At 47.4% G+C, this 72,089-nt stretch overlaps 1 protein-coding gene and 1 long non-coding RNA gene across 3 annotated transcripts in view; both read left to right on the forward strand.

Moving 5' to 3' along the window:
- The first annotated feature begins 28,679 nt into the window (after positions 1-28,679).
- On the forward strand, positions 28,680-36,285 carry LOC134947819 (uncharacterized). Its single transcript, XR_010182798.1, has 4 exons — positions 28,680-28,795; positions 32,184-32,282; positions 35,403-35,470; positions 36,170-36,285. It is a non-coding gene; the product is annotated as an uncharacterized LOC134947819 (long non-coding RNA).
- A 27,784-nt stretch (positions 36,286-64,069) lies between these two features.
- Positions 64,070-72,089, forward strand: part of LOC134949161 (trafficking protein particle complex subunit 6B-like) — a 19,660-nt gene continuing 11,640 nt past the window's right edge. The window contains exons 1-5 of one of the 2 annotated variants that reach the window (XM_063937579.1): positions 64,070-64,481; positions 65,018-65,085; positions 65,578-65,695; positions 68,473-68,556; positions 69,835-69,936. In XM_063937579.1, coding sequence (XP_063793649.1) covers positions 64,401-64,481; positions 65,018-65,085; positions 65,578-65,695; positions 68,473-68,556; positions 69,835-69,936 — 453 coding nt within the window. In that variant the 5' untranslated portion in view covers positions 64,070-64,400. Of the gene's footprint in view, positions 64,482-65,017; positions 65,086-65,577; positions 65,696-68,472; positions 68,557-69,834; positions 69,937-72,089 lie in introns of those variants that run through there. The other variant, XM_063937578.1, reaches the window with a different exon arrangement.

Genomic DNA, 72,089 nt, shown 5'->3' on the forward strand with positions numbered 1-72,089 from the left:
CCTTCTGTAGAGGCGAACGACACTCCGAGACACTCCCTGAACCGAGATTGGTCACGAGTGCCCTCAACACGGAAATCCGCCTCTGCTGGCCCTACCACCTGAGGCCGTTTCTGCTTAAATATTGTATTATCTTCATCTTATACTGCCTATACGTGTGTCTATCTTGTCAAGTTGTGATCTTCCTCTGCTTTCTTTCCAACACCGCCCCGGCTCCCCGTGCACATGGCACAACCACCTAGGCGCTTTAACCTGGGTTAGTCACTGTTATTTCGCTAGATACCCTAGGGGATGGTGGGGATTAGGTACAGTCGATTACGCATATACCCTTTAAATGCAGGTCCCCGGACTCGGGGCACCAAGATGAGTGCCCGTTACCCCTGATGCATCTGGCTCGGCCAGGCTGCGTCCCCATAACTGGGTCTTATACCCTGGACCGGTCGTTGTCACTTAGTGACCCCCTTTGGTTTCCCCCTGACCGGCACGTTTGGCCAGATGCCGTTTACTCTGGTCTCCAACCTTCTTCTTTTCCCTGTCTTTCCCATGTTTCGTCCCCCCTGTTTTTGTCTCTGCTTTTGTATTCATATCCTTTTTTTGTCCGTCTATGCATAAATACCTGCCATGTATCACGTATACTTACACTGTTTTTGTTCTGGTTTTTCATAGGGTTGCGGTGTCCGGAGGGAGGTGGTGAAGCGTTTCGAGACCCGGTCGGCCATGGCTCTTAAAATCTATTCACATAACGTGAAAGGTTTGAACAGCCCTAACAAACGCACCAAGCTATTCCTGTCCCTTAAACAGGCCAAGGGTGACTTAGTTTTCCTACAGGAAACTCACTTTAAGAAATCCCTACACCCTGATTTAAAATGCAAAGCTTACCCCCTTACGTTCCACGCATGTGATGCCACACACAAGAAGAGGGGGGTCTCCATTCTGATAGCTGCCCACCTTACGTTTGAATTGCTGGACAGTCATGCAGATAAAGCAGGTAGATGGCTTATTCTTGTGGGGAAACTAAATGATAGCCTATGTACCCTAGTTAATATCTATGCCCCAAATCAAAATCAAGCTACATTCTTCGGGAGGCTGAGTGCATATTTGACTAGACTCGGTAGGGGAGAGGTTATAATGGCCGGAGATTTTAATGAGGTACTGGATGCCTCCCTGGATAGGTCCTCCCTTCCTTATTCTCGCTCTCTTAACCACCCCCGTCCGACCTTGGCATCTCTTGCTTTGCTAGACCTTCTGAAACTACACTTGCTATTTGACTCGTTTAGGCTATCTGAACCACTGACCAGAGACTACACCTTCTTTTCCTCCGTACACAAGTCCTACTCTAGAATCGACATGATCCTACTCAGCCGGGATCTATCCTCCAAATTGAAATCTGCCTGTATTCTCCCTATGATTTGGTCTGACCATAGTCCAATCACTGCCGAACTCCATTCCATCACCCCACAACCTCCCCCCGTTTCCTGGCGTCTAAACGACTCCATACTACACAACCAGGAAGCTACCACTCAAATTAAAAACTGCCTTGCTGACTACTTCCTTCTCAATAATCTCCCGGAAACTTCCCCAACCACTCTATGGGAGGCACATAAAGCTGTCCTACGTGGCCATTTGATTTGCCAGGCAGCTAGGCTTAAAAAAACCCGGGAGCTTAGCTTCCTTTCCCTTTCTACTAAACTCCAAGCCCTTGAGCGTCAGCATAAACTCTCTCCTACCCCGTCTAATTTAGAGCCCCTGCTAGAAGCTAGAAATGCATTGTCACTCTCCCTATCGGAACGTACGGCGAAGACTCTTCAGAGACTTAACCAGACCTTCTACGAGAAAGGCGACAAAGCCGATAGAATTCTGGCTTCTCGTCTTAGAACACAACGATCCCGTAACAATATCCTAGCGGTAAACACCGAATCCGGCGAAATCACATATGACCCAGGGTGTATAAACAGGGTGTTCCGAGATTATTACACTAAGCTATATAATTTAAACCCCATGGCCCCATTTGCCGGCCCCCCTGACGCGTTAATCTCAGAATTTCTATGACGAGCCGATCTCCCTCAACTATCTGTCACCGAATCTGTGGAACTGAATAGAGATATCACAGAGGAAGAAATAACGGCCGTCCTGAAAAATCTCAAATCTTCTAAAGCCCCAGGCCCTGATGGCTTCCCGGCCTCCTACTATAAAAAATTTGCCCCCTTGTTGGTCCCCCATCTACGGGTATTGTTTAACGCAGTCCTGCATGGCACTCCATTCCCAAGCACTATGCTGGAGGCCAGAGTAATAGTCATCCATAAAGAGGGCAGAGATCCACGAAATTGTGCTAATTATCGCCCAATATCCTTATTGAATCTGGATATTAAAATATATGCAAAGATCTTGGCTACCCGCCTTAATGGTGTGCTCTCTGACCTGATACACTATGACCAGGTGGGATTTATCCCAGGACGCCAGGCCAGAGACAACACTAGAAAAGCGATTGACATTATCCACCTGTTGAATAGCAGGCAAACCCCATCCATTATCCTCTCCCTCGACGCTGAAAAGGCGTTCGATCGTATCTCTTGGCCGTTCTTATTTCAGACTCTACAGGCGTTCGGGATATCGGCGGAATTTCTGACCGGGGTCTCTGCCCTCTACTCCTCTCCAATAGCAAAGGTCCTTACTAACGGGATACTATCCCCCTCCTTCCCACTAACTAATGGAACTAGACAGGGGTGTCCTCTTTCCCCCCTGGTGTTTGCCATGGTCATTGAGCCATTGGCAGCTATGATAAGGAAGTCCGATGGTGTCCGGGGAGTGCAGATGGGCTCACAGGAGTCTAAGATCTCGCTCTTTGCCGACGATGTATTACTGTCTCTCACTCAGCCGCAGTCTTCCCTACCCGCCCTATATAGGATTATAGAGGAATATGGTTCCCTGTCAGGATATAAAATAAACTATACGAAATCTGAAGCCATGTTACTCCATGTGCCTGGAGACCTCAAATGCTCCCTGCAGTCCTCCTATGACCTTCGATGGCAGACCAATAAGATTAAGTACCTAGGTATTTATATTACCTCTCATTATAATTCCCTCTACTCTGAAAACTTCCCGCGGGTTCTGACCAAGATCAAATCGGATTTGGCAAAATGGAGGGCACACATCATATCCTGGCTGGGTAGGATTATAGCCCTCAAAATGACAGTTATGCCACAACTTCTATATCTCTTCCAAACCCTACCTGTGAATGTACCAGAGAAGGTTCTCAGAGATGCCCAGGCCTCATTTGTGAAGTATGTATGGAACGACAAACCCCCACGAATTGCCTTTACCGTGCTTCGGCTCCCCCGTTCCGAGGGGGGTCGAGGATTTCCCGATGTCAAACTCTATTATCTGGCTAGCCATTTAAGTCAAGTGGTGGCCTCATTTGCACCCCGCGGCTGTATCGCCTGGGTTGATCTTACTGCATTTTCTATGGGAATCCGTTCACTGGCTTCGCTGTGGGGCCTGGGCAAATCACACCTGCTGACTCTTAGAAACATCTCTCCCTCCCTTAAGTTTCACCTATCTACCTGGCACAAATCTCTTGCGAAATATCATTTATCCTCCTCACACTCCCCTCTTACACCCCTCTGGGACAACCCAGATTTTCCCGCTGGGGTCTCTCCCCGTAAGTTCACATCCTGGTTTAATGCCCGGATCCTTGTGGTCCACGACTTATCCCTACACGGTCATTGGATGTCAATTGACGGTATTATATCCAAATTTCCCTCACTGTCCCCTCCCTTCTTTTAATATTTTCAACTGCGCCATTTCCTCCTCTCCCTGCCTCAGACCGACGCTCAACGGGACCTTACCCCCTTTGAGTCTTTCTGTCTTGCAAAACCCATAAGCAGAGGTCTAATCTCGCAAATATATATCTTGTTGGTTGAGACCTCCTCTGGACCGCAGACCCGCCACGAACGGGAGTGGGAAAGGGACCTGGGCCCCCGCCCTGACGACACCTGTTGGGAGGAAGTACGGGAGGGCATCGCTAAAAGCTCTATCTCTACCCGACTCAAGGAGACATCCTATAAACTGTATTATCGGTGGTATTATACCCCAGACAAACTATCTCGGATGTTCCCCTCTGCCACCCCGGTCTGTTGGCGGGGATGCGGTCAACGTGGTACTCTCCTCCATATTTGGTAAACCTGTCCGCGTATCGTTAACTACTGGAAAAAAGTACTTGACATACTGAACTCCTTAGCGGGGCTTAAGCTCACATTAGACCCTTGGATGTTTCTACTGGCCCGCCCACACCCAGACCTTGACCCCCTACTGAATAAATTATTTTCCCATATATTAGTAGCGGCTAAATCTCTAATAGCTAAAAATTGGAAAACCACTGCCCCCCCCACGATACCCGCTCTGAATAACTACATCTGGTTCGTAGCTAATATGGAAAAAATCACTTATTACCTGCATGACTGTCCCCACAAATTTGAACTCGTTTGGGTTCCCTGGTTATCCGTGATGTCTACCCCAATTTGAGATCCAAAACTTGCCTTTGACTCCACCCCATTGGCCTCCGAGCGGGACGCGCTCGGGCCCTCCCTCCGGGCGCCGCCCGCACTTCCAGATCATGTCTGTATCTGCTCTGTTTCGCAACCCACAGGTATGCTTATTCTATGTTTAGCGGATATAACTTTTATGGATATGTCAGCTGTTTTGCTCCCACTGTAGCATAGAACGGCTCTATTGTCCCTTCTCTCTCCCTTTTTCTTTGTCCCCCCCCCCCACTCCCCCCTTTCTCATTACCCCCTGATGTTCCTGTTTTCTCTACGTATACACTCCCCATATGGGGAGAAATTCTGCTTATCTGCTTCACTATACACAAAATATTTGAAAAACTGACGCCATGAAGACTGTCACTCATATTTTATTATGCTACTGTTTTTGTATCAGCTATTGTGGATTTTTCAGTCTTTATTGGTGTAAATAAAATGTTAAAAAAAAAAAAAACCTGGGAGTGCCGCCTTTTTCTTGATTGCTGTATATGTGTATATATATATATATATATATATATATATATATATATATATAATGTAAAGCCCGGCACTCCACCTTGCAAGTAATTGGTCTTGTGCCCTCGCATTTAGAAATGCAGACAATCAATGGTGCGGCACTCACAGACTCTTAATAAAGAAATCACAGACACCAGCGGTATAGTGAACTTAAACTTGTTCCTGACGAAAATCAATATATGATTGAAACGTTGAAGTTCACTATACCGCTGGTGTCTGTGATTTCTTTATTAAGAGTCTGTGAGTGCCGCACCATTGATTGTTTATATATATATATCTCCTATATAATAGCCCAGATCTGTGATCTTGTGATTCATTTGCTAACGCTGGGCGGAGTCACAACAGTGGGCGGAGTTAGTCAAATGAGTCACAGATCTGGCCAAATCTATAGGACACTAGGAGCAGCTGCAGAAGCAGATAGTATGGACATGGCACAGGCAGGGTGCATACCTCCCAGCTTTCACACACACACACACACACACACACACACACACACAGCGAAAAGGGGGCTTGGCTTCGCGGGAGGGCCCCGTTTTCGTCAGTGAGGGGGCATGCCCAGCGCTCTGTGAGCTGCTGGCATGCCCCCAGGGGCTGATTATGAGTCCGGGGGGCACAGGGTACTTGAGACAGGGGAGCCCTATCTCATTGCTGTGCCTGCTGTGGGTTGGGGGCGTGGCCTAATCGCGGCCCGCGAGGCCACGCCCCATTATGCAAATTCCAGGATTTTTTTTTTTTATGGTATTTTGGCCCCTCAGCTAGAGGTAAATCCAGAGGAGGTGGTCGCTCCCCCCTACACACCCGCACAGGCAGAAGAAAGCAGGGAGACTGCTGCCTCCCTGCAACACCACAGACCTGCCAATACGCAGCAGCGTGTGCTGACTGTAGCACAATGCTGCCGCTGTTGCTGGCAGGACGGGGGAGCTTCAGAGCTGGGACAGAGCTACTCCAGCCAGGGGGCCCCCTAAAACTGTGGGGCCAACGGTACGTACCGCCTGCCCCCCCCCCTTAATCCGGCTCTGCTGCTGGAACCCCCCCTTAATCCGTACCCCCTGATGCCCCCTCTCCCTCTGTCTCCACTATTCACCGCTGCTCTACTAAGCAGAACAGCGAGTACAGGAGCTTTCCAACTGCTCCCCCCCCCCACCGCAGGACACTGCGACCCGCGGGTGGGACAGCGGGACAGACCCCAAAAAATGGGACTGTCCCGCGAAAATTGGGACATTTGGGAGGTATGGGGGTGTGTGAGGGGGTATGCCATACTTGACCCCCACATCAGCATACTCAGCAGGGTCTTTCTGGTGCGGAGGAGCATCACATTCTGGCACACTCCACGCTTCTTAGCTGTAGTTTTGTGGGTCACCAGCCGCTGTGCAGGTTCCATACTGCCTCTGTTATCTCCAGCCCCGGCAACCCCACCGCTAGCTGCAGCGCTGCCACCCGCAGTGAGTTGCGCCCAGCTCCTTCACACACTTTAGCCGGCGGGTAGCGCTGCAGAAGTCCGCGCTGCTTGCAGGCTCTGACCCCCTCCTCCCTCCAGCATCAGCGTCTCCTGGGAGCTAACCAGTCACTCCCAGTCTCCCCTTACCATAGTGCCCAGCAGCCGTGAGGTCCGCACCACGTGCATGCTATGACCCCCTCCTCCCTCCAGCCGCAGTATCTCCTGGGGGCTAACCAGTCACTCCCAGTCTCACCTTACCACAGTGCCCGGCAGCTGCGCGAGGTCTGCGGTGTGTGACTGAGGAGGGGGGGAGTGATGCGGACGGGCAGAGGAAGCAGGAATACAGCCTAAGAGAGTCAGCCATGCCAAGTCTCCACCAGCAGCAGATGCCAACAGGTTGGAGTGGAACAGCAGCAGCCAGCAGCAGTGACTCCGGTAAGACACATCTGTCTGTCACCACTGTTCTGTCCCTAATACCAATCTCTCCCGTGCCCTGTGTTCTGTCATGTCCCTGTAACCCCTGGCCTTGACCTGCCACCCTTATCCTGGCCCTTTCACCCTTATCCTGGCCCTTTCACCCTTATCCTGGCCCTGTCACCCTTATGCTGGCCCTGCTACCCCTATCCTGGCCCTGTCACCCCTGTGCTTGCCCTGTCAACCCTATACTGGCCCTGACACCCCTGTCCTGGTCCTGCCGCCCCTACACTGACCCTGTCACCCCTATCCTGTCCCTGTCATTTCTGTCCTGGCCCCGTCACCCCTGTCCTGGCCCCGTCACCCCTGTTCTGACCCTGTCACCCCTGTTCTGACCCTGTCACCCCTGTCCTGGCCCAGTCAACCCTGTTCTGACCCTGTCACCCCTGTCCTGGCCCTGTTACTGCATACCCTCCAACTACCTTTTTGGCAGGTACAGTACCCGCAGCACCTCCAGACCTCTCCCCAATGCACCACACCTCCGCACCTTCCCCTCCACCACATGCGGCACTCCACCCCTCCCCCACATGCTGTGCCTCCAGACCCCCTACACCACCCGCGGCTCCCACTCCTCCGCCCCTTCACCACCCCCAGCAATCTCCAGGCCCCCTCCACCATTCACCCCCCTTATATGTCTCCCCCACACCTGCCCCCCTCCACCCGCAGCATCTGCAGACACCCTCCTCCATCCGCGGTCCCCCCCTCACCCACCCCTCCCCCACCAATGGCACCCCCGCACCTGCCCCACCACCACCTGCAGCACCTCCGGACCTCCTTCCCCATCTGCCGCAACACCCGTACCTGCCCCTCCCCTACCCATGGCGCCTACGGACCCCTACCCCACCAGTGGCACTCCCGCCCCTTCCCATCCCACAGCACCTCCGGAACCCTTCACCCATCTGCAACATCCCCACACCTGCCCCTCCCCCACCCATGGCACCCCTGCCCCTCCCCCACCTGCAGTGCCTCCGGACCCCTCCCCCATCTGCATCCCCCACTCCTCTGCCCCTCCCCCACCCGCAGCACCTCCCAACCCTTCCCCATCCGGGCCCCATCCCCACTTCCGCCCCCCCTCCATCCGCAGCATCTACAGACACCATCCGCAGTACCCCCCGCACCCGCTACATTCTGTACATTGTGGCCTGCAGGTGCTGTTCACGCCGTCGCAAGGGGCTGCGCCTCCTTCACCATCGCACACCCTTTCATTGTGCAATATTTAACCACTAACAAAGGAATGCAGGTGATACTCCATATAACACAAATATTGAACCCCAGAAAGGCATGCAAGGGTTAAGGGGGCGTAGCTCCTTGCGACAGTGTGTATAGTATATGTGCCCTCCACTAGGGGATGTACCCCTACTATACAGCTATGAACAAAAGAGGCGGCACTAGGAGACTTGTATCCAAACACAAACGTGTATTGTGAGGTTAACGTCACTCGTCCGGCGGAAGTGACGTTGCAGGTCCCGGCTGCGTGACCTAGGCAACCCTGAAAACAATAACATACATCGTTACAGACACTGGCCGCTCATTCATGTAAATTTACGTGTATGAGCGGCTAGTGTCTGTAACGCTGATTGTTATTGTTTTCAGTGTTGGCTAGGTCACGCAGCCAGGATCCGCAACGTCACTTCCGCTGGAATGAATGGCAGCCGGAAGTGTAATGGCAGACCCGCGGGCGCCGTGACAGAGGAGAACGCCGGTGGGGAGGTCCATGGGGGTAAGTTAAGGCATTTATTTGTCATTTGTGTTACTTGTAATTTGTTCTGAAGAAGGGGAGCACGTCCCCGAAACGTTAACCTCACAATACACGTTTGTGTTTGGATACAAGTCTCCTAGTGCCGCCTCTTTTGTTTTTATATATATATATATATATATATATACAGTCATACACACACAAACACACACACACCCTCCCCCCCTCCCATGGAAACCCCCCTGAGTAAATCCTGCGTTTGCCCCTGAAAGTGGCTGTGCTGCTGTGTTCATTATGTGGCTGTGCTGTAGACTGATTGTTGCTGTGAGTTCGAGAAGGAGCCGGAGGGCACACTGCGCGCCTCTCCTGTGTCCCTTCTGGGTCTCTGGTGGTGGCGGCGGGTCTATCAAATTAAGTGCCATTTTGTGAGCCAATTACAGCTCGTGGAATAGCAGCCAATCAGGAGCCACAGCTGCCGGTCCGCGAGCTCTGATTGGCTCACAAACTGGCACTTCATTTGACAGACACGCCGCTGGAGACACAGGATGGACACTGCAAAGGTGCGTGCTGTGCCCTCCAGCTCCTTCCCGGACTCACAGACTGTACCCTCCATCCCGCACAGCAGTGGGTGTGTACCTGGCACTGGGGGGGGGGGCATATTTGGCACTGGAGGCATATGCATAGCTGGCACTGGGGACATACATGTATCTGGCACTGGGGTGCATATTTGGCACTGGTGGAATATGTGTATCTGGTACTGTGGGGGCATATGTGTCACTGGGGGCATATGTGTTTCTGGCACTATGGGGTATATTTTTATCTGGCACTGTGGGGGAATATCTGGCACTAAGGGCATATGTGGCACTGGGAACACAGCCCTAGCAACAAGCATTATCCCCTGGTAACAAGCACAACACCCAGCTCATGAAATCCCTGGCAACAAGCATTACCCCCTAGCAACGAACATGACACCCAGTGCATGAAACCCCTGGCAATGAATATTACCCCCTGGCAACGAGCTTGACACCCAGCATATGATACCCCTGGCAACAAGCATAACACCTAGTGCATGAAACCCCTGGCAATGAGCAAGACACCCTGAGCATGAAAACCTCTGGCACCATGCATGGAACCAAGAGCATGAAACCCTGGCAACGAGCAGGTAATTTAAAAGTAAATAAAAGCCTTACTGTAGGGCTTGATGTGTAATGGGCATTGCGGTGTGTGGCATAATGTATCACGGACATTGCAGTGTGTGTCATAATGTGTCACGGACATTGAGGTGTGTTATAATGTGTCACAGGCATTACAGCGTGTGGTATACTATATCACAGGCATTGTGGTATGTAGTATAATGTCTCAGGGGCATTGCACTGTGTAGCATAATGTATAATGGGAATTGCGATGCTTGGCATAATGTGTTACAGACATTACGGTGTGTGGCATAATGTGTTAGGGGCATTATGGTGTGTGGCATATTGTGTAATGGCCATTATTGTGTGTGGCATAATGTCTAAGGGCCATTGCAGTATGTAGCATATTACTACTGGGCATTACTGTAAGGAGGAAAAATTACAAACATTGTGAGAGGCATGAATCAGGATTATTTTTTTCGCTGTGGTGGCCAACGTCTGGGCGTGCAAGTTGCAAAAGTGGGGTATAAAGTAGTCTTTTCCTGCAATGCCATGTCCCTTTATGCAAAGCCACACCCATTTCAGCAAAACCACACCCCTTTTTGCAGAACCCGCCTTCGGCAGATTCATCACTTTACTAGTGGCTATTATGGGGGAGGGGGCGCCCCCCTCCCCCATGTTTTGGCATGGGGGAGAAAAAATTTGAGTTACGCCACTGGCTGCAGCTGCTGCCACCAGTCATGGGGATACAAGTCCTTCAACGTCATCTACTAAAGCCAATTCCTAGGGGCAGAGATGGTTTAAGTCAGGGCATCTGTAATAAAATAAACAACATTTTACAGTAGTAAAGAAAAAACACCTCTAATAAAGGGAAAGGTTATTCACCACATGCAGTGGCACGGAAAGACTAATGCCTTGGCAGTAATTTGTGAGTGGTGGTTCTGCAACTGTCAGTGAGACATCTTCTTCTGCTTCTCTTGACAATGCAAGACCTTTTCTAGACGAGGGTTTCAGAACCATAACACATTGAGGAAATGTTCACGTTAGCTATATTTGAGTCTGAAATTTCTCACACTGTCCTCATAGAGACGCCTCTTTCGCATCTTTCCACCATTTCTGCACCATCTGCACATGTGGGGAGCAGTACAAGTAAAGACGATGATGAAGACATAATAGAAATTAAGGAAGCTCAACCCATGGGTTTGCGCGAGCTGTCCATCGCACATACTTGTAAGAGGCCAGGAAATCTACATCCTCATAGTGATACCGGCCTCTTTCCTTACCCTAAACAGCGGGGATTGGTGCACACGCAGAACAGGTCTTGCACATGTGCAAAGTACCAAACATCAGTACTTTGTGCATTAGGGCGCAGATCCTTTACGATCTGAATAAGCTGTATTTTGCGCTGGCAATAGCTGACCGTTCTTCAGGGAAACAAAGATGTGTGCTTAAGTAAAGCAAAGCTACTTTGCATGAGGGGCTCCAAAATGCCTTTGTTTCCCTCCCAGTATTCGAAGGAACTGTCTGACATGCTAATTTGTACATTTTCATTAAAATAATTCTCCACCATTCTAATGCCTGAACCGGAAAATTACACACAAATTTTATTTTTATTTTTTCTAACACTGCAACTCACAGTGCTTCTAGTAATGGTGGTATCTCCCACTAGACCTGACCAGCTGCCGTCCTGGACCCTGACTCCAAGGTTCGCGATCACCCACACTCCTCACTTCTCTCTCCCTCCCGTCTATCCTCCCCCCCATATCCCACCTCTCTCTCTCTCTCTCTCTCTCTCTCTCTCTCCCCTTCACCTCTACCCCACTTTCTTTCCATTGTCTCTCCCCACTCTGCTCTCCCTCCCCTCTCTCTCTTTTCACCCTCTCTCTACCCCCCCTCTATCTTTCCATCCTCTCTCTTTTTTTTCTTCCTCTGTATTTCTCATCCCCCTTCCCCTATTTCTCTATCTCCCCCTCAATCTCTCTCTCTGATTAAAATATATATATATATTTTAATGTGTGTGAAAAATTACTGCCGTGTCCCGGGTGACAGGAGTCCTAATTTTGTCCCTGAATATGGAAGTGGCATGATTGCGGGAGAGATTGAATTTGGGGAGGGAAGTGGAGGACCCATTAACTGTATACAACATTTCATAACTGCTGTCTAGCAATGTATTGCTCAATGTACTTACCAAAGAGTTCGTAAGTATGTGTAGTGAGTACAAGCCTAAGTGTGTTTTTTTTTAATTTTTAATAAAGAATTAAAATAATAGTGCGTGTACTGTCATTATTGTAATATTTTCTTGACAGTGGGACAACAGGTGCCAGCTGGCCCTTAATGTATGGGCAAAATGGCACTTGATGTTCTCCAAATGCTAGTAAACCAGGGGCAGGCCTGCTGGGGTCTGTTGTACTACTAACATTAAGCAATTATATGACCCAGAGTGGATGCTATTACCATGTTGTGTTAAGGACCACCAGTATCAGAGAAGCCTTGCCGGGGCCTGGTGGCTTAACCACATCTTTGAAAATATGTGCGACTAAAATCTCAGAATTTTCTATTACCATGTACAGTTGTGTGCAAGTCTTATTGCTAATGCCTTTTGGTGTGCTCAGGATAAACCGTATTTACATTTTCTTGTTTCAAATGACCCCTCCCTAACAAAGCACCTAAGGTCCTAAAGGGTATTACTAAATTGATTGAGAAGCTACCATTTTATATTACTGTTAAGAGGGGATTTATTTATTATTTATTAACAGTTTCTTATATAGCGCAGCATATTCCGATGCAGTCAATTTACCAACAATCAAAATCCCGATGGTCAAAATCCCGACAGCAATTGACCGACGGTCAAAATCCCGACATGGTCAAAATACCGACATTTACAATGTCGACAGGTCAAAAAGCCGACATGATGTTTTCATAAATTTTTCATTGAAACCAACTTGTTCATACTTTACCATCCCAGTGGACCTGGAGGGGGAATATAATAGTGTGCCGAGCGCAGCGGTACACTTATATGGTGTCCATTTTGACCTATGTCGACATACAAAAAAAAAAACAATGAAAAACTTGTGACGGCTGTTTGACCTGTCGACATTTTAAATGTTTTTTTGTCCATGTGAGAACAGCATTTAGAATGTATGTTGGTTCTTGTAGTGTCATTTGGAGGATATAGGGGTGAATCCAGATTAGTTGGCTCTCAATTTAGATATATTTGTGTTGTGCTATTATCATATGGCATAATATTAAACAATTAAAAGTGGATGCTATTACCATGTTGTGTTAAGGACCATTAATATCAGGGAAGCCTTGCTGAGGCCTGGTTGCTTAACAATATCTTTGCAAATATATGCAACTAAGATCTCTGATTTTCCTTTAACATGTAGTGTTCAAGTTTTATTGTTAATGCCTTTTGGTGTGCTCAGGGTAAAACCTTATTTATTTTTCTTGTTTAGAATAACCACTCCATTTCAAGCACATGAAGCACCATTTTATATTACTACAATAGTACTGTCTATTTATATCTATAATTCTATTTTTACACCATAAACCCCACATACACTGCCACCAGGGATGCAGGGAATAGCCCTAGGCTTTCAGCCGAGGCCTGGGAGTTCCTTTAAAGGGAGGACCACTTTATTGGGGGATCCCCACTTTCTGATCAATTACAGGCATGGCATTACCAGTTTTGGGGGTGGCATACAGGATGGTAAGGGAACCCCATAATGTGCGTCTCCTGGTATGGCATAAGCTCCCCCTCCCCTAGCTAGCTTAGCCTGGTTCTGGAGGGGAGGGATACACACCTGCAGAGATCACAATAAACTGTGCATTGCTTCTCCTAAACTCATCTGCCAAAGGCAGGTATATTGTTTGGCAGGTTGTCTATCAAGTTTGAGATATATTTAAGATTAGTAAATCTCAGATTTGCCAAATCAATTGAAAATTGAGCCACCGATCCCACTGTGTGCCAAGTGCAGCGAACCCGCAAGGTTCACCCCCTCTACTGTCATTCTACTGCCAAGATCCTGGTGTGGGTATGCTGACTCCCGGGATCCAGGCAGCCGGCTTTACATACAAGAAAGAAAAAGGTACTCTCACTTTTGCGCTCAATGTCCCAGAAGTCCAAGTTTGTCCCAGTGGACAGATGTCATCCAATCAATATGAAAAATAAAAATAGAAATACAACATAGTGTAATCCTGTAACGAAGATGGATCTTTCACCACTGTGTAACACGTAGGATGAAGGTGTTGATATAGTCCCAGATAGGAAGATCATACATCCAACTCTTTTTCAAAGGCACCGCGTGTGGTACACAGGAATTAAGGTGATGAACTCTTACATGTATGCTTACTTCTATAAGCGTGTTGAAGGCCCATAAAGGTTTCTTTAGTGATCTTCAAGACTCTCCTCACACAAACGGATGAACCCAGTTATTTTATAAGTGGGGTTACTTCCCAGAAAAGATCCACCATTAGTGCTTTATAGTAGCTCTCACATGAGTCTCTTTCCCAGGTAAAATTCCAGGATAACCATACCTTCAGCGTTTCCCAGAATGACAGGTCTGCTTGGTAACAACTCCTGGAATAACCCTGTTCTTAAAGCTTCACTACCTGAGGCTCCTCTTGTCTTATGTTCAGCTTGTGATTGTCTGGGTCCTGGAATACTGGGGTTCTGGGGTTATTTTCCAGGTCTCCTCACAGAATCACATGTGAAAAGCCGGCTTTACATACCCAACACACTAGTGAGACACCAAATGTGGAAGCACTTTGGTTCATGGCTATTTTACACACAGGAACACTATGCAAGAAAAGAGAATCAGTTTGTTTCAGGTTCACTCATCCCCTTCCACATAAAGATATTGTATTACTAATCAATTTAAAATGTTTTTCTTTATTATTACTGACGTAAAATATACAAAGGATACAAATACCCATATGGAATTAGTTTATTTTAATTAATATCCCACATGTTGTATTAGGTATTTCCCTGTGTAGGGTTATATAAAGCGAAGTGTATAAAAAAAAAAATATTTTACAGATAGAATATCGTGATAAAAAAAGGAAAATTATATGTGCAAAAATAAAGAAATTAATTTAAAAACAATTCCATGTGTCGCTCCTTATTATAAAATTTAGGGGGTAATTCCAAGTTGATCGCAGCAGGAATTTTGTTAGCAGTTGGGCAAAACCATGGAGGTCATTCCGAGTTGTTCGCTCGCAAAGGCGATTTTAGCAGAGTTGCTCACGCTAAGCCGCCGCCTACTGGGAGTGAATCTTAGCTTCTTAAAATTGCGAACGATGTATTCGCAATATTGCGATTACAAACTTCTTAGCAGTTTCAGAGTAGCTTCAGACTTACTCGGCATCTGCGATCAGTTCAGTGCTTGTCGTTCCTGGTTTGACGTCACAAACACACCCAGCGTTCGCCCAGACACCCCCCCGTTTCTCCAGCCACTCCCGCGTTTTTTCCGGAAACGGTAGCGTTTTTTCCCACACGCCCATAAAACGGCCTGTTTCCGCCCAGAAACACCCATTTCCAGTCAATCACACGACGATCGCCGGAGCGAAGAAAAAGCCGTGAGTAAAAATACTACCTTCATAGCAAATTTACTTGGCGCAGTCGCAGTGCGAACATTGCGCATGCGCACTAAGTAGAAAAACGCTGCGATGCAAAGAAATTTACAGAGCGAACGACTCGGAATGAGGGCCCATGTGCACTGCAGGTGTGGTAGATATAACATGTGCAGAGAGAGTTAGATTTGGGTGTGGTGTGGTGTGTTCAATCTGCAATCTACATTGTAAAAATAAAGCAGCCAGTATTACCCTGCACAAAAACAAAATAACTCACCCAAATCTTACTCTCTCTACACATGTTACATCTGCCTCCCCCTGCAGTGCACATGGTTTTGCCCAATTGCTAACAAAATTCCTGCTGCGATCAACTTGGAATTACCCCCATTGTCAAAATATTTGTTGGTATTCAGAGTCTATATTCTCTGCTCTTTGGGGGTAATTCAGACCTGATTGCTTGCTAGCGGTTTTTGCAGTGCTGCGATCAGGTCAGAACTGCGCATGCACCGCAATGCGCAAGCGTGTCGCATGGGTACAAAGCGGATTGTTGCTGTGCAATGGGTTTTACGAAGAATCCATTCACACAGTCGATCGTAAAGAGATTGACAGGAAGAAGGCGTTTGTGGGTGGCAACTGACCGTTTTCTGGGAGTGGTTGGAAAAATGCAGGCGTGTCCAAGCGTTTGCAGGGCGGATATCTGACATCAATTCCAGGCCCCGACAGGCTGAAGTTATCGCAGCAGCTGAGTAAGTTCCGGGCTACTCAGAAACTGCACAAGATCTTTCTGTACCGCGCGGCTGCACATGCGATCGCACACTTGCACAGCTAAAATACACTCCCCAGTGGGCAGCGACTATGTGGGGCTAATTCAGACCTGATCGCTGCTGTACGTTTTCACACAGCGGGCGATCAGGTCTGAACTGTGCATGCGCAGGCGCTGCTGTGCACCGGCGCATGCCAGATATGCGATCTGCACCTCAGCCCAGCGATTGCCTCTGCCTGATTGACAGGCAGAGGCGTTTGTTGGGCGAGAGTGGGCAGGCCGGTGTCGTTGGGCCGCCGTTTTGGGGGCATGGTCCGGGCAATGCAGGCATGCCTGGACCATATGGGGGGCAGGCCTCGGCGGCTGCGTGATGTCACACACAGCCACTGTGACCCGGGGAGCGATGGGTAGCTCCCTGCCAGTGCACAGGAGCTGCGCTGGCAGGAAGCTACTCTTCAGGTACAAAAGCATCACCGCCATGCAATGCTTTTGTACCTGTGCGGCGGGGGGAGGGCCTGACATGCGAGGCAGACTAGCCCTGTGCTGGGCGTCCCCCCTCATATCAGGGTGGCTGATCGTAGCTGTGCAAAATTTTGCACGCCCATGATCAGGTCTGAATTAGGCCCCGTGTCCCGGAGACAGTGGTGTATTGTTCCACTCTAGTCTCTTGGTTCCTATACACTCATTTAATCAATTTCACATTACATTATAACGCTATTGATGATGTCTTTATATTTCTTGTAGATGGCAACACAATTAAATTCCTTAACTGGATGGCAATGCAATGTCATCTTTGTGCTCTATGGGGGTCATTTGGACCCGATCACTCAATACAGTTGTTCGCAGCGCAGTCACTGGGAGGGAGGGTGCAGCACGGCGGCGTTTGGCTGCCATTTTGGGGGTACGGTCCGGCCAACGCAGGAATGGTAGGACCATGCGGGGGCGGGCCGCAGCGGCTGCGTGATGTCACATGTAGCCGCTGCGACCAGGGGCAGTGACGAGCAGCTCCCGGCCAGCCACAGGAGCTGCACTGGCCGGGAGTTACTCAACAAGTACAAAAGCATCGCCGCTGTGCAATGCTTTTGTACTTGTGGGGGGAGCGATAGATATGCGGGGCGGACTAGCCCTGTGCTGGGCTGTCTGGGAACATGATCGTAGCTGTGCTAGATTTAGCACAGCTACGATCACCTCGGAATGACCCCCTATATTTCTTCTTACTTTTTTAGTGATTTATAGAAGCTCTCAATCACGAAAATTATTTAAAAGGAATGTTTCTATGGACTTCACTTCAATCGTGTTAAATCATATTTCTGAGTGCAGGTACTACACTTTTTATCTGATAGGTATCGGAATATAAGTGAATTTTTAATGAATTAGTGGTATAAACTTTGCACTGTTACATGATTTCTTTATCAAGCTATGGGCCTAATTTAGAGGTGATCGCTGCTACAACAGCGATCGCAGTCTTAAGCCCTTTACAGCGGGCGCACTGCGCATGTGCAACCAGTGAGATGCGAAAGCATCTCACTGGTGCTATCACTTCTGCCTGATTGACAGGCAGAGGCGGCCACGTGGCGGGAGGGGGCGTGCCAACGGCATTGCAGGGGCGGGCCGTGGCTGCAGCGTGATGTCAAACGCAGCTGCTGCGACCCAGCTAGGCTGCGCAGGCAGGGAGCTACTTGGCATATGCAAAAGCATTGCTGCTGTGCAATGCCTTCGCACCTGTTCTGGTGGTGGAGGTGGGGGCAGGGCAGGGCCTGACATGTGGGGCATACTAGCATCTACGATCATCTCTGTATCACCCCCTATATTGCTACAAGTGATACAGTTGTATCTTTTATGAGTAACAGAGCAGTTGGGCTTCTTAGCAGGATGATAGCATAATGCAGCCTTTGCAAATTGCTCTAATGCTGAGTTTTAAATATAGGTCGACAGTCACTAGGTCGACATGGATGGAAGGTCGACAGGGTTTCTAGGTCGACATGTGCTAGGTCGACATTAGTTTTTCACATTTGTTTTCTTTTTTAAAAATTTTTCATACTTAACGATCCACGTGGACTACGATTGGAACGGTAAAGTGTGCCGAGCGAAGCGGTAGTGGAGCGAAGGCACCATGCCCGAAGCATGGCGAGCGAAGCTGGACTAATTTGGGATCCCGGTCACTCTACGAAGAAAACGACACACAAAAAAAATCCTCATGTCGACCTTTAGACCTGTCGTCACGTAGCAGATGTCGACCTAGAAACCCTGTCGACCTTCCATCCATGTCGACCTAGTGACTGTCGACCTATAGTGGTCGACCTAAACATTGTCGACCTAGACACTGTCGATTTGATGAACCACACCCATTTGCTCTTTGACAGTACAGTTTTACAGAAACTGCTGCAAACGATCCAGTTGTATCTTTTATTAGTAACAGTGCAGTTTTGTCTCTTGTCAGAATAAAAGCATAAAATAGCTTTAACACGCTGTACTTATACTGAATTTTAGATATAATAGGCTCGTTTTTCTAGCAGCACAGTTTTATAAGAGAGATGTTTCTATGTTTATTGGTAACTCTGATCTCTTGTGACAGTCCTATTGGGACTTGTATTACAATTCTATAGATAATGGATGTCCCTTACCATTGTGTTCACTGAAACAATTCCATGTTAACTACAGTATATAGTCACATCTAGATAGCAATAAACAATCCCATATTATAATGCACTTATATGTTTTGTATGTCTGCTACCACTGTTCAGTTATGTAATGTTCACATACACTATTTCGCATCCATGCATATATATTTATACCGGGAACATTTTTATTTAGCATGCATTGGTCGTCTTCATATAGCTTCATATTTCTCTCTTGTGCTAAGCACTTATTTCTAAAACAATGCTAGCTTCAACAAAACCACATGGCTCAATAAATATATACAGCTTCAGACATAGACGCCGCAAGCTCTTTCCTGCATTTGAATCAGTGTCCATACATTAGCAATAGGTAATGAACATTAGTGAATTTAGTAGGGCACATCTACAATTGTGCATAATGTCTTAACATTTTCGCATAGTTAAATAATGTATATTTTAATCAGTAAAGCTGAACTAAAGCAGGGCCGTAACTAGGGGGGGGGGCTAAGGGGTCACGTGCCCCGGGCGCGGGAGGTCAGGGGGCGCGGGGAACGGTACCTGGCTACCTCGTCCAGCTGCTCCTCCTCTCACGCCACCCGCGATTGCCTCCCGAGTCCCACACACGGTACTGCGCCGCTGCCATGACAGTCAGCGGCAGCCAGCCTGCTTCTGCCGCTGCTGTCATTAACCGTCCCCAGCCTGCAAGTTTCCAGCCGCTCGTCACCGCCAGTCCCCCGCCGCCAGTGAAGACACATGTTAACAACTAGGCACTGATTCTCCATTGAGGTACCTTTAACCTCTTTTCAGAATTTGCATGTATGCTTAATTAGCTAACATTACTGTACTATTATACAACCTTTAAAATGTTCATTACACTAGGGAAACTCCTATAATGCTTTGTTCTTGCTTGTCCTATAGTCAGATAAATAACTCTAAATCCTTGATATTTATCCAGCTGACAAAAATAACGTAGCACTGTTTACCCCAAGCATCGTGCACTGATTGACAACGTGAGGTTTGCTGAACAGCCTCTGCCACGTATAGTAATATACCAGTTCTGCTACACTGCACACTCACAATCCCAATGCAGGCATGTGTCTGGTGGGAAGTTGGAGTTATTAAGTACCCTGGCGTTATATATATATATATATATATTTTTTTTTTTTTAATATATATATATATATATATATATATATATATATATATATATCTATATCCTTGAATGTTATCCACTTTAGATTATGCGAGCATCTATCTACTTTATTGTGTGCTACAGCACATTAATGCTCGATGCTGAGTAACAAATAATTAGACCTAACTAATAATTCCACAATAAAGTAGATAGATGCTCACATAATCTAAAGTGGATAATATTCAAGGATATATATATTGTTGTACTTTTTGACACGAATACATATGTATTTTTGTGCATATCTATACTTCTATATATATACACACACACACACACACACATACATATTAGGACTAGAGATGAGCGGGTTCGGTTTCTCTGAATCCGAACCCGCCAGAACTTCATGTTTTTTTTCACGGGTCCGAGCGACTCGGATCTTCCCGCCTTGCTCGGTTAACCCGAGCGCGCCCGAACGTCATCATGACGCTGTCGGATTCTCGCGAGGCTCGGATTCTATCGCGAGACTCGGATTCTATATAAGGAGCCGCGCGTCGCCGCCATTTTCACACGTGCATTGAGATTGATAGGGAGAGGACGTGGCTGGCGTCCTCTCCGTTTAGAATTAGAATAGATTAGAGAGACACTTGATTTACTAATTTTGGGGAGCATTAGGAGTACTCAGTAGTGTACAGTGCAGAGTTTTGCTGATAGTGACCAGTGACCACCACTTTTATTTATAATCCGTTCTCTGCCTGAAAAAAGCGATACACAGCACACAGTGACTCAGTCACATACCATATCTGTGTGCACTGCTCAGGCCAGTGTGCTGCATCATCTATTATCTATATATAATATTATATATATCTGTCTGACTGCTCAGCTCACACAGCTTATAATTGTGGGGGAGACTGGGGAGCACTACTGCAGTGCCAGTTATAGGTTATAGCAGGAGCCAGGAGTACATAATATAATCCGTTCTCTGCCTGAAAAAAGCGATACACAGCACACAGTGACTCAGTCACATACCATATCTGTGTGCACTGCTCAGGCTCAGGCCAGTGTGCTGCATCATCTATTATCTATATATAATATTATATATATCTGTCTGACTGCTCAGCTCACACAGCTTATAATTGTGGGGGAGACTGGGGAGCACTACTGCAGTGCCAGTTATAGGTTATAGCAGGAGCCAGGAGTACATAATATTATAATAAAATTAAACAGTGCACACTTTTGCTGCAGGAGTGCCACTGCCAGTGACCTGACCACCAGTATATAATATTAGTAGTATACTATCTCTTTATCAACCAGTCTATATTAGCAGCAGACACAGTACAGTGCGGTAGTTCACGGCTGTGGCTACCTCTGTGTCGGCACTCGGCAGCCCGTCCATAATTGTATATACCACCTAACCGTGTTTTTTTTTTCTTTCTTTATACATACATACTAGTTACGAGTATACTATCTCTTTATCAACCAGTCTATATATTAGCAGCAGACACAGTACAGTGCGGTAGTTCACGGCTGTGGCTACCTCTGTGTCGGCACTCGGCAGCCCGTCCATAATTGTATACTAGTATCCAATCCATCCATCTCCATTGTTTACCTGAGGTGCCTTTTAGTTGTGCCTATTAAAATATGGAGAACAAAAATGTTGAGGTTCCAAAATTAGGGAAAGATCAAGATCCACTTCCACCTCGTGCTGAAGCTGCTGCCACTAGTCATGGCCGAGACGATGAAATGCCAGCAACGTCGTCTGCCAAGGCCGATGCCCAATGTCATAGTACAGAGCATGTCAAATCCAAAACACCAAATATCAGTAAAAAAAGGACTCCAAAACCTAAAATAAAATTGTCGGAGGAGAAGCGTAAACTTGCCAATATGCCATTTACCACACGGAGTGGCAAGGAACGGCTGAGGCCCTGGCCTATGTTCATGGCTAGTGGTTCAGCTTCACATGAGGATGGAAGCACTCAGCCTCTCGCTAGAAAACTGAAAAGACTCAAGCTGGCAAAAGCACCGCAAAGAACTGTGCGTTCTTTGAAATCCCAAATCCACAAGGAGAGTCCAATTGTGTCGGTTGCGATGCCTGACCTTCCCAACACTGGACGTGAAGAGCATGCGCCTTCCACCATTTGCACGCCCCCTGCAAGTGCTGGAAGGAGCACCCGCAGTCCAGTTCCTGATAGTCAGATTGAAGATGTCAGTGTTGAAGTACACCAGGATGAGGAGGATATGGGTGTTGCTGGCGCTGGGGAGGAAATTGACCAGGAGGATTCTGATGGTGAGGTGGTTTGTTTAAGTCAGGCACCCGGGGAGACACCTGTTGTCCGTGGGAGGAATATGGCCGTTGACATGCCAGGTGAAAATACCAAAAAAATCAGCTCTTCGGTGTGGAGGTATTTCACCAGAAATGCGGACAACAGGTGTCAAGCCGTGTGTTCCCTTTGTCAAGCTGTAATAAGTAGGGGTAAGGACGTTAACCACCTCGGAACATCCTCCCTTATACGTCACCTGCAGCGCATTCATAATAAGTCAGTGACAAGTTCAAAAACTTTGGGTGACAGCGGAAGCAGTCCACTGACCAGTAAATCCCTTCCTCTTGTAACCAAGCTCACGCAAACCACCCCACCAACTCCCTCAGTGTCAATTTCCTCCTTCCCCAGGAATGCCAATAGTCCTGCAGGCCATGTCACTGGCAATTCTGACGAGTCCTCTCCTGCCTGGGATTCCTCCGATGCATCCTTGCGTGTAACGCCTACTGCTGCTGGCGCTGCTGTTGTTGCCGCTGGGAGTCGATGGTCATCCCAGAGGGGAAGTCGTAAGCCCACTTGTACTACTTCCAGTAAGCAATTGACTGTTCAACAGTCCTTTGCGAGGAAGATGAAATATCACAGCAGTCATCCTACTGCAAAGCGGATAACTGAGTCCTTGACAACTATGTTGGTGTTAGACGTGCGTCCGGTATCCGCCGTTAGTTCACAGGGAACTAGACAATTTATTGAGGCAGTGTGCCCCCGTTACCAAATACCATCTAGGTTCCACTTCTCTAGGCAGGCGATACCGAGAATGTACACGGACGTCAGAAAAAGACTCACCAGTGTCCTAAAAAATGCAGTTGTACCCAATGTCCACTTAACCACGGACATGTGGACAAGTGGAGCAGGGCAGGGTCAGGACTATATGACTGTGACAGCCCACTGGGTAGATGTATGGACTCCCGCCGCAAGAACAGCAGCGGCGGCACCAGTAGCAGCATCTCGCAAACGCCAACTCTTTCCTAGGCAGGCTACGCTTTGTATCACCGCTTTCCAGAATACGCACACAGCTGAAAACCTCTTACGGCAACTGAGGAAGATCATCGCGGAATGGCTTACCCCAATTGGACTCTCCTGTGGATTTGTGGCATCGGACAACGCCAGCAATATTGTGTGTGCATTAAATATGGGCAAATTCCAGCACGTCCCATGTTTTGCACATACCTTGAATTTGGTGGTGCAGAATTTTTTAAAAAACGACAGGGGCGTGCAAGAGATGCTGTCGGTGGCCAGAAAAATTGCGGGACACTTTCGGCGTACAGGCACCACGTACAGAAGACTGGAGCACCACCAAAAACTACTGAACCTGCCCTGCCATCATCTGAAGCAAGAAGTGGTAACGAGGTGGAATTCAACCCTCTATATGCTTCAGAGGTTGGAGGAGCAGCAAAAGGCCATTCAAGCCTATACAATTGAGCACGATATAGTAGGTGGAATGCACCTGTCTCAAGTGCAGTGGAGAATGATTTCAACGTTGTGCAAGGTTCTGATGCCCTTTGAACTTGCCACACGTGAAGTCAGTTCAGACACTGCCAGCCTGAGTCAGGTCATTCCCCTCATCAGGCTTTTGCAGAAGAAGCTGGAGGCATTGAAGGAGGAGCTAAAAGGGAGCGATTCCGCTAGGCATGTGGGACTTGTGGATGCAGCCCTTAATTCGCTTAACAAGGATTCACGGGTGGTCAATCTGTTGAAATCAGAGCACTACATTTTGGCCACCGTGCTCGATCCTAGATTTAAAGCCTACCTTGGATCTCTCTTTCCGGCAGACACAGGTCTGCTGGGGTTGAAAGACCTGCTGGTGACAAAATTGTCAAGTCAAGCGGAACGCGACCTGTCAACATCTCCTCCTTCACATTCTCCCGCAACTGGGGGTGCGAGGAAAAGGCTCAGAATTCCGAGCCCACCCGCTGGCGGTGATGCAGGGCAGTCTGGAGCGACTGCTGATGCTGACATCTGGTCCGGACTGAAGGACCTGACAGCGATTACGGACATGTCGTCTACTGTCACTGCATATGATTCTCTCAACATTGATAGAATGGTGGAGGATTATATGAGTGACCGCATCCAAGTAGGCACGTCACACAGTCCGTACTTATACTGGCAGGAAAAAGAGGCAATTTGGAGGCCCTTGCACAAACTGGCTTTATTCTACCTAAGTTGCCCTCCCACAAGTGTGTACTCCGAAAGAGTGTTTAGTGCCGCCGCTCACCTTGTCAGCAATCGGCGTACGAGGTTACATCCAGAAAATGTGGAGAAGATGATGTTCATTAAAATGAATTATAATCAATTCCTCCGCGGAGACATTGACCAGCAGCAATTGCCTCCACAAAGTACACAGGGAGCTGAGATGGTGGATTCCAGTGGGGACGAATTGATAATCTGTGAGGAGGGGGATGTACACGGTGATATATCGGAGGGTGAAGATGAGGTGGACATCTTGCCTCTGTAGAGCCAGTTTGTGCAAGGAGAGATTAATTGCTTCTTTTTTGGGGGGGGTCCAAACCAACCCGTCATATCAGTCACAGTCGTGTGGCAGACCCTGTCACTGAAATGATGGGTTGGTTAAAGTGTGCATGTCCTGTTTTGTTTATACAACATAAGGGTGGGTGGGAGGGCCCAAGGACAATTCCATCTTGCACCTCTTTTTTCTTTTCTTTTTCTTTGCATCATGTGCTGATTGAGGAGGGTTTTTTGGAAGGGACATCCTGCGTGACACTGCAGTGCCACTCCTAGATGGGCCCGGTGTTTGTGTCGGCCACTAGGGTCGCTAATCTTACTCACACAGTCAGCTACCTCATTGCGCCTCTTTTTTTCTTTGCGTCATGTGCTGTTTGGGGAGGGTTTTTTGGAAGGGACATCCTGCGTGACACTGCAGTGCCACTCCTAGATGGGCCCGGTGTTTGTGTCGGCCACTAGGGTCGCTAATCTTACTCACACAGCTACCTCATTGCGCCTCTTTTTTTCTTTGCGTCATGTGCTGTTTGGGGAGGGTTTTTTGGAAGGGACATCCTGCGTGACACTGCAGTGCCACTCCTAGATGGGCCCGGTGTTTGTGTCGGCCACTAGGGTCGCTAATCTTACTCACACAGCTACCTCATTGCGCCTCTTTTTTTCTTTGCGTCATGTGCTGTTTGGGGAGGGTTTTTTGGAAGGGCCATCCTGCGTGACACTGCAGTGCCACTCCTAGATGGGCCCGGTGTTTGTGTCGGCCACTAGGGTCGCTAATCTTACTCACACAGCTACCTCATTGCGCCTCTTTTTTTCTTTGCGTCATGTGCTGTTTGGGGAGGGTTTTTTGGAAGGGACATCCTGCGTGACACTGCAGTGCCACTCCTAGATGGGCCCGGTGTTTGTGTCGGCCACTAGGGTCGCTTATCTTACTCACACAGCGACCTCGGTGCAAATTTTAGGACTAAAAATAATATTGTGAGGTGTGAGGTATTCAGAATAGACTGAAAATTAGTGTAAATTATGGTTTTTGAGGTTAATAATACTTTGGGATCAAAATGACCCCCAAATTCTATGATTTAAGCTGTTTTTTAGTGTTTTTGGAAAAAAAACACCCGAATCCAAAACACACCCGAATCCGACAAAAAAAATTCGGTGAGGTTTTGCCAAAACGCGTTCGAACCCAAAACACGGCCGCGGAACCGAACCCAAAACCAAAACACAAAACCCGAAAAATTTCAGGCGCTCATCTTTAATTAGGACAGCACTCATAAACTAACTTGTAGATCTTGTATTTTTGTCAAAACTGTAATAATTTATTTTATTCTTAATTTTTATTTTATTTATATATATATATATATATTTTTTTTTTTTATAATTTATAATTATTATTCTATTTGGTTGTTTGTTTGTTTTTTTTTGGGGGGGGCGCTAAATTACTGCCTTGCCCCGGGTGGTACATATCCTAGTTTCGGCCCTGACTAAAGCTTTCTCAGGGCTATAGTCACACTCAGCAGTATACTGTCACGATCCGGGTATCTGGACGCCATTTCTTACCCATCAGATGCCTCCTAAGGCTGGCTCAGCGCTCCAGGACCGGATCCCATCTGTTATCCTAATGTTCACATTCCTGCATCCTCTCCTGTCTCTCTGAGACGCTGTCACAGTAACGCCTTATTACATCTGGCATGGCGTCTCCCGCGGCCTCCGCCGCCGTCCCTGAGCTTCTGCATGCAGAGTGTCAGAGTGGCGATTACGTCAGCCGCGGCCTCCGCTGTGTCCGCGTGGTTGGATGTGCACTTGTCAGCCTGGCGTCTCCTGTCTCCAGTGGCCGGCGCCGCCATTACTGTTTTCATTACCACATGGATTACAAACCAAACTTCCCTCCAAGTGTCTGCATGGGCGCAGCCATCTTGGATTCTGTCAGCTGATCATTTCCTCCAATCTGTTGTCAGTATTGTTAATCTGCATAATTGCCTAGCCAATCCCTTCCTTGCTGCAGGTATAAATACACTGTGCCTGAGCAAGGAAGGCGTCAGTGCTTTGGTTGTCAAACCTAGTTCCTGTTTGTTTCTCTCCTGTGATTGTCTTCCAGGTTCCAGCTCCTGTCTCAAGACTTCCACCATAGAGACCCGCACCAGCATTCCACCTGCGGTGTAGCCTGACTCTCCAATCCATTGTGGATTCATCTGTTTCCAGCTACAACATTACCTGCTTCCAGCTCAGCTTCCAGCAGAGTACAGCTTCCCTTAAAGGGCCGGTGTCCTTTCTACACTTTACCACTCTCCACCGGTATTATTATTTCTCCGCTCTCAAGTTCTACATTTCAGTTCATATTTCATCGCTCCCAAGTTCATTTATTATTTAACTGGTTCCAGCCAGTATCCACTCCGTGCTAACAACAGTCTGGTTCCAGCCAGTATCCACAGCAGCTGTTTTACCTTCAGCAACCCAGCTTTTCCTGGAACACCAGCTGGCACAATCCTGGGTTATCTCCATTGCTACAGTCGGGCCTGGTAAGGACTTTCCATCTAGAAGATCATAAGAACTATCTCACACTACCAGTGCCCTGTGGCTCCTGCCATCCTGTAGTACCCAGGAACTGTATTTATTATTTGCTGACTTTTACATTTTCTTTTACTGCTGCTGTGTTGCGGAGTTGTCATAATAAACATCATTGACTTTTATCCAAGTTGTCGTGGTCACGCCTTCGGGCAGTTATTATTCATGTTACTTACATGTCCAGGGGTCTGATACAACCTCCCAGGTTCCGGTACATCTCAGCCCCTACAACTGAGGCTGCCTCCCGTCAGCTCAGGCCCTCAGTTGTGACATATACACATTCAGGGTCGGACTGGCCCACAGGGGTACCAGGGAAACCACCGGTAGGCCCCACTGCCTGAGGGCCCACTCCTTCCTCTAGGGATCAGGTTCCAGACTGTGCACTTGTATTATACATGGTAGATATGTTGCATGACACTGCACTGAACTATTGTGTATTTCAATTCTCTGTGGAGGCTGGCTACACCCCCTTTGTAGGCTGGCCACACCCCTAAGTATGTTCTCCTATAACTGCATTCCCCCGGTGGGCCCTTCATGTACCAGTCTGAAACTGTACACATTTACATACCTCCCAACATGACCCCCTCCAGGAGGGACACAATGCTCTGCTCCTGGACTTTTCTCTTAATGTATGATTGCCTGCACCTGTGTTGAACAGGTTAATGGATTAGAAAGGTGTTTTAGCACAGGTGATGGGAATCATAAATTAAAAGGGAAGTCCAGGAGCAGAGCATTCTGTCCCTCCTGGAGAGGGTCATGTTGGGAGGTATGCATTTACACAGACGGGTGTGGTATGAGTTGCCGGCGGCTGGGTTCCCGGCAACCAGCATACCAGGGTTTGTGGACCCCCAAGAGGGAGAAAATGTGTCGGTATGCCGGGTGTCGGGATTCCGTCGCCGGTATACTGTTCGCCGGGATCCCAACAACCGATATACTGAATACCACCCACACTGACGTATCCCACAGCCATACAGCACTACTAACCTGCACAAAAGAATCAATAGTGATATTAAACTTCCACAGTGATTGGATATACAATTCGTGATTCTTTCTAATATGAAGAAGAAATGAGTTGTAGATATATATACAGTACACACACACACATATATATATATATATATATATATATATAATATTATAGTGTGTGTGTTATTGTTAATAATGTGTTCTTATAATAGCATTACTAAACCAGACAGTCATTATTACAATAGTAGCTACTAATGAAATGTGCATTTGGAAATCTATATAGAAATAAAATATATAAAAGGTGGCCCTGTTGCTAATTATATAAATCAAATAGCAATATTGAAGTACCGAGTTATTTCTTTTGCTTCATACACTCACTGTAATAGTCCCAGCCAGGTCCTAGTTGTCATTGTGACATCATGATGAGGGTCAGAACGCATCACAATGGGGCTCAGGCTTATACTGCTGACAGGCTGTAACAGTCTCCTTTGATAGGTAGTTATTGGAGAAGAGAGACAAGTATTTATTTGTGCTTACTCGCTATTTCTTTTTGGAGATATCTGAATAACATCCTAATATATCTGAATAACATCTGGATAAGAAGCTCTTATATAAGAGACAGAAGGTAAGTAGACTCAGATATTTCTATTATTTTTACTAAGCAGAATTTTTCTTTATATGGCTAAATCGTATACTTCAGCAGAATATACGCAGCTTACTGTAATGTAAGTAGTTATAACGGCATCTACTATAACACATAGATATTTTCTGGATTTTTTGGGCACATGGACTCGACATGAGGCTATTACAACAATGTTTTAATGTTATACTGTATATGGAAGAATAGATTTGGGATGAAGCATTTGGCTGTTAGCTGCTGATTTACCTGTGGCTACAAGTTAGTTATATAATGATAAAACATTACAGCAAATATTGGAAGCAATATTTTCTAACCATGAAGCAAAGTGTTGCTTGCATTAGGGTGTCCACAGTCTGTACTAAGCTTTGGAGAGAGATAAAGTGGACCGAGATAAACTACCAACCAATCAGCTCCTAACTGTCATTTTTCAAACACAGGCTGTAACGTAGCAGTTAGGAGCTGATTGGCTGGTATTTTATCGCCGCACACTTTTTCAAATCTCCAAGGCTTATTACATAGGTGTGTTGAGTCCATGTAAAGTTATCCTCAAAGTCTGCATATTCAGGAACCATTAGATATGTGTTGTATTGTACCAGTGATGCAAATTAGGCAATGACTATTACTCCAACGCATCTGCTATACCTTCTGGATTTTCTCCATTTATGTCTATTTATCAGCTGGACAATGTTGATAATCAGTTTTGCCAGTAAATACGAACCAGTATGTATTTCAAATTGTATCTAATACACAGAGATGATATCTATGTCATATTCAAGAACCCATCTGGCTGGCTGATATAAAGGTCACAGTTAAAACATATAAAAGATAAAGCAATTGATAACAAAACGATGAACATTCCATTAAACAAAAGAAATCAATTTATTTTCCAGCAAAATAATTGCTCTCATTAAATTTGGGGTACATAAAAATAGGTATAAGTATATATTTGGGTCATTTCAGGGGAAAAGTGGAAACGGATGATTACTCCCACCTGCAAGACTATAAACACTTGTCCCAATCATAAAGCCTCCAATATACTTGTCCCATACCTATTTTCCCCAATTCCATCACTTTGCATTTTTTGATCCCTAAAATGACGTCATTATTGGCTTATTAAAAATAATGTAAAACTTCTAAGTGCCTAATTAGTCATTCAGGGGGGTGTCCCAGGGGTTCAGAACCAAATCCTGACAATTTTAGCTTAAAATAGGGATTTTGCACTACTTATCACCAGTTCAGAGATGGTGAAGAGAAATTCTGCGATAAACATATGGAAACTTATCAGCGATAACTTATAGCCGCTAATAGGATACCGAATTATCGTACTTGAGATAATTTATCATGAAACCGCGATACCACAGCTAATTGGATTCCACTTATATCTGTTGCTGTATGTGAAGACATTTAAACTTTATTATCACCATACTGTATAACTAAGCTGCGGACCACCCATCGTAGGGTAAGGCTGCCCAGCATGCTGAATGTCCTGTCCAGTGGCTGCAACCACAATTTAATTGCGGTCATACCAAATGTGGATGACCCCTTTCCTTCACAGCCTGTCGGTGAAGGCATCATTCTTTCCATCTTCACCCAGACGTCATGTAGCTGCCCCGAAAATGACGCTGACCTGCCACCATTTTCCCCTCGTCACCCCCGCAATGGTCCGTTGATGCCCCAACCACGATTTATCCGTGAAAGCCTCTACCTGTCAATCTGGTAGAGCCATTGCATTGCATTGGCTGGGACATGCACACGCAACACCTGTGCATTCATTAGCATTTCAGAACAGGGAAATTATGGTAAGCAATGTGACCTGAATAACCCCCATAGTGGTGACTATGGGGGTTATTCAGGTCACATTGTTTACCATAATTTCCGTTTATATAACCAGTGCTGCTGTGCCATGTGCAATACTGTCTCGTGGTACCTTGGAGCACTACAACTCACATCATGAATTACAGTGAAACATAGGCCCTCATTCTGAGTTGTTCGCTCGCAAGCAGATTTTAGCAGATTTACTCACGCTAAGCCGCCGCCTACTGGGAGTGAATCTTAGCATCCTAAAATTGCTAACGACGTATTCGCAATATTGCGATTACACACTTCTTAGCAGTTTCAGAGAAGCTTCAGACTTACTCGGCATCTGCGATCAGTTCAGTGCTTGTCGTTCCTGGTTTGACGTCACAAACACACCCAGCGTTCGCCCAGACACTCCCCTGTTTCTCCGGCCACTCCTGCGTTTTTCCCAGAAACGGTAGCATTTTCCCGCACACACCCATAAAACAGCCAGTTTCCGCCCAGTAACACCCATTTCCTGTCAATCACATTACGATCACCAGAACGATGAAAAAGCCGTGAGTAAAATTCCTAACTGCATAGCAAATTTACTTGACGCAGTCGCAGTGCGGACATTGCGCATGCGCACTAAGCGGAAAATCGCTGCGATGCGAAGAAATTTACCGAGCGAACGACTCGGAATGACCACCATAATGTAGCCATTTACACATTTGTTATTGCATTTTACTAAATACTGACTTCTAGAGCCAACACATATGGCTAGTAATAGTAATAAGAATCACATCTGCAATGCAGACAATAAGGATTGTTACAGTACATTTGGTCAGTATTCAGTAATATGGATATTTCCAGGACCATAGATTTCTAGGGATACATTTGTATATAATGGGACAGTCAATGGGAGTTAGGGCCAGTTGGCAACTATGCACTTGGGTTGGCTCTGCTGAAGGCCGACTTAACAGCATTGTAGCAAATCATTGTGGGCAAAGCGATGCACTGGGGCCCATACACACCCAATCAGGGGAATAATAAAAAAAATGTACCCCTCCTGCGGTCCCGCATCATCTCGCCACATGCTTCCAGCCATGAACTGTCTGGCTGAAGGCTGGGGGGCAGGTAGAGAATTCTGACTGGCTGCACTGATAGTGTGTAATTCACAATCAGTGCGACCGGGCAGTTTTCTCTAACTGACTCCTAAGAAACTCCAGATGCACCATCTGCCCACCCTTGCTCGAAGGCCCCTAGAATCGCTGGGCCCAAGGGCAGCTGCCCAGTAAGCCCACACATTAAGATGGCCCTGGCTGTGCTTAGTAGAGGGATCCAAATCTGGTTACGAGAAAAAGGTAGTAGCTCTCTACTAAATCATGATATCCAGCACAGGCTCTCTAGCTCACGGACTGTGTATAGAGAATATAAAGGATCCAGTCTGTCTTATTGTACTTATTACCTATATTACCAATACTCCTTATGTTCAGGAAGCCTCTCTGCTGTTTTTATAAAGTTTGAAATAATGAATGAATATGTGCGGCATGACTGTGAGATGGATAATTCACCTATATGTTTCTTTCTTGCACAGATCCATCTCAGCAATGGAGGTTTTTCATAAGGCGCTGTTTGTGGCCCTGGGCTCATGTGCCCTCTGCATGCTGTGCCTATTCTTGCACACTCTGTGGGGGTAAGTTACTAACATCATTCTGGTTTATTTGCCGACATGTTCTTACTAGACATGTTTTACGTCTAAAACCATTTGTATGTTTTGGTTTTGGCAAGTCACTTTGATTTTGTATCTGGATTTCATTGCAAATTGTTAGAAATATGTAATATTGTGTATTTTTGAGCTCTTTTTATGCCTACATTAGTATTTCTATCTGCAATATTCATGTAAAGTCATTAAAAATCATTGTAAGTCAATTTTCCATATAGTCAATATATATATATACCAATCCCCTGCGGCGGCACTCCATTTATAAGAAAGACGCTCAGTCAGTAGCTTCAGTTAGTAACGCTGCAGCTCATATATTGAGCTTTTGTCAAGCCGTAAAAAGACACTGTGCACACAAGCTATTTTACATAGCTCCCCCTGTCCAGGTGTGAAAGTCTAGCTGATCACCCTTCCGGTTTTCAGCACACCCACATTGAAATTCGAATTTTAACAACTCTGTCAAACACAGTATAAGAAACATTGCATGCCTCCCAACATGACCCTCTCCAGGAGGGACAGAATGCTCTATTCCTGGACTTCCCTCTTAATTTATGATTGCCATTACCTGTGCTGAAACAACTTTCTTATCAATTAACCTGTTCAACACAGGTGCCGGCAATCATAAATTAAGAGAAAAGTCCAGAAGCAGAGCATTGTGTCCCTCCTAGAGAGGGTCATGTTGGGAGGTATGACCATTGTAACATTTTTCTGTCTCACTAGCAACATTTAACAGGCCCTACACACTGGGCGATGTCACTCAAAGATATGAACGATCTCGTTCATTAATGAATGAGATACCGTTCATATCTTTGAGTCTGGAGGCACAAGCGATGAACGATGTGCGGCCCCGTGCTCGTTCATAGCTGGTGCCCTGTTGGCTGTGCATGCACGCCAATATGGACGATCTCATCCATATCTGCCTGCACTTCTATGGAGCTGGGTGACGGGGGGAGTGAAGAAACTTCACTCCCCTCGTCACTGCCCCCCCCTGCCGCCGGGTCGCCCGTATCTGACGTCGGGCAGCTCGGTGGCGGATCGGTCAATGTGTAGGGCCCTATAGAGTCACAAGTACAGTATGACACTCATATATGCATTACCTTATCTTTGTAAATACCTGTTACGGTATGTAGATACATTCTGAAACTATATACCTGTTACAATGTTTCTTATACTGTGTTTAACAGAGTTGCTTATACATTCGATAGAATGTTGCTGTATAATGTTGACTTTTATTGTAAAGTATGTGTTAGTGTTATTCAGGCCCGGCGACAGGGGGGGTCAAAGGGGACACCCGTATGGGGCTTCAAGGATCAGGGGGGCCCCGAGCATCAGGGGCACAAGAAATGTGTAGGCAGCGCCTAAGAAAGCTGTGGCTCCCGTGCACTCCGGGACGCCCATACGTCAATTAACAGACAATCTTTCCAATACAAACACCACCCCCGCCGCATACCCCATCACTTGGTCTGAGCTGGTCCCGTGCTGTGTTGCCAGCGTCGCGATGTCACTACGCATGAACCCGCGCCAGCCCGTCCCTGCTGCTGCCGCTGATTCCTAGGAGCTGAGCGGCACAGCACTGCCAGGCACACTAACTGGGAATATCAGACAGCAGCCGACTGCAGCTTTACCAATGTGATGTCCCTACAGACAAGGTCAGTCCCTCCTGGGTCCTTGCAATCTCCCTCATCGTTGTCACAATCTGTGGGTCTGTGTCTATATATGTATGTTTGTGTCTGTGTAGTATATGTACATGTATGTGTGCTTATATATGTATGTTTGTATATGTGTATGTATATGTGTGCGTGTGTATGTATATACTGTATATATATATATATATATATATATATATATATATACACACACACATTTATAGTGAGGGGAAGAGTTGAGGGGGTAGGGGGCCCCCAGAGATATCAGTGTATGGGGCCCTTAGATTTCTGTTGCCGGCCCTGGTGTTATTTGTTGATTAACTGTGATGTATGTTTTATGATGTGGTTTGGTATTTGAAGGGTTAAAATTCCAATTTCAATTTTCAATGTGGGTGTGCTGGAAGGGTGATCAGTTAGACTTTCACCCCTGGACAGCGGGAGCTATTTAAATAGCTTGTGTGCACAGTGTCTGTTTGTGGCTTGACAAAAGCTTAATAAATGAGCTGAAATATTGCTAACTGAAGCTACTGACTGAGCGTCTTTCTTTCAAACAGAGTGTCGCCGCAGGTGATTGGAATACATGGTTAGCCTGCAAAAGGCTTAAGGGCCCCATGCACTAGAACGATAATGCCCGATTTTAGCCCAATTCGGACATTCGGGACGATATATTGGCTGAAATCGGGCATTTTCGTGGTGCTTTAGACCCGATCCGATCCAATGCGTGTTCCCGTGAGCATCGGATCGGATCACCCTAGATCCGACATATCACGAGGTCTGCACTCGTGATATGTCGGATCCCGCAGGAATGGCTGGGATAGTAAAAGATATATCATATGCAAAAGGACAGCATACGATGTATCTTTTATTATCCTGCCGCCCGGGAGGCTGCCGGGAGTTGAGGGGAAATCCTAGACGACATGACGTACCGTCATGTCGTCTAAGTGTATGGGGCCCTTTAGATCGGAGGGCACCCGGTAAAGTAGTCAGCTGATCTCATGAGTGCCGGATTTGTGGCAGTATATAAATATATTCATACTTGCCTACCTCACTCTCTCCATGAGGGAGAAAATGCTCTGTTCCTGGACTTTCCTGGTAATGTATGATTGCCATCACCTGTGGTGAGCTAGTAAATTGATAAGAAAGGCGTTTCACCACAGGTGATGGCAATCACACATTACCAGGAAAGTCCAGGAACAGAGCATTTTCTCCCTCATGGAGAGGGTCAGGTAGGCAATACACTACATAATATGTATATATAATATAAATAAATATATATATATATACTGCCTATTTTGCTGTAATGTAACACAATCTGCCATGTGATACTTTGTACCATGTTATACTGCTATCCGACATCATACAGCACCTGTTGACTTATTCAATCCTACTAACGTTTCCTGATAGTTCTATATGAGCTCTAATTGACCCATTCTCCTTATTGTTGCAGTTGCATAACACACAGAGGAACACAAATATCAATAGATGATATCGAATGGGATGCTGCTTTTGAGCAAGGTAACAAAAATTAAATAAAGGACCTACATTATACTGTTCGGTCACATGGGGTCATTCCGAGTTGATCGTAGCTGTGCTAAATTTAGCACAGCTATGATCAGGCACTCAGACATGCGGGGGGACGACCAGCACAGAGCTAGTCTGCCCCGCATGTCAGTGCCGGCTCCCTCACGCCCCCTCCCGCAGAAATGCAAAAGCATCACACAGCGGTGATGCTTTTGCATTTCAGGAGTAACTCCCGGCAAGCGCAGCTCCTGCGGCTGGCTGGGAGAACCTACTCGCTGCCTGGGTCGCAGCGGCTGCGTGTAACGTCATGCAGCCGCTATGTCCCGCCCCCCAACGGTCTGGCCACGCCTGCGTTGGCCGGACCGCGCCCCCTAGACCCGTCAAGCCCCCTCCCGCCCAGCGACTGCCTCTGCCTGTCAATCAGGCATAGGCAATCGCTACAATACAATGGCCTTCGGCCGCCCAGCATGCGCTGACGCATGCACAGATCCGACCCGATCGATGCGATAAACTGCAGCGAGCGATCGGGTCGGAATGACCGCCAAAGTACTAAAGAGAGAAAATGTTTTAGATAGTGCTTTTGCCTATTTATCAATGACTGCCACCGTGATATATTCACTTTTATATAGCAAGTGTTAGACATGGAAAAAAGTACTACAGTATAATAATTTCCTGATTTTCTTGTTCCCACAGATCAGGAGGCAACACCAGATGAGGAGGCAACACCACCATAAATACCACCAAAAAGCCTTGGAATACCACCATTGATATCAGAAGTTATTCTAAAACTAAAACCTGGGGATTAGGGCTACCGGCGACACCCCAAGGAAAAAAAAAAAAACGACATTAGGCAGCCACCTCACGGGTGTGTTGGAAGAGCTGCTAAACTGCTAATTATTTTTTAAATGTTGACATCCAACTCATTGAAACTTAATAACTTGAAAATGTAAACCCGGGCAACGCCAGGTACTTCACCTAGCATACAATAATTGGCAGAGATCAAAATGAATATGCAATCATTACAGTTACAGCAAACCACAGTATCTGCAGTAGTATACGAGGTAATCCCTGCAGAATGTCCAAAAGCACAAATTAAAAAAAAAAAAAAAAAGGGAACAGGGTCCACTGGATTATCAAATTAACAAGGTCCAGCCATCATTAAGTTGGTTTTTTTTGTTCAACTTTTTTCACTTAAGGCAGTGATCAGGACCAAAGATCTGAAAGAGAACCTTGAAAAGAGAGAAAGAAAAGGAAAAGAAGCAGTGAGCCCAGGAAAAAGTGGTCCATAGCGAAGATGAAGTACCACTCGAATGGCAGCTAATACAGCAAGGGGAAAAAATGACATCTACCGTATCATTGGTACATTGCTATGATGGGTGCAGGACCAACAAGACCTGAATTAGGGCCACTGTGCACAAATGTGAGAGACTCCTCCAGTATGCCGTGGCTGTAACTCGCATTGACAGTGGTTATCACTACCATTGTCCCTGCGAGTTAAGGTTAGTATGTAACGGACTGTTAGTAAGTGAAGTAATTATTAATACATCCTGTTAAAATTCAGAATTAAAGGATCATAGCCAGGGCTGTCTTAACAGCAGTGTAGACCCCTGGGCAAAGCAATTCATTGGGGCCCCTACCCATCCTGCACTACACCCCATCACAGTATCCCCTCCTATCACAGCATCCCTCTCTCAGCACCCCATCACCATCACAGCACCCCACACCCAGGGCCGGTTCGACCCCTCTCTGCGCCCCGGGTAGGAAATGGGGGAGTGGCTTAATACAGGGGGCGTGGTCAGTTATGCCCCCTGCACAGTAGTAGCGCCGCTTAAATGCTGAGCGGTGCGTGATGACATCATTGCGCACCGCACAGCAAAAGGTCCTCTCCAAGAAGGGAAACTAGACGCTTAGCGTCTAGTTCCCTTCGTGGAGAGAACCTTTGCTGTGCGGTGTGCGATGACGTCATCGCGCACCGCTCAGCAAAGGTCCTCTCCACGAAGGGAAACTAGACGCGTAGCGTCTAGTTCCCTTCACAGGGGGACACAGCCGGGGGACACAGCGGGCAGCGGAGGGCACAGCAGTAGCGGATCTTGTCATGGTGCGGCGCCCTCCGGATGGCTCCAACGCCCTCCGGAAGGCGGCGCCCCAGGCAAAAGTCCTGCTTGCCCGTGGCAAGATCCGCTACTGCCCACACCATCACAGTACCCCTCTCAGCACAGCACCTGTCTCACCTCACAGCATAGCACCTCTATTTATATAACAGCTCCTCGAGTGGCAGCACTTCACACTCAGGGGCATGGGAAGTGTGACCGAGCCTGGAAAATTAAGGGGTCGTGATCTAATCACAGCTGCTTGGCCATGCCATATATTACAAAAAAAAGATAGACAAAAACAAAACGCGGCTTAAAAATAATACCCCTGCTAGAAGCAGATCCATGGGGTGTGGAGTGATCACCATGATCGCCTCCCCTCCCTCCCCTCTGCAGGCAGAGGAGGACAGTTACTCTGACATGCGGGGGGACGCCCAGCACAGGGCTAGTCCGCCCCGCATGTCAGGCCCCCCCCCTCCCCACACAAGTACAAAAGCAACGAATGGCGGCGATGCTTTTGTACCTGATAAGTAGCTTCCTGCCAGCGCAGCTCCTACGTCCAGGCAGGGAGCTACTGGCCGCATCCCAGGTTGCAGCGGCTGCGAATGATGACAAGCAGACGCTGCGGCCCGCACCCCCAACGGTCAGGACACACCTCTGTTCTCCAGGCCGCGCCTTGCCAACGGCATCCTAATGCCATTGACACGCCCCCTCCCAGAAACAATCGCAGCCCAGAGATGCTGATAGCATCTCACTGGGCTCCCGGGGTGCGCATACGCAGTAAACAAACAAAAGAAGCAGATTTTGAGGCTGCACACAATACATGTCCATAACATGCAGGGCTGCCAGGGGATATAGGCAGTGCACCTGTAAGGGGCCCTGGCTGACAGGAATGATCCCAATTGCCATATTATTATTTTTTTTAAATGTTCTGCAGAGGCACTCACTCACTCTGAGTGGGGCCCTATGTGTGGGCTCACAAGGCTGGTGGTGAGCTAGGCATCCATCTTGCTGGTGTTTGTCCCTTCCTCCACATTTTTTTATTTTACTCATTCTGTTTTTTACTAACTCTTTGCTTATAAGGTGCTGTTGGGTGGGAAGGCGACACAAACCAGCGGCCACGTAAGGTGTAAGAAGCCATTGTGTAGCACTTACCCTGTGATGAGTGGCTAGTATGGCATACCTCTGCAGTGTTTTGGGGCGTCTGTCCCTGCGAACGTGCATGTAATGTCTGTTAGAAGGAGTTTGTTTGTCTTCACAGTTTAGCACACACAGGGTTAATTGCAATAAAGTTATGGACGCCTTATAAATAATTCCCAATATGGCAAATCCCAAAAAGTGGTGATCAGCAATGATTGTTTGTAACTGCAATTGCCCACCTAGACCTAGAGCATATTAATCTGTACAGGATGCTCTTATGTGACCAGCCGTCGGAAAAACTATACTAACGCCTGGATCCTGCATAGTGAAAAGCCCGATGGTCAGCATGCCGAACAACAGGGACTTTTCCCACTCATTGGTGTCCCGCTTCATTAATCTCCCTTCCTCCCCCCGGCCATCTACACACTGGGATCCTACCGTTGGTATGGTGACCGGCGGTCTCCCAACTGCCGGTTACACAAACCCAACCCAAGCTGTACAGCCAGTGTGTGATCTTTGCCAAATGTGTCACACTCCAGCTGTATGAGTTCTCAGATAAAGCTGAAGGTGCACATAGTGGTAACAGTAATATCATCACATCAGTGTTTCTCTGACGTCCTAAGTGGATGCTGGGGACTCCGTCAGGACCATGGGGTATAGCGGCTCCGCAGGAGACAGGGCACAAAAATAAAGCTTTAGGATCAGGTGGTGTGCACTGGCTCCTCCCCCTATGACCCTCCTCCAAGCCTCAGTTAGGTTTTTGTGCCCGTCCGAGCAGGGTGCAATCTAGGTGGCTCTCTTAAGGAGCTGCTTAGAAAAAGTTTTTAGGTTTTTTATGTTCAGTGAGTCCTGCTGGCAACAGGCTCACTGCATCGAGGGACTTAGGGGAGAGAAGTTCAACTCACCTGCGTGCAGGATGGATTGGCTTCTTAGGCTACTGGACACCATTAGCTCCAGAGGGAGTCGGAACACAGGTCTCACCCTGGGGTTCGTCCCGGAGCCGCGCCGCCGACCCCCCTTGCAGATGCTGAAGATTGAAGGTCCAGAAACCGGCGGCAGAAGGCTTTTCAGTCTTCATGAAGGTAGCGCACAGCACTGCAGCTGTGCGCCATTGTTGTCACACACTTCACACCATAGGGTGCAGGGCGCTGCTGGGGGCGCCCTGGGCAGCAATGTATAATACCTTTTATGGCTAAAAAATACATCACATATAGCCCTTGAGGCTATATGAATGTATTAAACCCATGCCAGATATCTCAAACTCCGGGAGAAAAGCCCGCCGGAATAGGGGGCGGGGCTTATTCTCCTCAGCACACAGCGCCGTTTTCCTGCTCAGCTCCGCTGTGAGGAAGGCTCCCAGGACTCTCCCCTGCACTGCACTACAGAAACAGGGTAAAACAGAGAGGGGGGGCACTTTTTTTGGCGATATTTTATATATTTAAGCTGCTATAAGGATACAACACTTATAGGTTGCTCCCATATATATTATAGCGCTTGGGTGTGTGCTGGCAAACTCTCCCTCTGTCTCCCCAAAGGGCTAGTGGGGTCCTGTCTTCGATAAGAGCATTCCCTGTGTGTCTGCTGTGTGTCGGTACGTGTGTGTCGACATGTATGAGGACGATGTTGGTGTGGAGGCAGAGCAATTGCCGATAATGGTGATGTCACCCCCCAGGGAGTCGACACCGGAATGGATGGCTTTGTTTATGGAATTACGTGATAATGTCAGCACATTACAAAAATCAGTTGACGACATGAGACGGCCGGAAAACCAGTTGGTACCTGCCCAGGCGTCTCAGACACCGTCAGGGGCTGTAAAACGCCCTTTACCTCAGTCGGTCGACACAGACCCAGACACGGACACTGAATCTAGTGTCGACGGTGAAGAAACAAACTTATTTTCAAGTAGGGCCACACGTTATATGATCACGGCAATGAAGGAGGCTTTGCATATCTCTGATACTGCAAGTACCACAAAAAGGGGTATTATGTGGGGGGTGAAAAAACTACCTGTAGTTTTTCCTGAATCAGAGGAATTGAATGATGTATGTGATGAAGCGTGGGTTAACCCAGATAGAAAAGTGCTAATTTCAAAAAAGTTATTGGCATTATACCCTTTCCCGCCAGAGGTTAGGGCGCGCTGGGAAACACCCCCTAGGGTGGATAAGGCGCTCACACGCTTATCAAAACAAGTGGCGTTACCGTCTCCTGATACGGCCGCCCTCAAGGATCCAGCTGATAGGAGGCTGGAAACTACCCTAAAAAGTATATACACACATACTGGTGTTATACTGCGACCAGCCATCGCCTCAGCCTGGATGTGCAGTGCTGGGGTGGTCTGGTCGGATTCCCTGACTGAAAATATTGATACCCTGGACAGGGACAGTATTTTATTGACTATAGAGCAATTAAAGGATGCTTTTCTTTATATGCGAGATGCTCAGAGGGATATTTGCACTCTGGCATCGAGAGTAAGTGCGATGTCCATATCTGCCAGAAGAAGTTTATGGACACGACAGTGGTCAGGTGATGCGGATTCCAAACGGCATATGGAAGTATTGCCGTATAAAGGGGAGGAATTATTTGGCGTCGGTCTATCGGATTTGGTGGCCACGGCAACTGCCGGGAAATCCACCTTTTTACCTCAGACCCCCTCCCAACAGAAAAAGACACCGTCTTTTCAGCCGCAGTCCTTTCGGTCCTATAAGAACAAGCGGGCAAAAGGACAGTCATATCTGCCCCGAGGCAGAGGAAAGGGTAAGAGAGGGCAGCAAGCAGCTCCTTCCCAGGAACAGAAGCCCTCCGCGGGTTCTGCAAAGCCCTCAGCATGACGCTGGGGCTTTACAAGCGGACTCAGGAGCGGTGGGGGGTCGACTGAAGAATTTCAGCGCACAGTGGGCTTGCTCACAGGTGGACCCCTGGATCCTGCAGGTAGTATCTCAGGGTTACAGGTTGGAATTCGAGAAGTCTCCCCCTCGCCGGTTCCTAAAGTCTGCTTTGCCAACGTCTCCCTCAGACAGGGCGACGGTATTGGAAGCCATTCACAAGCTGTTTTCTCAGCAGGTGATAGTCAAGGTACCCCTCCTACAACAAGGAAAAGGGTATTACTCCACGCTATTTGTGGTACCGAAGCCGGACGGCTCGGTAAGACCTATTCTAAATCTGAAATCTTTGAACCTGTACATACAGAAATTCAAATTCAAGATGGAGTCACTCAGAGCAGTGATAGCGAATCTGGAAGAAGGGGACTTTATGGTGTCCCTGGACATAAAGGATGCTTACCTGCATGTCCCAATTTGCCCTTCACATCAAGGGTACCTCAGGTTCGTGGTGCAAAACTGTCATTATCAGTTTCAGACGCTGCCGTTTGGATTGTCCACGGCACCTCGGGTCTTTACCAAGGTAATGGCCGAAATGATGATTCTTCTTCGAAGAAGAGGCGTATTAATTATCCCTTACTTGGACGATCTCCTGATAAGGGCAAGGTCCAGAGAACAGCTGGAGGACGGAGTAGCACTAACCCAATTAGTGCTGCAACAACACGGGTGGATTCTGAATTTTCCAAAATCTCAGTTGACACCGACAACACGTCTGCTGTTCCTGGGAATGATTCTGGACACGGTTCAGAAAAAGGTGTTTCTTCCGGAGGAGAAAGCCAAGGAGTTATCCAAACTTGTCAGGAACCTCCTAAAACCAGGAAAAGTGTCTGTGCATCAATGCACAAGAGTCCTGGGAAAGATGGTGGCTTCTTACGAAGCGATTCCATTCGGCAGATTCCACGCACGAACTTTTCAGTGGGATCTGTTGGACAAATGGTCCGGATCGCATCTGCAGATGCACCAGCGGATAACCTTATCACCACGGACAAGGGTGTCTCTTCTGTGGTGGTTGCAGAGTGCTCATCTGTTAGAGGGCCGCAGATTCGGCATACAGGACTGGGTCCTGGTGACCACGGATGCCAGTCTGAGAGGCTGGGGAGCGGTCACACAGGGAAGAAACTTCCAGGGAGTATGGTCAAGCCTGGAGATGTCTTTTCACATAAATATACTGGAGCTAAGAGCGATTTACAATGCTCTAAGTCTGGCAAAACCCCTGCTTCAGGGTCAGCCGGTGTTGATCCAGTCGGACAACATCACGGCAGTCGCCCACGTAAACAGACAGGGCGGCACAAGAAGCAGGACAGCAATGGCAGAAGCTGCAAGGATTCTTCGCTGGGCGGAAGATCATGTGATAGCACTGTCAGCAGTGTTCATTCCGGGAGTGGACAACTGGGAAGCAGACTTCCTCAGCAGACACGATCTACACCCGGGAGAGTGGGGACTTCATCCAGAAGTCTTCCACATGATTGTGAACCGTTGGGAAAAACCAAAGGTGGATATGATGGCGTCCCGCCTCAACAAAAAACTGGACAGGTATTGCGCCAGGTCAAGAGACCCTCAGGCAATAGCTGTGGACGCTCTGGTAACACCGTGGGTGTTCCAGTCAGTGTATGTGTTCCCTCCTCTGCCTCTCATACCAAAAGTACTGAGAATTATACGGCAAAGGGGAGTAAGAACGATACTCGTGGCTCCGGATTGGCCAAGAAGAACTTGGTACCCGGAACTTCAAGAGATGCTCACGGAGGATCCGTGGCCTCTACCTCTAAGACGGGACCTGCTTCAGCAGGGACCGTGTCTATTCCAAGACTTACCGCGGCTGCGTTTGACGGCGTGGCGGTTGAACGCCGAATTCTAAGGGAAAAAGGCATTCCGGAAGAGGTCATTCCTACACTGGTAAAAGCCAGGAAGGAGGTGACTGCACAACATTATCACCGCATTTGGAGAAAATATGTTGCGTGGTGTGAGGCCAGGAAGGCCCCCACGGAGGAATTTCAATTGGGTCGATTCCTACATTTCCTGCAAACAGGATTGTCTATGGGCCTCAAATTGGGGTCCATTAAGGTTTAAATTTCGGCCCTGTCGATTTTCTTCCAGAAAGAATTGGCTTCAGTTCCTGAAGTCCAGACTTTTGTAAAAGGAGTACTACATATACAGCCCCCGGTTGTGCCCCCAGTGGCTCCGTGGGACCTTAATGTAGTTTTGGATTTTCTCAAATCCCATTGGTTTGAGCCACTCAAATCGGCGGATTTGAATTATCTTACATGGAAAGTAACCATGCTACTGGCCCTGGCTTCAGCCAGGAAAGTGTCAGAATTGGCGGCTTTATCCTATAAAAGCCCATATCTGATTTTCCATTCGGACAGGGCAGAACTGCGGACGCGTCCTCATTTTCTGCCTAAGGTGGTGTCAGCGTTTCACCTGAACCAGCCTATTGTGGTGCCTGCGGCTACTAACGATTTGGAGGATTCCAAGTTGTTGGACGTGGTCCGGGCATTGAAAATATATATTTCAAGAACGGCTGGAGTCAGAAAGTCTGACTCGCTGTTTATATTGTATGCACCCAACAAGCTGGGTGCTCCTGCTTCTAAGCAGACGATTGCTCGTTGGATTTGTAGCACAATTCAACTTGCACATTCTGTGGCAGGCTTGCCACAACCAAAATCTGTCAAGGCCCATTCCACAAGGAAAGTGGGCTCATCCTGGGCGGCTGCCCGGGGGGTCTCGGCATTACAACTCTGCCGAGCAGCTACGTGGTCGGGGGAGAACACGTTTGTAAAATTCTACAAATTTGATACCCTGGCTAAAGAGGACCTGGAGTTCTCTCATTCGGTGCTGCAGAGTCATCCGCACTCTCCCGCCCGTTTGGGAGCTTTGGTATAATCCCCATGGTCCTGACGGAGTCCCCAGCATCCACTTAGGACGTCAGAAAATAAGATTTTACTTACCGATAAATCTATTTCTCGTAGTCCGTAGTGGATGCTGGGCGCCCATCCCAAGTGCGGATTGTCTGCAATACTTGTACATAGTTATTGTTACAAAAAAATCGGGTTGTTATTGTTGTGAGCCGTCTGTTCAGAGGCTCCTACGTTTGTCATACTGTTAACTGGGTTCAGATCACAAGTTGTACGGTGTGATTGGTGTGGCTGGTATGAGTCTTACCCGGGATTCATTATCCTTCCTTATTGTGTACGCTCGTCCGGGCACAGTATCCTAACTGAGGCTTGGAGGAGGGTCATAGGGGGAGGAGCCAGTGCACACCACCTGATCCTAAAGCTTTATTTTTGTGCCCTGTCTCCTGCGGAGCCGCTATACCCCATGGTCCTGACGGAGTCCCCAGCATCCACTACGGACTACGAGAAATAGATTTATCGGTAAGTAAAATCTTATTTTTACCTACTTCCACTGCAGGATCAGTTCCTTCATTTTAACTTTTTTTTATACAGCTGCATCATGAGAGAGGGGAATATACTGTAACTGTTTTGGCAGGTCTTGCAGATGCACATTGGCGGAGCGTAGGCCACTATGGGCGATTCTGATTCGTACACAACTCTAAGCTTACATCAGATGGTGTCTGAGGGCGTCATGGGTGCGTGCTCAAAACTATGGGCTGTGCAGAGTTGAGCTTACAAAGAGATCTGACTGGCGCCAGGTATTCGGCTATTGCAGATGTGCACTGATAGTAATGACAAGAGGATGTATAGGGGTGGTGTGGCCTCATAATGTGGCCAGTTCTCTAGAAGTGCCAATATCTGCATTTATTTCCATGCACGTAGTTCCAGTACAATTGCAGCCAACTTGAGTGCACCTCTGCATTAGCACCGAGTCTTTATTTCGTATGGAACTGCTTTGTGTGGGTGGGTGTGACATTCTTTCTTACATTGGTATAAATGCACTTAAAGTTGAAAGTTCCAGCAGAAGTAGACATATTAAGGGGCAATGTATCTTCCATAGAAAGTATAGGGATCCCAATCAAAATCTTTGCAAGGAGAAACCTGTTCAAATGCAGGGGGGTGTTCCAGTTGCCCAGAAAACCCCTTCTCCACAACCTAGCTAGTGGCCACTACATGAAGTATAAAAGCTGCTGCACATGCCCATAGATTTTCCTACCAAGTATGCTGTGTGTGTCCCTGTGGAACTGTACGCTCAATTGTTTCTCCAGAGAGAGAATATAGTAAGTGGGTAAACATGATCATCAGGCCTGTATATGTCTGATGCAGGGGCGTAGCCAGAATTTTGTGGTCCCTATAGCAACAGGTTGAAGGGGCCTCCATCCCAATCCCAAGGCCGACTTAACAGCATTGTAGCAAATCATTGTGGGCAAAGCGATGCACTGGGGTCCATACACACCCAATCAGGGGAATAATAAAAAAAATGTACCCCTCCTGCGGTCCCACATCATCTTGCCACATGCTTCCAGCCATGAACTGTCTGGCTGAAGGCTGGGGGGCAGGTAGAGAATTCTGACTGGCTGCACTGATAGTGTGTAATTCACAATCAGTGCGACCGGGCAGTTTTCTCTAACTGACTCCTAAGAAACTCCAGATGCACCATCTGCCCACCCTTGCTCGAAGGCCCCTAGAATCGCTGGGCCCAAGGGCAGCTGCCCAGTAAGCCCACACATTAAGATGGCCCTGGCTGTGCTTAGTAGAGGGTTCCAAATCTGGTTACGAGAAAAAGGTAGTAGCTCTCTACTAAATCATGATATCCAGCACAGGCTCTCTAGCTCACGGACTGTGTATAGAGAATATAAAGGATCCAGTCTGTCTTATTGTACTTATTACCTATATTACCAATACTCCTTATGTTCAGGAAGCCTCTCTGCTGTTTTTATAAAGTTTGAAATAATGAATGAATATGTGCGGCATGACTGTGAGATGGATAATTCACCTATATGTTTCTTTCTTGCACAGATCCATCTCAGCAATGGAGGTTTTTCATATGGCGCTGTTTGTGGCCCTGGGCTTATGTGCCCTCTGCATGCTGTGCCTATTCTTGCACACTCTGTGGGGGTAAGTTACTAACATCATTCTGGTTTATTTGCCGACATGTTCTTACTAGACATGTTTTACGTCTAAAACCATTTGTGTGTTTTGGTTTTGGCAAGTCACTTTGATTTTGTATCTGGATTTCATTACAAATTGTTAGAAATATGTAATATTGTGTATTTTTTAGCTCTTTTTAAGCCTACATTAGTATTTCTATCTGTAATATTCATGTAAAGTCATTAAAAATCATTGTAAGTAAATTTTCCATATAGTTAATATATATATACCAATCCCCTGCGGCGGCACTCCATTTGAAAGAAAGACGCTCAGTCAGTAGCTTCAGTTAGTAACGCTGCAGCTCATATATTGAGCTTTTGTCAAGCCGTAAAAAAAACACTGTGCGCACAAGCTATTTTACATAGCTCCCCCTGTCCAGGTGTGAAAGTCTAGCTGATCACCCTTCCGGTTTTCAGCACACCCACATTGAAATTCAAATTTTAACAACTCTGTCAAACACAGTATAAGAAACATTGCATGCCTCCCAATATGACCCTCTCCAGGAGGGACAGAATGCTCTATTCCTGGACTTCCCTCTTAATTTATGATTGCCATTACCTGTGCTGAAACACCTTTCTTATCAATTAACCTGTTCGACACAGGTGCCGGCAATCATAAATTAAGAGAAAAGTCCAGAAGCAGAGCATTGTGTCCCTCCTGGAGAGGGTCATGTTGGGAGGTATGACCATTGTAACATTTTTCTGTCTCACTAGCAACATTTAACAGGCACTTTTCACATATAGGCCCTACACACTGGGCGATATCACTCAAAGATATGAACGATCTCGTTCATTAATGAACGAGATACCATTCATATCTTTGAGTGTGGAGGCACAAGCACGATTTGCGGCCCCGTGCTCGTTCATAGTTGGTGCCCTGTTGGCTGTGCATGCACGCCAATATGGACGATCTCGTCCATATCTGCCTGCACTTCTATGGAGCTGGGTGATGGGGGGAGTGAAGAAACTTCACTCCCCTCGTCACTGCCCCCTCCCCGTTGCCGCGTCGCCCATATCTGACTTAGGGCAGCTCGGTGGCGGTTCGGTCAATGTGTAGGGCCCTATAGAGTCACAAGTACAGTCAGGGCCGGCGCTTCCACTAGGCAGCTTTAGGCAGCTGCCTATGGGCGGCGGGACCTGAGGGCGGCTGGAAGACAATATCTCTGAAATAGCAGTTTCTATTTGCGGCATACAAGCAGAGCAGTGTGTGTGACCCAGCTGCTCAGATAGTCAGGCACAAGTAACTCCCAACGAACCTACAGATCAGCACCAAGGAGAGAGGGCGCAGCGCTGACAGCCTCACAGGCACCAACGAGAGAGGAGGACAGAGCGTCTTTAGTTACCACATTGCCCTGCGCATATACAGAAGCTATGCACATCAACGTCAGCTCCTGGAGCGGCGGAAGTTTGTCGAGATCGTGCCGCCTAGCGGAGGATATGAAACCAACCAGTAGTGAGGGAGGATACCTTCTCTCTCTCCGCAGCCTCTCCCAACTCCCCCCTTCCCCCGTACAGCATTAGTCCGCCGGCGCACCTTGGTGTCCTGTAGTAGGCTCCGTTCTTCTCGATTTTCCCCAGGTCCTGTGTTACCCCCTCATGTCCCCAAGTTGTGTTTATCCTCCCCCTCTCCACCCTGTCATGTCCCCATGTTCCGTGACACTTCCTCCCCCCTCATGTGACAAGGTCATGTGTCTCCTCCCCTTCATGTCCTGTGACACCCTTTCCTTCCTCATGTGCCCAGGTCATGGGTCACCCCCTCATGCCGCCAGCTCCAGTGTCCCTTCTCCCCTCTCCCCCTTATGTCTAGTGTCACCCCCTTTGCCCCTCATGTCCCCAGCTCCTATGTCCCTTCTCCCCTCACCCCCTTATGTCTAGTGTCACCCCCATTCCCCCCTCATGTGCCCAGGTCCTGTGTCCCCCCCTGTCTACCCCCTCATGTCCCGTACCACCCCCTGTCATCTCATTATAAAAGGGAAGGGAACTAGCTCTGACTTTTCACATACTCACATGACACTCCCCCCTCATGTGCCCAGGTCCTGTGCCCCTCCTCCCCGTCATGTCCTGTGACACCCCCTCCCCCCTCATGTGCCCAGGCAATGGGTCACCCCCTCATGTCCACAGCTCCTGTCTAGTTTCACCCCCTTTCCCCTCATGTGTCCTGGTCCAGTGTCCCCCCTCTTCACCCCCTCATGTCCCATGACACCCCCTTCCCCCCTCATATGCCCAGTTCATGTGTCTCTCCTCATCCCCCTCAAGTTTCCAGTTCATGTGTCCCTCCTCACCCTCTCCACCCCCTCATGTCCCCATGTTCCATGACACGCTCTCTCCCCCCTCATGTGCCCAGGTTATGTGTCCCTCATCCCCCTCATGTCCCATGATACCCCCTCCCCCCTCATGTGCCCAGGTCATGTGTCCCTCCTCCCCCTCGTGTCCAATGACACCCCCTCCCCCCTCATGTGCCCAGGTCATGTGTCACCTCCTCATGTCACCAGCTTCTGTGTCCTTTCTCCCATCTCCCCCTTATGTCTAGTGTCACCCCATTCTTCCTCATGTGCCCAGGTCCTGTGTCAACCCACCAGGTTCTGTATTACCCTCCTCATGTCCGCAGGTCCTGTGTACCTCCTCCTCTCTCCCCTCATGTCTTGTGTCGCACCCTTTTTCCCTCATGTGCCCAGGTCCTGTGTCACACCCCCCTCCTCATTTCCCCAGGTACTTTGTCTCTCCTTGCCACCACCTCATGTGCCCAGGTCCCTTGTCACCACCACTCATGTCCCCAGGTCCTGTGTCCCTCCTCTCACCCATGTCCCGTGTCACCCCCTTCCCCTCATGTGCCCAGATTCTGTGTCATTCCTCCTCATGTCCCAGGTCCTGTGTTCCAACTCCCCCTCTCCACCCCCCTCATTTCCCCACCTTACCTCTCATGTGCCATGGTCCTGTGTCAATCCCCTAAGTCCTGTGTTACCCCCCTCATGTCCCCAGGACCTGTGTCCCTCCTCCCCCTCATTCCCCCCAGGTCTTGTGCCCACACCCCCATTTCCTGTGTCACCCTCTCCCCCCTCATATGCCCAGGTCCTTTGTCATCCCCCTAAGTCCTATGTCATCACCCCCAGGTCTTGTGTCTCTCCTCCTCTCTCCCTCTCATGTCTTGTGTAACCCTCTTCCCCCCGCATGTCCTGTGTCCCTCCTCCCACTCCCCACCACCCTCATGTCCCCATGTCCTGTGACACCCCCTCCTCCTTCATGTGCCCAGGTTCTGTGTCATTCCCCCTTAACTCCCCAGGTCCTGTGTCCCTCCTCCCTCTCCCCCTCACCCCACTAATGCCCCAAGGTCTTGTGTCCCTCTCCCCCTTCATGTGCCCAGATCCTGTGTCACAGCTTCACCAGCTCATACATCCCTGCACGCCTCTAAACCGATTAATATTAACAGGGGGCTCTGGACTGTACGTATGCCATTGTCTCCCCTCTCCCATGCAGGACACCGGAGAGGGGGGGGGGGGGGGGTTGGCGGCAGTAGGCTGAAGTCTTGTCTAGGGTGCTAAGTAGCCTTGCACCGGCCCTGAGTACAGTATGACACTCATATATGCATTACCTTATCTTTGTAAATACCTGTTACGGTATGTAGATACATTCTGAAACGATATACCTGTTACAATGTTTCTTATACTGTGTTTGACGGAGTTGCTTATACATTCGATAGAATGTTGCTGTATAATGTTGACTTTTATTGTAAAGTATGTGTTAGTGTTATTTGTTGGTTAACTGTGATGTATGTTTTATGATGTGATTTGGTATTTGAAGGGTTAAAATTCCAATTTCAATGTGGGTGTGCTGGAAGGGTGATCAGCTAGACTTTCACCCCTGGACAGGGGGAGCTATTTAAATAGCTTGTGTGCACAGTGTCCGTTTGTGGCTTGACAAAAGCTTAATAAATGAGCTGAAATATTGCTAACTGAAGCTACTGACTGAGCGTCTTTCTTTCAAACAGAGTGTCGCCGCAGGTGATTGGAATACATGGTTAGCCTGCAAAAGGCTTAAATGCCCCATACACTAGAACGATAATGCCAGATTTTAGCCCAATTCGGGCATTCGGGACGATATATTGGCTGAAATCGGGCATTTTCGTTGTGCTTTACACCCGATCCGATCCAATGCGTGTTCCCGTGAGCATCGGATCGGATCACCCTAGATCCGACATATCTCGAGGTCTGCACTCGTGATATGTCGGATCCCGCAGGAATGGCTGGGATAGTAAAAGATATATCATATGCAAAAGGACAGCATACGAACGTATCTTTTATTATCCTGCCGCCCGGGAGGCTGTCGGGAGTTGAAGGGAAATCCTAGACGACATGACATACCATCATGTCGTCTAAGTGTATGGGGCCCTTTAGATCGGAGGGCACCCGGTAAAGTAGTCAGCTGGATCTCATGAGTGCCGGATTTGTGGCAGTATATAAATATAATCATACTTGCCTATCTGACCCTCTCCATGAGGGAGAAAATGCTCTGTTCCTGGACTTTCCTGGTAATGTATGATTGCCATCACCTGTGGTGAGCTAATTAATTGATAAGAAAGGCGTTTCACCACAGGTGATGGCAATCACACATTACCAGGAAAGTCCAGGAACAGAGCATTTTATCCCTCATGGAGGGGGTCAGGTAGGCAAGTATGAATATAATTAATATACACTGCTCAAAAAAATAAAGGGAACACTAAAATAACACATCCTAGATCTGAATGAATGAAATATTCTTATTAAATACTTTGTTCTTTACATAGTTGAATGTGCTGACAACAAAATCACACAAAAATTATCAATGGAAATCAAATTTATTAACCCATGGAGGTCTGGATTTGGAGTCACACTCAAAATTAAAGTGGAAAAACACACTACAGGCTGATCCAACTTTGATGTAATGTCCTTAAAACAAGTCAAAATGAGGCTCAGTAGTGTGTGTGGCCTCCACGTGCCTGTATGACCACCGTACAATGCCTGGGCATGCTCCTGATGAGGTGGCGGATGGTCTCCTGAGGGATCTCCTCCCAGACCTAGACTAAAGCATCCGCCAACTCCTGGACAGTCTGTGGTGCATGTGGCGTTGGTGGATGGAGCGAGACATGATGTCCCAGATGTGCTCAATTGGATTCAGGTCTGGGGAATGGGCGGGGCCAGTCCATAACATTAATGCCTTCGTCTTGCAGGAACTGCTGACACACTCCAGCCACATCAGGTCTAGCATTGTCTTGCATTAGGAGCATTAGGAGGAACCCAGGGCCAACCACACCAGCATATGATGGTCTCACAAGGGGTCTGAGGATCTCATCTCGGTACCTAATGGCAGTCAGGCTACCTCTGGCGAGCACATGGAGGGCTGTTTGGCCCCCCAAAGAAATGCCACCCTACACCATTACTGACCCACTGCCAAACCGGTCATGCTGGAGGGTGTTGCAGGCAGCAGAACGTTCTCCTTGGCGTCTCCAGACTCTGTCACGTCTGTCACATGTGCTCAGTGAGAACCTGCTTTCATCTGTGAAGAGCACAAGGTGCCAGTGGCGAATTTGTCAATCTTGGTGTTCTCTGGCAAATGCCAAATGTCCTGCACGGTGTTGGGCTGTAGCACAACCCCCATCTGTGGACGTCAGGCCCTCATACCACCCTCATGGAGTCTGTTTCTGATCGTTTGAGTAGACACATGCACATTTGTGGCTTGCTGGAGGTAATTTTGCAGTGCTCCTCCTGTTCCTCCTTGCGCAAAGGCGGAGGTAGCGGTCCTGCTGCTGGGTTGTTGCCTTCCTACGGCCTCCTCCACGTCTCCTGATGTACTGGCCTTTCTCCTGGTAGCGCCTCCATGCTCTGGACACTACGCTGACAGACACAGCAAACTTTCTTGCCACAGCTCGCATTGATGTGCCATCCTGGATGAGCGGTACTACCTGAGCCACTTGTGTGGGTTGTAGACTCCGTCTCATGCTACCACTAGAGTGAAAGCACCGCCAGCTTTCAAAAGTGACCAAAACATCAGCCAGAAAGCATAGGAGGTGAGAAGTGGTCTGTGGTCACCACCTGCAGAACTTCTCCTTTATTGGGGGTGTCTTGCTAATTGCCTATAATTTCCACCTGTTGTCTATTCCATTTGCACAACAGTATGTGAAATTGATTGTCAATCAGTGTTGCTTCCTAAGTGGACAGTTTGATTTCACAGAAGTGTGATTGACTTGGAGTTATATTGTGTTGTTTAAGTGTTCCCTTTATTTTTTTGAGCAGTGTGTCTCTATATATATATATATATATATACATATATATATATATACACACACACACACACTACATTATATATATATATATATATATATATATATATCGCCTATTTTGCTGTAATGTAACACAATCTGCCATGTGATACTTTGTACCATGTTTCACTGCTATCCGACATCATACAGCACCTGGTGACTTATTCAATCCTACTAACGTTTCCTGATAGTTCTATATGAGCTCTAATTGACCCATTCTCCTTATTGTTGCAGTTGCATAACACACAGAGGAACACAAATATCAATAGATGATATCGAATGGGATGCTGCTTTTGAGCAAGGTAACAAAAATTAAATAAAGGACCTACATTATACTATTTAGTCAAAGGGGGTCATATCGAGTTGATCGTAGCTGTGCTAAATTTAGCACAGCTACGATCAGGCACTCGGACATGCGGGGGGACGACCAGCACAGAGCTAGTCTGCTCTGCATGTCAGTGCCGCCCCCCCCCTCCTTCCCCCGCAGAAATGCAAAAGCATCGTACAGCGGCGATGCTTTTACATTTCAGGAGTAACTCCCGGCCAGCGCAGAACCTCCTCGCTACCCGGGTCGCAGCGGCTGCATGTGACGTCACGCAACCGCCGCGGGCCGCCACCCCCAATGGTCTGGCCACGCCTGCATTGGCCGGACTGCGACCCCATACCCCGTCCAGCCCCGTCCCGCCCAGCGACCGCCTCTGCCTGTCAATCAGGCATAGGTGATCGCTACAATACAATGGTCTTCGGCTGCTCAGCATGCGCTGACGCATGCACAGATCCGACCCGATCGCTGTGCTGCGATAAACTGCAGTGAGCGATCGGGTCGGAATGACCCCCAAAGTACTAAAGAGAGAAAACCCAAACATCAGTGGAAATGTTTTAGATAGTGCTTTTGCCTATTTATCAATGACTGCCACCGTGATATATTCACTTTTATATAGCAAGTGTTAGACATGGAAAAAAGTACTACAGTATAATAATTTCCTGATTTTCTTGTTCCCACAGATCAGGAGGCAACACCAGATCAGGAGGCAACACCACCATAAATACCACCAAAAAGCCTTGGAATACCACCATTGATATCAGAAGTTATTCTAAAACTAAAACCTGGGGATTAGGGCTACCGGCGACACCCCAAGGAAGAAAAAAAAAACGACATTAGGCAGCCACCTCACGGGTGTGTTGGAAGAGCTGCTAAACTGCTAATTATTTTTAAAATGTTGACATCCAACTCATTGAAACTTAATAACTTGAAAATGTAAACCCGGGCAACGCCAGATACTTCACCCAGCATACAATAATTGGCAGAGATCAAAATTAATATGCAATCATTACAGTTACAGCAAACCACAGTATCTGCAGTAGTATACGAGGTAAACCCTGCAGAATGTCCAAAAGCACAAACTAAAAAAAAAAAAAAAAATAAAGGGAAAAGAATCCACTGGATTATCCAATTGCAAAAAGGGAAGAAAAAAAAAGGTACAGCCATCATTAATTAATTTATTTTTTGTTCATCTTTTTTCACTTAAGGCAGTGGCCAGGACCAAAGATCTGAAAGAGAACCTTGAAAAGAGAGAAAGCAAAGGAAAAGATGCAGTGAGCCCAGGAAAAAGTGGTCCATAGCGAAGATGAAGTACCACTCAAATGGCAGCTAATACAGCAAGGGGAAAAAATGACATCTACCGTATCATTGCATTCAGAAAACAGGAAAGAAAATGTTAGGTAGAAATGGAGACACTCCCCTCACAGGAATACAGCAAGATCAAATTAAGTGAAATGTCCTGACCATTTTGTTATACTGGTGCCAGCAATGTGACGGCTGACGGGATTCCGGCATCGATATTCTGACAGTCAGGAACCCAACAGCTGGTAAATTAACCACTTCCCGGACAAGCATGCACAGAGTACCGAAAGTTGGTACATTGCTATGATGGGTGCAGGACCAACAAGACCTGAATTAGGGCCACTGTGCACAAATGTGAGAGACTCCTCCAGTATGCAGGGGCTGTAACTCGCATTGACAGTGGTTATCACTACCGTTGTCCCTGCGAGTTAAGGTTAGTATGTAGCGGACTGTTAGTAAGTGAAGTAATTATTAATACATCCTGTTAAAATTCAGAATTAAGGGATCATAACCAGGGCTGTCTTAACAGCAGTGTAGGCCCCTGGGCAAAGCAATTCATTGGGGCCACTACCCATCCTGCATCGGTAGGGGTGGGAGGTGCTATCAGCAGCAGCTTTGATGTCCTGCGGGTGGTAGGGGGCGTTCTAACTTCTGATGAGCATGTGGGACCTAGAGCAGTAATTTCCATACCTCTAAACTGTCCCGATTTTCTCAGGACAGTCCCGTTTTTCTGGCAGCTCTGCCTCCCTCCTCCCTCCCTGTAGGTACACAGATGGGCCACGAACACAGCATGGTGGCAGTGATTACAAATAAAAATAATGAAGAAAAATAGTCTTTTTTAGAGGGTGCAGTGGGATTGCCTTTGGACCCCCCAAGCCACCAGGCCCAATAGCAGCTGCATCCCCTGCACCCTCTATAGTTACGCAACTGCCTCTCAGCACTACACTCCCATCACAGTATACTCTCCTATCACAGCATCCCTCTCAGCACCCCAATACTATCACAGCACCCCAATCCTATCACAGCACCTCACCCCACCCTCATCACCATGACAGCACCCCTCTAAGAACCCCACCCCATCACAGCACCCTTCTCAGCAGTAGCCCACACCTTCCCTCTCAGCACTACACCCCCATCACAGTATCCCCTCCTATCATAGCATCCCTCTCTCAGCACCCCATCACCATCACAGAACCCCTCTCAGCACAGCACCTGTCTAACCTCACAGCAAAGCACTTCTGTCCACATAACAGATCCTCGAGTCGCAGGATGTCAGACTCAAAAGCAGGCACTGCAGTGCAGTCACAGGATCAGGAGCCACTTCACACTCAGGGGCATAGGAAGGGTGACCGAGTCTGGATAATTAAGGGGTCGTGGCCTAATCACAGCTATTTGGACATGCCCTATATTAAAAAAAACAGACAAAAACAAAACTATGCTTAAAAATAATACCCCTGCTAGAAGCAGGTCCATGGGGTGGGGAGTGATCACCATGATCGCCTCCCCTCCCTCCCCTCTGCAGGCAGAGGAGGACCGTTGCCGTGCACCCTCCAATCCAGACACATGCAGCCCAGCAATCACAGCAGTGTGTGTAGGCTGTTGCCTTAGGTGAGGAAGTGGACTCGGGAAGTTCCAGCAAGCTAGGGTAATTAGGGACTCCTCTGTTCACACTGTGCAGTCTGTGGCTCAATGCAGCAGTAGGAGGCAGACGGCGCCCTCACAGTTACTCCTTACCTAACCTGGAGGGTGACTACAGCAGCGACCAGAGGTTGCAGCGTCCTGGGCGGTAGCCCTGCTTGCCTGCACCTGGAATCGCCACTGGCCACACTACTGGTTAAGCCATACTACAGTACTGCTGGTGCGTACATTACTCTGCCAAACCACCACCGTACTCACATATTTCTATTACTATAAAGACTATGGGGGTAATTCACAGTGGATTGCAGATGTGCTAAATTAAGCACATCTACAATCAGTTACTCTGACATGCGGGGGGACGCCCAGCACAGGGCTAGTCCGCCCCCAATGTCAGGCCATACCCCCCTCCCCGCACAGGTACAAAAGCATTGAACTGAGGCAATGCTTTTGTACCTGACAAGTAGCTTCCTGCCAGCGCAGATCCTGTGCGCAGGAAGGGAGCTACTGGCCGCATCCCAGGTTGCAGCAGCTGCAAATGATGTCACTCAGCCGCCGCGGCCTGCCCCCCCCCCCCCCCCCAACCGTCCGGACGCGCCTCTGTTGTCCAGGCCGCGCCTCTGTTGTCCAGGCCGCGCCTCGCCAACGGCGTTCTAATGCCGTTGGCATGCCCCGCGACCGCCTTTGCCTCTCAATCAGACAGAAGCGATCGCAGCCCAGAGATGCTGATAGCATCTCACTGGGCTCCCGGGGTGCGCACACGCAGTGCGGCCGCTGCGCATGCACACTCCACAAGAAAAGTCTGAATTAGCCCCTATAAACAAACACAAGAAGCAGATTTTGAGGTTGCACGCAATACATGTCCATAACATGCAGGGCTGCCAGGGTATAAAGCATACATGCCTACTTGACCCTCTCCATGAGGGAGAAAATGTTCTGTTCCTGGACTTTCCTGGTAATGTATGATTGTCATCACCTGTGGTGTGCTAGTTAATTGATAAGAAAGGTGTTTCACCACAGGTGATGGCAATCATGCATTACCAGGAAAGTCCAAGAACAGAGCAGTGTGTGTGTGGTATATATGTATGTATACTATCTGTGTATGTATGTATGTATGTATACTATGTGTGTGTATCATACTTGCCTACCTGACCCTCTCCATGAGGGAGAAAATGCTCTGTTCCTGGACTTTCCTGGTAATGAATGGTTACCCTCACCTGTGGTGAAACACCTTTCTTATCAATTAACTAGCTCACCACAGGTGATGGCAATCATACATTACCAGGAAAGTCCAGGAACAGAGCATTTTCTCCTTCATGGAGAGGGTCAAGTAGGCAAGTATGGTATAAAGGCAGTGCACCTGTAAGGGGCCTTGGCTGACAGGAATGATCCTAATTGCCAGATTCCATTTTTTTAAATGTTCTGCTGAGACACTCACTCACTCTGAGTGGGGCCCTATGTGTGGGCTCACAAGGCTGGTGGTGAGCTAGGCATCCATCTTGCTGGTGTTTGTCCCTTCCTCCACATTTTTTTATTTTACTCATTCTGTTTTTTACTAACTCTTTGCTTATAAGGTGCTGTTGGGCGGGAAGGCGACACAAACCAGCGGCCACGTAAGGTGTAAGAAGCCATTGTGTAGCACTTACCCTGTGTTGAGTGGCTAGTATGGCATACCTCTGCAGTGTTTTGGGGCGTCTGTCCCTGCGAACGTGCATGTAATGTCTGTTAGAATGGGTTTGTTTGTCTTCACAGTTTAGCACACACAGGGTTAATTGCAATAAAGTTATGGACGCCTTATAAATAATTCCCAATATGGCAAATCCCAAAAAGTGGTGATCAGCAATGATTGTTTGTAACTGCAATTGCCCACCTAGACCTAGACCATATTAATCTGTACAGGATGCTCTTATGTGACCAGTGGTCGGAAAACTATACTAACGCCTGGATCCCACACAGTAAACCGCCCGATGGTCAGCATGCCGAACAACAGGGACTTTTCCCACTCGTGGGTGTCCCGCTTCATTAATCTCCCTTCCTCCCCCCGGCCATCTACACACTGGGATCCTACTGTTGGTATGGTGACCGGCGGTCTCCCAACTGCCGGTTACACAAACCCAACCCAAGCTGTACAGCCAGTGTGTGATCTTTGCCAAATGTGTCACACTCCAGCTTTGTGAGTTCTCAGATAAAGCTGAAGGTGCACATAGTGGTAACAGTAATACCATCACATCAGTGTTTTACCTACTTCCACTGCAGGATCAGTTCCTTCATTTGAACTTTTTTTTATACAGCTGCATCATGAGAGAGGGGAATATACTGTAACTGTTTTGGCAGGTCTTGCAGATGCACAGTGGCGGAGCGTAGGCCACTATGAGCGATTCTGATTCGTACACAACTCTAAGCTTACAGCCGATGGTGTCTGAGGGCGTCATGGGTGCGTGCGCAAAACTATGGGCTGTGCAGAGTTGAGCTTACAAAGAGATCTGACTGGCGCCAGGTATTGGGCTATTGCAGATGTGCACTGATAGTAATGACAAGAGGATGTATAGGGGTGGTGTGGCCTCATAATGTGGCCAGTTCTCTAGAAGTGCCAATATCTGCATTTATTTCCATGCACGTAGTTCCAGTACAATTGCAGCCAACTTGAGTGCACCTCTGCATTAGCACCGAGTCTTTATTTCGTATGGAACTGCTTTGTGTCGGTGGGTGTGACATTCTTTCTTACATTGGTATAAATGCACTTAAAGTTGAACATTCCAGCAGAAGTAGACATATTAAGGGGCAATGTATCTTCCATAGAAAGTATAGGGATCCCAATCAAAATCTTTGCAGGGAGAAACCTGTTCAAATGCAGGGGGGTGTTCCAGTTGCCCAGAAAACCCCTTCTCCACAACCTAGCCAGTGGCCACTACATGAAGTATAAAAGCTGCTGCATATGCCCATAGATTTTCCTACCAAGTATGCTGTGTGTGTCCCTGTGGAACTGTACGCTCAATTGTTTCTCCAGAAAGAGAATATAGTAAGTGGGTAAACATGATCATCAGGCCTGTATATGTCTGATGCAGGGGCGTAGCCAGAATTTTGTGGTCCCCATAGCAACAGGTTGAAGGGGCCTCCATCCCAATCCTTCTAGAGGGACACTTCTCTGCAGCAGTTGTTAATTGTATGCCCTATAATAGTGCCCTGGTGATCACTGCACACGGCATCTATCAGCACAAAGAGGGGAGTTGGGGGCTGTCCAGCAGCTCTTAGAGCGCTGGGCATGCCCCCAAAATGACGAAAACGGGAGTCACGGCAATAGGCCATGCCCCCTTGCTGCGAGACTCTGCCCCTCTACACAAAGCTCCACCCCTTTTTAGCAGCAGCCGCGCCTCCGGTGCGACGTGTCCCGATTACTAAGGGACAGAAGTTGGGAAGTATGATATTATATAACATTAAAATGCCCTCCAATTCATTTTATACCACACTACAATGAGCAGGTACAGGGGCATACCTAGATATATTGCAGGCCCCAAGGAAAAAGTTTGAAAGTACCCCTATGTACCACCCAATGGCAAAAAATGTATATAACACAACTGTAACAGGGAAGATGGGCCCCTCTCAGCTCTGGGCCCCATAGCAGCTGCACTGCCTGCACCTATGGTAGCTACGCCCTTGTCTGATGTACTGTATTACATAAACTGAACTTTCTATGCGGTAGACTATAGTTTGTTACATAGTAATTATGCATCCTTCATGGGTTGGCAACAATCGTTCTAAAATCCAATACAAGTTGAGTATCTCTTATCCAAAATTCTTAGGACCAGAAGTATTTTGGATATCGTATTTTTCCGTAGTTTGGAATAATTGCATACCATAATGAGATATCATAGTGATGGGGCCCATGTCTAAGCACAGAATGCATTTATGTTTCATATATACCTTATATACACAGCCTGAAGGTAATTTTAGTCAATATTTTTAATAACTTTGTGCATTCAGTAAAGTTTGTGTACATACACACAATTCATTTGTTTCATATACACCTTATACACGCACAACCTGAAGGTTATTTAATACCATATTTTTAGTAACGTTATGTATTAAACAAAGATTGTGTACATTGAGCCATCAGAAAACAAAGGTTTCACTATCTAATATCGCTTTTCCACTACTGAGCACGGGTCTGAGCCGGGAGCCTGACACGGGTGCTACCTGGCTGCGGCCCATGCTAAGCCCCTTTTCCCACTGCGCTCACCAACCCGGCATATTGCCGGGTTGGTGACGCTGCTAGTGACGTGGCAGGGGCGGCGCTGGGAGATCACATACAGTGTAAACAGGAGCCGTGTCACATCGACACGGCTTCCATTTACACTACAACCCTACCCGGATAATTCCCCTGTCCTACCCAGGTATTTACCCGGGTAGGATTCATGGGTCACTTGATCCGGGTTTTTGCGGGGGGGACCCTTTTCCACTAGCAAAAAACACGGGTAAAGGCGCGCCCCTGTGCATTTACCCGTGTTTTTTGAGCTAGTAGAAAAGGGGTATAAGTCTCGTTAAAAAAAACTGTATTTCGGAATATTCCGTATTTTGGAATATTTGGATATGGGATACTCAACCTGTATATGGACCCCCCCTCCAGTAATACTGCATTTGCCCCTGAGAAAAGGGCTATTTGCTCTTAAGATAAGGTACACCCATGTAAATGTACCATCTCTGTTGTCCCATTGTCTCCTGCAAACAAATTCTCATTTCTGAATATAGGTACAAAAGCTGGTGCAGTCAATTTGCCACAAGTTCTTTACTGTGAGGTGCCACGATCATTTTCTGTGCATTTTGCAGGGTATTTTTAACCCCAAAAATCAGAACAGCTTACATAATTCTATTAGAAACTGGAAGTCCGGGAATCACAACGAGAGAGATGAGATATATTGTACCTGTAGGGAGTAATCTTTTCTAAATACAACAATTACAGACATGCCAGCTCTTATTTCCTGCAGAATACGCAGAACAGCTCTTTAGATCCTGTATAAAAACTGTTTCAAATATAGGGCCAGATTTAGATTTGTAAGCAAAGCAAAAAGGCAAGCAACTGGGCAAAACAGATTGCACTGCAGGTGGGGCAGATGTAATGGGCCCAACACATATAAAGATCCGCCGCGGAGCTGCCCGACAGTGGATACGGCCGACGGGCGACCCAGCGGCGGGGGGAGTGAAGTTTCGTCACTCCCCCCGTCACCCGGCTCCATTGAAGTGCAGACAAATATGGACGAGATCGTCCATATTGGCCTGCATGTACAGCCGACGGTGCACCAGCGATGAACGAGCACACTCAAAGATATGAACGGTATCTCGTTCAATAATGAACAAGATTGTTTATATAATTGAGGAATATCGACCAGTGTGTAGGACCTATAACATGTGCAGAGGATTTGGATGGGGTGTGTTTAATCTGAATTCTAATTTGCAGTGTAAAAATAAAGCTGTCTAACATTTAGTGGCTACATGTATTTACCCTACACAGAAAAATATAAATGTATTTGCTCCCCTTACAAGGGAACATGATTTGTTCCAGACATAGAGTTACTTGATTTTTTTTGTTCCCCCTGAGTCTAGCTCCAAGTGGGTAAAAGGACCATGGCCTTATTCAGAGATGGATGCTAATGCATTCACAGCTGCAAATTTGTAACCAGGTTATCTGCCCAGTTCAGGTTATGGGCCTAATTTCACTCTGTATGAATAGTCGCTGCCCAGACAGAAAAGCTTTGCATACACCGGTCAGCTGCAAATACATTTGCAACTCACTCACCATCAAATTATTTTTCCAGTCGGTGCAGTTTGTGCGTAGCCCAGGACTTACTCCTACATTGCAAAAGAATCAGACTGATCGGACCGGAGCTGACGTCACACACCCTCCCTGAAAACACTTTCTCACGCCTGCGTTTTTACAAACAACAAGACACTCCCAGAAAATGTCCAGTTACCACCCATAAATGCTCGCTTCCTGTCAATCAGCCTGCGTCTGCCTAGCGATCAAAAAAGACACCAAATTTTTTTGCAGTTTGGCCTCGCGCATGTGCATTACGATTCGTATGCATGCGCAGTCATTCCATAATCGGGCACTGTGCGATTTCGCACAACAGCAATCCGATCTGAACTAGGCCCTGTGTGCGAAAACATGCTAATGGGTGTGCTTGGTGCTGGTTGTCATCAAATAGGGGGAGGCCTATGCCTGGCAGGGGAGGGGGGTTGGATGTTGATTAGCCAGTGCCTTCCGAGCAATTCTACTCACTGCATGTCACTGCTGTGTATTATATATTATCAGTATCATAAAGTGTTTCATAGAAGGCCTCAGCAACACAAGAAAAAGCAGAGGGGGTGCTATCAGCATCGCAGGGCTGCGATTGCCTCTGCCTGATTGACAGGCAGAAGCGTTTAAGGGGCGGGAGGGGGCGTGCCAATGGCATTAGAACGCCGTTGTCAGGATGCGGTACGGGCAATGGAGGCATGGCTGGACCGGTGTGGGGAGGCGGGCCGTGTTGTAGTCACACGCAGCCGCTGTGTGCGCTGTACCCCAGTGTGCTTTGTAAATTTAGCACATCTACGATCAGATCGAGGGGCCTAGGCCCTCATTCCGAGTTGATCGCTCGCTAGCTACTTTTAGCAGCCGTGCAAACGCATAGTCGCCACCCATGGAGGAGTGTATTTTAGCATAGCAAAAGTGCGAACGCCTGTGCAGCCGAGCGGCTGCAAACACATTTTGTGCAAAACAAGACCAGCCCTGTAGTTACTTATTCTGTGCGATAATTACTGCAACGAATGACACGGTAATGATGTCAGATACCCGCCCAGCAAATGCCCGGCCACGCCTGCGTTTTTCCAAACACTCTCAGAAAACGGTCAGTTGCCACCCAGAAACTCCCACTTCGTCAATTTCCTTGCGTCCGCCAGTGTGACTGAAAGCGTCGCTAGAACCTGTGCAAGGCCGAAATTCAGACCTGATCGTAGCAGCAAATTTGTTAGCAGATGGGCAAAACCATGTGCACTGCAGGGGGGGGAAGAGAAATAACATGTGCAGAGAGAGTTAGATTTGGGTGTGGTGTGTTAAAATGGAAATCTAAATTACAGTGTAAAAATAAAGCAGCCAGTAATTACTCTACACAGAAACAAAATAACCCACCCAAATCTAACTCTCTCTGCACATGTTATATCTGCCCCACCTGCAGAGCACATGGTTTTGCCAATCTGCTAACCAATTTGCTGCTACGATCAAGGGGGTCATTTCGACCCGTTCGCACGCAGTGGTTTGTGAACGGGTCCAGAATGCGCACGCACGTCGTTGCCCGGCGACATGGATTGCGACGCGGATTACGAAGAAAGCGGCTGCAGCAGCAGACGCAAGGAGATTGACAGAAAGAAGGCGTTCCTGGGCGTCATGAGACCGTAGGCGACCGTTTTCGGGGAGTAGTGGAGAAAACCCAGGCGTGGTCAGAAGAACGGAGGGCGGATGTCTAACGTCAAATCCGGAACCTGCATCGCTGGAGCCGGCGCACAGGTTAAGTAGGTCTAGGGCTAGTCTTCTTTTACACAAAACTTTTTTTAGCTTAGCAGGGCTGCACAAGCGATACACTCCCCCATAGGCGTGGACTAGTTGATCGCACCAGCAACAAAAAATTGCTGGCTGCGATCAACTCGGAATGACCACCCAAGTCTGAATTAGGCCCTGAATTAGGCCAAGAGTCACTTGCTGCTAGGGATGACCATCGACCACCTATGATAGTTGGTGACCATCGATTGCCACTCACAGTTTCGCCATCGATGGCCATCTCCGTCTGCTGCACTCAGTGACAGTCAGACACATGTCAGAAACTGAAAGAAACACTGACCCCTCCCCCTGATGAGGAGAACTGGTCACATGGTTGTGACATCAGCAAAGCTCCTTTGATCTAGCACCTACCAGGAAGTAAGGACAGGACTGAGAAGTGGTTACAGAATTGCCTTTATCTCCTATGCTATAGCTTTGTGTGATATATATCCTGCCAGTGCCTGCTGCCCGTCACTGTAAGTGCTCCCGCACTGCCATATGCTGCAGCAGCTGCAGCCCCCCTATACTACTGTACTGTGATTACACAGCTCAGGGCTCAGGATGAGATGATAAAGGAGAACTATATATATATAACACATCTAAGGCTGCAGTAACTGGTCCCACTCACCGAGCAGCAGGAGCCTCCCCCCAGCCCAGACATGGCTGACGAGACCCTATTTGCTCTGTTACACATGGAGATGATCTCTCACGCACACAAGAGTGCTGGGCAGGAGGAAGAGGTAAGTCAGCTTCTTCTTCAGAGGTATGGAGGACACTGCAGCCCTCATGCTGTATTACAGTCTCCTTTCCTGCTTTGTAGTTAAAGTAAGTTTTGGAGCCATCATACGCTCCCAGGCTGCTGTTACTTACCCTGTATAATCTGCTACCACCCATCTGCCCTGGCAAGAGGAGTTGTGCTCCCCATACACGTCAGACTCACAGCAGACCATAGCACAGGCCTGGCCAACCTGTGGCTAACCAGCTGTTGTGAAACTACACATCCCAGCATGCCCTGTCACTGTTTTAGCATTTCCTAATAGTAAAACTGTGGCAGGACATGCTGGGACTTGTAGTATTTCCACAGCTCCAGAGCACAGGTTGGCCAGGCCTGCCATAGCACATTATTATATAGATTTATAATAAAAGAGCTACTAATCCTTTATATCTGCTTCCCTTGCACTGTCCTCTACTAATCATATGATAATTATAATAAACGTTCCTTTTCAATGCAAACGTTTATTGGTTTACCTGGCAAAATAAAAATGTGTTTTTCCAGGATCAAGGGAAGCACATCCGAATCTTAGAAGGTATGGGTTTCCGGGTGGGCCAAGGACTTATTGAAAGGTAAATATGGAAATTGCGGTATCCTCTCTCATCAACATAACATTTGCGCTTTCAACACACTGTCTAGGTTACAGTGATGGGGAACCATGGCACGCCAGCTGTCGCTGAACTACACATCCCAGCATGCCCCACAACCATTTTAGCATAGCCAAGGAGTAAAACTGTAGCAGGGCATGCTGGTATGTGTAGTTCAACAACAGCTGGAGTGCCAAAGGTTCCCCATCACTGGTAGGATATGTCTCTTATCAGAAGCGCAATGCAGATCTAATGTACAATGATATGTCTCTTGCATGTGCATTGTAATGTGAGCACCTGAAATACCCATATCATCCATATGAATACATAGATGTGGTGTGAAACCCATTTGGGATGGATAAGTAGTTTTAGTAACAAAGTAAAAGCTGAGAAACGTGTTTATCTTGTGCACCTTTCTAATCTAACTGAGCAAAAGCACTTGTTCATGTATAATGTATTCTTCTTCCTTCCCCCTAGACTTACAAAGGACAGTCCTTCATTCAAGGATGACCTGGACATTATAAAGATTATATGTAAGGATTTCTGGACAGTCATTTTCAAGAAGCAGATTGACAATCTGAGGACAAACCACCAGGTATAAAAGAGCTGCAGTTCCATTGCAGAAGATTCCTCTGGGGCTTATTACATACTAACGTCCCCGTCCATACTCCAGAAGGTTTCATTCTACTTAATAAATGTAAACGTGATCCTTACTTTTGTTAAGATAACATTAGGTTTCATATACAGATGCGCAACATTGCGTCCTGTGCAAATGCTCAGATTGTGCCTAATCCACGTCTAGCAGCTCTGTAACCTGTGTGCATTGAGGGCCCGATTCAGACCTAATCGCTGCTGTGCACAGCGGCCGAATATTGATAGTCTGCGCATGCATATGCACCGCAATGCACACACGCGTCGCCAAACAATGACAGCGACAAGCTGGTGCGAAAATTTCAATAGCACAGTTTTTCACATGCTGATTGATATAGAAACATAGAATTTGACGGCAGATAAGAACCACTTGGCCCATCTAGTCTGCCCCCCCCCCCCCCTATTTTTTTACCGTATTTTTATCTTAAACCTGATTTGATCCTTATTTATTTTAGCCTTATCTTAGCCTCTACCACAGGGGTGTCAAACTCAAATTCATCGGGGGCCGCATCAGCAGTTTGGTCCCCATCAAAGGGCCGGTTGTATCTGTAGGTCTATCCAAAATTTACCGCTCCACCTGCCTTATATGTGCCCAGCCATGTGCCCCCTTTTATAGTGCCCAGCCATGTGCCCCCTTTTATAGTGCACAGGTCCCCATTTTACACATTGCGGCAGGCACAGGTCCCCATTTTACACATTGCGGCAGGCACAGGTCCCCATTTTACACATAGCGGCAGGTACAGGTCCCCATTTTACACATTGTGGCAGGCACAGGTCCCCATTTTACACATAGCGGCAGGTACAGGTCCCCATTTTACACATTGTGGCAGGCACAGGTCCCCATTTTACACATTGTGGCAGGCACAGGTCCCCATTTTACACATTGTGGCAGGCACAGGTCCCCATTTTACACATAGCGGCAGGTACAGGTCCCCATTTTACACATTGTGGCAGGCACAGGTCCCCATTTTACACATTGTGGCAGGCACAGGTCCCCATTTTACACATAGCGGCAGGTACAGGTCCCCATTTTACACATTGTGGCAGGCACAGGTCCCCATTTTACACATAGCGGCAGGTACAGGTCCCCATTTTACACATTGTGGCAGGCACAGGTCCCCATTTTACACATAGCGGCAGGCACAGGTCCCCATTTTACACATTGCGGCAGGTGGTGGAAGGAGGGAGAGAGAGAGAGAATGAGAGGAAGGGAGAGGGGCTGACTTACATTTGAAGCGGTTCTCGCCGCTCTTCAGCCGCCTCTCCCTCCTCGTCTGCGCGGCTCCCTTCTCCCTCCTCCGACGGGTTTTCGTTGAATGACGCGTTTGCGCCGTGACGTCACGACGCAATCGCGTCATTCCGCGAAACCCCGCCCCCCCCCCCCCCGAGCTGGGCACTCGGGAGAAGGGGGTTTCATGGCGGCGGCACCGCGGGCCATCAGACGAGGTCTGGCGGGCCGGATTTGGCCCGCGGGCCTTGTCTTTGACACCCCTGCTCTACCATCTCTGATGGGAGGCTATTCCACTTGTCCACTACCCTTTCTGTGAAGTAATTTTTCCTAAAATTTCCCCTGAACACCCCCCCCCACCCCCCCTCCAGTCTCAGTGCATGTCCTCGTGTCCTATTGCTTCTCTTCATTTGGAGAATGTTTCCCTCCTGAACTTTGTTAAAACCCTTCATATATTTGAAAGTTTCTATCTTGTCCCCCCTTTCCCTTCTCTGCTCCAAACTTGACAGGAACAGGACGTTATGGGTGGTAACTGACCGTTTTCAGGGAGTGTCAGGGAAAAAGTAGGCGCTCCCATGCGTTTTCAGTGAGGGTGTGTGATGTCCGCTCCGGCCCCGATTAGCCTGTTCTCATTGCCCTGTAGGAGTAAGTCCCGGGCTGCGCACAGACTGCACACACTGGTAAAAGCATTCGATGGTGAGTGAGGTGCAAACGGATTTGCAGCTGTCCGCTGATATTTACAGCACAGCGTGCACATGCGATCGCACACTTGCAAGGGCGAATATACACTACCCCTTGGGCGGCGAGTATCTGAATGCAGCACAGTAAAATTAGCAGCCCAGCGATCAGATCTGAATTAGGCCCTGAATCGCTGCTTTTTATGAAAGAAGCTGGATTGTTATCAAGCACTAGTTTTTATTTTATTTATAAAAATAATCTTTCTGCTCTTTGTTGTGACTATGCATACCCCCCCCCCTCCCCTCCCCACACACACACACACACACACACACACACACACATTTATTTTCCTCTCTTGAGTACTGCAATGCAGCATCTTATAATAAGAAATAAACCATATGTACTAACACATGTTGTGGACTTGTTTTTGGGTTGTTACTCATTTTACCTTCTACAAAATAACTGAAAAATTGTGCTCCTTTGTGCATCTGTTTTATTTTATAGACCCTTTCATTCTAAATGAGCTTTGAGAATCTTATACATATCTGTTTCCCTGAATCCCTGCTTTTTATGAGAGCAGCTGGTTTGATATCAAGTGCTATCAAATTCTACTGTTTGTTGATCCACAGCCCTACTCCTTTTTTCCTCTTTTGAATACTGCAATGCAGTGGACACATTTTTAGGGTTTTGATCACTTCGCCTTCTGTAAAATAACTGAAACATTGTCCTCCTTTGTGCATCTGTTTTATTTTATAGACCCTTTCATTCAAAAAGAGCTTTGAGAATCTTATACATATCTGTTTTCCTTTGTACAGGGTACTTATGTCTTGCAAGACAACCGATTTCTGCTTCTGACCCAGATCTCCTGCAGTAAACAATATATAGAGGAAGCACCAAAGGTACATCTCATTAATCTCTGATGTCAGCAATTTATGTATACTGTGTATATGTAGAGTATATAGGCTTACCATACTATCCCTCTAAACCGGGACACGCAGGAATTACACAGGTTCTGTGGCTGATTAAAACAGATAAAATTCAGAGTTGAAGTCAGCCAGCCACAGAACACACTAGTTGATACCTCTCTCACACTGACCTCCTTTTCCTAACCCTTTTGATACAAAAGTATGTTGCTTTTAGTATTTAAGTTTTTAGTTTTTCCCACCTCTCCTGCACTCCTTCCAAATTCCGCTTACACCTTTCCCCATCTGTGCAAAATCAGCCTTCCAGTACAGCTGGAAGAACGTTATCACTGCAGTGCGCTGTGTGACCAGGAGTTACATAGTTACTATAGGAACACAGGATACAAAACAATAAAAGTGGCAAAACCTAATACTAGTATTCACTGTATCAATGAATAAACTCAATGTAGCCAAACAGTATACTAAATGCTTGAACTATAAAGCACACCAAACAGCATATCTTAACAGCACATATTAAATATTACCAATAAATACAGAGTATTGCTGAATCTCACAAATAGAATTCCTACAGAAAAGAAGCATACATAAATGGATAAGAAAAATATTTGTGATATACAGTAAAACTCCAAATCACTGGTGAATGCAAATATATCAGACACCTGTGTAAAATTCACATGTTAATTAGCAAATGCCACAAAGAGTTGCAGCCAAAAGTCCGTGGTAAGTAGACAAATTAACATATCAAAATATTCAGGTTTGCATAAAAATAAGGAGCACATGATCGCATATAATATGTACAGTATATATATGATGCACGTACAATTGCAGCAAATACTAGCCGCGCATACTGTAGGTATATAAAAGCAATGTGGAATCTACCAAACAATGGAGCTAAGAGTGTAAGTTGAAAAAATGCAAAATAGCCTATAAAAAGAGAATGTCATCTGTATGGTGAGTACATATAAAGTGGACACCTATGTGGTTGAAAATCCCAACTAGATGGACATATGCAACAATACAAAAGCAAGACTATCTATAATTGTGATGCATATGTATATTTTTTAATGGCCACCATGAATGATCATGATTATTTGTATTCTTGCTTCTTAATTGTTGCGTATCTCCATCTAGCTGGTATTTGAACCTCATAGGTGTCTGGTTTATATGTATTCACCATACCTTTGAAAAGTGACTATATATATATATATATATATTTCTAAGATGATCCTTTCTCATGACCTTATTGTGTTTCAGTTTCTGGCTTATACCTGTGGACTCATCAAAGGTGCGCTTTCGAATTTAGGAATCAACTGTACGGTTTCTGCCGAGGTACCAATAATGCCGACATGTAAGTAATCGTATCAGATTTATACAAAATAATCCTGTTGTCTACACACAGTGGCGTTAGCAATTGTGTGATTGTATAGCCGTGTGAATGCAGCCTGTCATTAGTGGTAACTATATGGCACTAACATACTTCACTGCACTGTGTGGACAATGATTACTCATTCACAGTAGTTCCTGCCCCACTGGAGTCTACAATGTCATTTCCCTATTTATTATTGTTGGTTTCTGTAATGCCATCCTATTATTCATTGCTTTCCATAGAATGCACACATTCACACACTTAGAATAGAATCCTGTGCACCTACGTCAGGGGTATTCAACATACGGCCCACCAGCTGCTGTGGAACTACACATCACAGCATGTGCTGCCACAGTTTTATCATGCCCTAATAAAAATACTGGAGCACATCATGCTGGGATGTGTCATTTCACAGCACCTGGCGGGCCGCATGCTGAATACTTCTGGCATAGAAAAACCTATATGGGCACAGGTACATACATACAAATTCCCTGCAAATACCCTAGGAACTGGTGACATTGGTCCTGGCTCTGAGTTGCATGTAATGAAATGTAATGAATGAATGCAACTCTGGGTGCCCGCTGCAAATGGAATTGTAATGCAAATATAGGTACGCTCAGAGGTAGACCCGCGGGTAGCCATCATTGTCATTATCAGCAGTTACACCTACCCCAAGCAAGGTGACAGAGATACTGCTACATTTGGCGTTCAGAACACACCCACGGACATTCTCTTCTCTGCATTCACATTGTTGCTACCCAGTTGCCATCCAGACCCGTCCAGTTAGTGTCATCAGAGAAATGGTTGAGATGAGCATGCTGAATTACGTGTATGCTTGCAAAGATGCGCATACAGGCCCTCATTCCGAGTTGTTCGCTCGCAAGGCGAATGTAGCAGAGTTACACACGCTAAGCCGCCGCCTACTGGGAGTGAATCTTAGCTTCTTAAATGTGCGACCGATGTATTCGCAATATTGCTATCACAAACGAGTTAGCAGTTTTTGAGTAGCTTCAGACTTACTCTGCCTGTGCGATCAGTTCAGTGCTTTTCGTTCCTGGCTGACGTCATAAACACACCCAGCGTTCGCCCAGGCACACCCACCGTTTCCCCGGCCACTCCTGCGTTTTTCCCGGAAACGGTAGCGTTTTCAGCCACACGCCCCTAAAACGCCGTGCATCCGCCCAGTAACACCCATTTCCTGTCAATCACAATGCGAACGTCGGAGCGATGAAAAAGCCGTGAGTAAACTTACTTTCTTCATAGTAAAGTTACTTGGCGCAGTCGCAGTGCGAACATTGCGCATGCGCACTAAGAGAATTCTCACTGCGATGCGATGAAAATCTCCGAGCGAACAACTCGGAATGAGGGCCCCAGCCCACAACACATGCACAGTGTGTGAAACATTGGTAGATGCGGACGCATTTGGGACTTGTGTGCTGCTCAGAATCAGGCCAATTATGTGCAACTCAGAATTAGGCCCATTGTGTGCAACTCAGAATAGAATCAGGCTCATTTTGTGCGACTCAGAATAGAATCAGGCTCACTGTGTGCGACTCAGAATAGAATCAGGCTCACTGCGTGCGACTCAGAATAGAATCAGACTCAGTGTGCGACTCAAAATCAGGCCCTCTGTGTGTGACTCATAATCAGGCCCTCTGTGTGTGGCTCATAATCAGGCCCATTGTGTTCGACTCAGATTCGGGCCCATTGTGTTCGACTCCGATTCAGGCCCATTGTGGCAGACTCAGAATCAGGCTCATTGTGTGTGACTCAGAATAGAATCAGGCTCATTGTGTGTGACTCAGAATAGAATCGGGCTCATTGTGTGCGACTCAGAATAGAACCAGGCTCATTGTGTGCGACTCAGAATAGAATCAGGCTCACTTTGCGACTCAGAATAGAATCAAGCTCACTGTGTGCGACTCAGAATAGAATCAGCTTACCGCGTGCGACTCAGAATCAGGCCCTCTGTGTGCGACTCAGAATCAGGCCCTCTGTGTGCGACTCAGAATCAGGCCCTCTGTGTGCGACTCAGAATCAGGCCCTCTGTGTGCGACTCAGAATCAGGCCCTCTGTGTGCGACTCAGAATCAGGCCCTCTGTGTGCGACTCAGAATCAGGCCCTCTGTGTGCGACTCAGATTC

The sequence above is a fragment of the Pseudophryne corroboree genome, chromosome 8 (assembly GCF_028390025.1).
Source record: "Pseudophryne corroboree isolate aPseCor3 chromosome 8, aPseCor3.hap2, whole genome shotgun sequence".
Lineage (NCBI taxonomy): Eukaryota > Metazoa > Chordata > Amphibia > Anura > Myobatrachidae > Pseudophryne > Pseudophryne corroboree.